Source organism: Drosophila mojavensis, unplaced genomic scaffold, assembly GCF_018153725.1.
Source record: "Drosophila mojavensis isolate 15081-1352.22 unplaced genomic scaffold, ASM1815372v1 contig_231, whole genome shotgun sequence".
NCBI lineage: Eukaryota > Metazoa > Arthropoda > Insecta > Diptera > Drosophilidae > Drosophila > Drosophila mojavensis.
Genome location: NW_025318772.1, coordinates 7,687,703 through 7,750,033, shown reverse-complemented (window position 1 = coordinate 7,750,033; position 62,331 = coordinate 7,687,703). Strand labels below are relative to the sequence as shown.

The 62,331-nt window shown below is 44.3% G+C and overlaps 5 protein-coding genes across 7 annotated transcripts; 1 reads left to right on the top strand and 4 right to left on the bottom strand.

Annotated features, from left to right (window-relative positions):
* The first annotated feature begins 6,594 nt into the window (after positions 1-6,594).
* Positions 6,595-8,361, top strand: LOC6575280. Its single transcript, XM_015167910.2, has 2 exons — positions 6,595-7,427; positions 7,485-8,361. The coding sequence occupies exons 1-2, from the start codon at positions 6,595-6,597 to the stop codon at positions 8,359-8,361; spliced, it is 1,710 nt and encodes a 569-aa protein (XP_015023396.2).
* A 19,128-nt stretch (positions 8,362-27,489) lies between these two features.
* LOC6575278 lies at positions 27,490-28,327 on the bottom strand (the record flags this gene model as incomplete). The annotated part of the gene is made up of 2 exons (XM_032728243.2): positions 27,490-28,094; positions 28,186-28,327. Coding segments are annotated over 2 exons (579 nt in total), but the record flags the coding sequence as incomplete, so codon positions are not given.
* Positions 28,328-36,127: 7,800 nt separating this feature from the next.
* On the bottom strand, positions 36,128-41,647 carry LOC6575277 (G protein-activated inward rectifier potassium channel 3). 2 transcript variants are annotated; one of them, XM_002001254.4, is made up of 6 exons: positions 41,238-41,647; positions 40,516-40,778; positions 37,568-37,842; positions 36,732-37,514; positions 36,480-36,666; positions 36,128-36,414 (listed from the first exon to the last, which is right to left on the bottom strand). In XM_002001254.4, exons 2-5 carry the CDS (start codon positions 40,776-40,778, stop codon positions 36,611-36,613), a joined length of 1,377 nt encoding a protein of 458 aa, XP_002001290.2. In that variant the 5' UTR covers positions 41,238-41,647; the 3' UTR covers positions 36,128-36,414; positions 36,480-36,610. The 2 variants fall into 2 exon arrangements, with proteins under 2 accessions (XP_002001290.2, XP_015023394.1); XM_015167908.3 differs by lacking the exons at positions 40,516-40,778; positions 41,238-41,647 and adding an exon at positions 40,068-40,306.
* A 501-nt stretch (positions 41,648-42,148) lies between these two features.
* Positions 42,149-44,444, bottom strand: LOC6575276 (serine/threonine-protein kinase GD17699). The gene has a single exon (XM_002001253.4). It carries the CDS (start codon positions 43,677-43,679, stop codon positions 42,321-42,323), a length of 1,359 nt encoding a protein of 452 aa, XP_002001289.1. The 5' UTR covers positions 43,680-44,444; the 3' UTR covers positions 42,149-42,320.
* Positions 44,445-44,983: 539 nt separating this feature from the next.
* LOC6575275 (esterase E4) lies at positions 44,984-56,332 on the bottom strand. 2 transcript variants are annotated; one of them, XM_015167907.3, is made up of 9 exons: positions 56,196-56,332; positions 53,695-53,944; positions 48,098-48,202; positions 47,388-47,524; positions 47,153-47,314; positions 46,347-47,077; positions 46,115-46,284; positions 45,773-46,053; positions 44,984-45,710 (listed from the first exon to the last, which is right to left on the bottom strand). In XM_015167907.3, exons 2-9 carry the CDS (start codon positions 53,848-53,850, stop codon positions 45,521-45,523), a joined length of 1,932 nt encoding a protein of 643 aa, XP_015023393.1. In that variant the 5' UTR covers positions 53,851-53,944; positions 56,196-56,332; the 3' UTR covers positions 44,984-45,520. The 2 variants fall into 2 exon arrangements, with proteins under 2 accessions (XP_015023393.1, XP_015023392.1); XM_015167906.3 differs by lacking the exons at positions 53,695-53,944; positions 56,196-56,332 and adding an exon at positions 50,045-50,559.
* Positions 56,333-62,331: the final 5,999 nt, after the last annotated feature.

Here is a 62,331-nt window from a genome sequence, read left to right as displayed (position 1 = left end):
CAGTGAGGTGCACACATTTAGCGCAACGCTTGACTTACCCTTACCCCATTTATTTGGGTGGGTGTCTGTGTAATGAGCAACTGTTTATTGCTGTCTGGGGCTGGCAAGTGAAGTGCTCATCATGACAGCTGTGAATTTGCCAAGGCGAAGATGATTTATAATTGTCATAGACTTCCTGGTTTTTGCCATTCAAAAGCACTGCAAACTGCATGCAGCATGCCATACACACTTGTGCTCGTAATCGCATTCATGCCATATACATTTCAGCTCCTTGGCAGCTCTGTGCAGCCCATCATGAGCTGCCCCAAAGCAAATAGAGATTGCTAGTCGCACTCAACTCAGGTATGGGGGAGCTGCCTTTGTTCGTGCTCATAAGCTCATAAGTAAGGAAATTGCTTTTATTTTCATTTTCAGGTCATTTGTCAATAGTCTGGAAGACTATTCAGATCTGAGTGTGAGTTTTTAATTGCCTTTAAGTTAATCAGGGATTGGCTGCATTTATGGTACTGTCAGCTGTGTCCCTTGCCTTTTACATATTCAGGATTCCCATATTCAAGATTGGGTAATCAGCTCAACTGCAGTTCATAACTAGCTACAGTGACTTCACTCATTTGCTTAGCTCCTTGGCATACTCTATAAATCACTGCTAGTCCATAAAATCGCCCGTAATAACAACAATAGCAAATAAGCCAGCTGAATTATGCAACTGCTTGGGCCAGGCCAGAGGCAGTTGTTGGCAATTAATTTAATTACAACTGCATCGATGCACACACACACACACACAGACACACACACTCATATACCCCACGCCCCGTAATATTTTAATTAGTTTTAAATGCGCGGCATTTCAACAGACGCCTCGATGCAGTGAAGCGTTGCTGGAACCAACAGAGAGAAAAAACAAAAGGAAAAAATTGAAGAGAAAAAATCTGAAATATGCGAAAATAGTTCAATCTAACGAGGGCCATTTGTAATTTTATTGACTGCCAGTCGACAGTCGATTAATGGCGAGTTCTGTGGCGCAATTTTGAAATTCGGCGCAGCAGAAGCGCCGCCGGCGCAGACATGTGCGATTGTCTGGCTGCAGTTTTGCATATAGCTGCATTTTCGACATTAGCTCACAATTTGATGGCCCAAAGCTGTCACGCGGATAGCAGCTAACAAAAAAAAAAAAAAAAAAAAAAAAAAAAAACACAAAAAAAAAAAAAACCACACAACGAAATAAATGTAAAGCAGCAAACACATTTGCAACATTTTGACTTTTCGTCAAATGTGGCTGCCGCACAGCCCAGACAATGTTTGCTAAACAGGCACACGTCGAGCCACCGAACAGACTCGAGTTGAGTCGCAGCAGCCTCAGCCTCTGACATATTCCTTGTTGACGGCGCACGACTTGGTGAAGGACTGGCTGACTGGCACGGATTGAGGGCATCATTATGATGTGACTGTGACTGTGACTCTGACTGCGACGCAGACGCTGACGCTGACGCTGACGGAGACGGAGACGGCGATGGAGAAGCGGGCGGTGGTGACGGCAACCTTTCGGGAGGGGCCACATAAACATTTTCATTTTCGTTTGGCATAGAAACGTCGCCGCTTGGCACATTTATCAAAAAATGCCTTACTGACATTTGCAAGCCACTTGAACTGGGTTAGCGGTGCAGCAGAGCTTTTTTCTTTTTCTTTTTTGCTGTTGTCCATGTCCAGCTTGAAGCTCATTAATTTTATTTGTTGCCGAGTAAAGATTGTTTGCCGCCTTTGGGCGTCGCAATGTGGCGATTTCTCAATACGCAATTTTATAGCCATCTATTGAATTGAGAAATGACTCAGAGATTTGCTGCCCCAAATGCCAATTAGAGATTGCCTCAATCAAAGGGCGGCCCTCTAATGATATCAGCTCCAATCGGAGCATTAAAAATGTATCTCTTTTTTCATGATTCGTTTGTAACTACATAGTAGTAGTAGCCACTAAATCAATTAACGCCTGCAGCCAACTAGGCGAGATAACGAGGCACAGCTAAAAAGCAAATTATTTTGACATTTGCAACCGCAATACGCCCGACAGCTCGACTGCTCGACAGCCTGTCTGCCCGACTGCCCGACTGCCCGACTGCCCGACTGCCCGTTGCCTGTGATGTAATCAGCCGTTTGGCATCGGCCCGGCCGCAAATATGTTTTATCGCATTTATTATCAGTTGCACAAAATCGTTTATAATTGAAAAACTGTTAACTAGATTAGCGGCCATTAAAGACGAACGCGTTGCGGCCAACTAAACGGCGGGCGTTGCTCTCGTTGCGGCAAGCCTATTTGGCCGGCCAGATAAGTCACTCGCTCAATCGGCTACTTTTGCAGCTACAGAATGTAAATCACTCAGCTTCAGTAACCAAAATGGAGCTATTGGCAGGCAGCGGGGCAATAAATCAATGGCAGGCTGCCCGAAGGGACATGTTCTCCATATTTGATTTGATTTTGTTTATTTAAGTGCATTCAAATAAGCCTCTTTATTTCTTGTTTTTATAGTTTCGGTTTTTTTATTTTATATCTAATTAAGTTGTTTTAGCGGAATTTGTGGCCATAAAATTATGCAAATGCCACCGCACACCGCACAGCACCCGCCCGGCTCCCGGGACTCGCTGGCTCCATGCATTTTTACATTGGTAATTTGCACTCCGTCGCCCTGAGGGGCCAACAGCGAAATCGTAAATCACAAAACTGGGCAAGTTGGGTTTTATTTAGCATTTGAATAGCGCCAGCTCACATTCTGATATATTTATTCGGCGAGGGTGGAGCGAGTTCTAGCTGTGTTTGCATTGCATTCAAAATAAGGATACATTTTTCAAAATATTCTATTTTATTTTTAATAATTTAGCTTCGGTTCCACCCAGTTGGCCTACAAATTTGTTCATTAACTTGGCTTTTGACGGATAACTAGGAGTGTATAGAATGTACATTTTAACTTCGATTTTATTCAAACTATAAAAAATGTTTTAAAAATATATATTTATTTTTGAATAGGCTATATTTTAATATAGCTGTAGCTGTCAAAAATATTAAAAACATTTCTTGGAAACAAATTTGAAAATTATTTTTTATCTTTTATTCAGATTTTTAATTAAAATTTTTAAAGCTTAAACCGAATCAATTGTAATGATATTAGAACAACATTTATTGATTGATACATATTTAAATTCACAAAAGCCTCTTCTCTTGAACTTAATAATAGATTTTTGCTGATATATCCATATCATATTCATGATCTCGATCAGAAGTCATGTTTAGATCTAGTGTTTAGCCTTTGGTATAATAAACTTTCCCATAAAAAAGTACAAGCTGTATTATGTTATTATGCAAATCTGTAGCTTATTATCTCAAATTCAGATATAATTACCAAATAGAGGCATGAAATAAAAGTGTTTATAGATTACTAACTCTCTCTCTCCCTCTGATTACGCCTTGAACTGCAGCTGCAGTTATATGTAAGCCGCTTACCATTTCGAAATGTTTCACTTCAAGATTTGAGACCAAGTCTCAAGAAGTTCTCATGCTCGTTAAGCAGCGCATCATGAATTTTTAATTGTCATCAACGCATGACACGAGGCAGCCCAAAATTGAACACGCATTTGTTTATTTGATTTTTATGATGGCTCCTGCTCGGTTTGTGGTTGCCAACTGGGCAACTGTCGATGGTCGACAGCGGCGTGCGGACTATGGACTGCCGAGCGCCGAGTGCCGTCTGCAGATGATGACGCTGGGTTTGTTTGCTTGTTTAGTGCCCACACACGCACATAAAGATGTCAACGCTTAACTTATCAAGCGAGTGAGGCAAGCAGCGGCAGACGACGCCAACGATGCTGACGTTAGTACAATAAAAACTACAATAATTTCTTGTTTGGGTTTTATTTGCGTGTCGTGGTTGCTGGACACACAAAATACAAATACAAGTAGCGCCCACCGTTGGCCGTTTATCAAACAACAATAAACTGTAATTTATGAAAAATGCTTGTAAAATGACGATAAAACAAGTGCTAGCCAGACAGACAGATGGACGAATGGATGGACAGAGGAACGGCCATAGAGACACTGCAAGCACGACGACAACAATGATGATAATGATGATGATGATGACATGGACATGGACATTGCTGCCCGTCTTGTGCAGGGGCAAAGCTTAAGACCGAGCCACAGTTACAAGTGTGCAGCCATGTGGGTGTCTCTCTCGCTCTCTGCTCTATGTGTGTGTGTGTGTGTGTGTGTGAAGACCAACAATTCATTGTATGCAAGTGTCTCGCTGTCGTGGCTTGGGGTCTGCGATCCCAGCTGCATCTTCACTTTGGCCAGCACATTTGACCATTGTCGTCGCACTTGCTTTGTGGTAGCCCAGCCAAGTGGGCAGCCTGGCGACAGGTCAGGCCAACAGCATTTGTCCAACTCGAAACTTTTGCTTTCATAGCCCGACTCTTTAACTCTTTATCTAATTGTGCTAGACAATGTTGAACAATGCCATATTAATTGAGTTCATGGAGTTTTGCAAGTCAGCCCTTAAAAACGCTGACACCACAACTTAGGCAACAGTCCAAGAGATGCTCGAATGGCCAGGCGAAGTTGCGTAATCAACCAGGCAGTTCTAGACAGACCAGTTCATTTCTGTTTATCAGTATATCAGATTTCGAGATACATGACAATTAGTCTACAAATATGTAGCAATAGCTCAATAGTTCGCTTAGCAGAACAGAGACAAGTCTAGGCTAGCCATGTCCTGCTGACATTAGTTGCAGATCTGCACGGTCTGTAGCCTCTGGCGTTGGCAGTGGGTGAAAATTCTCTGAACAAAGCTACCAACTTACACCTCGAGTTGTTTGTTGTTTTGGTTGTCTTATGTCTGCTGTTTGTTTGGCCCGCAAATAAAATAAATGCAAATCGACTGCAAAGAAGCCACCACAGAGGCACGACGAACAGCACGAAGACTCAATTCGGCGTCAGAAATAAGCAACGAGCAGGCAAACCGCAAGAAAACAACCAAATTATGTAAAAGCCTGCCAACAGGCACCCAAGTATCAGCTAACAAATTGTGGCTTATAGTGCCCCTTCGAGAAGCTGTGATGTTGTCTCCGGCTGCTTGTCTGCCAGGGCCAATTCGATTAACATAAACCGAAGAACTACTATTCGCCATAATAAGAGGCATTTACTTGCAGCAACATAATACAAATTTGTATTCACGATTTTTGACTATTCAGGCAGCAGAGTCAACACCTGATGCCAAGCTTGGTCAAATGAATAACTCAATAGGAAGCATCTAACTGTAAAGCTCAAAGTCTGCTATACCCATGGAGGGATTCTAAGTGTTAATCATTGTCGAAATGAATCAATTGAAATTATGAATGTAGACAGAGTCTCATATATTTCCAAGCCTCATACAATTGCCATACTGAGCTACACCGAGAAAATGAGAGACAGAGAGAGAAGGAGAAAAGAAAATTGAGTAGGAGCGCAAGAGGAGGAGGAAAAATCAACAATTTATGGCGCCACGATTTGTTGACAAATTTCTCACAACACGATCCATAAATTATGTGGCCGTGCCCGTGGGCTGCCTGTGGAAAAGCCAACCCAGCGATGGGATGCCCCGCCGATCTACCCAGCCGCACGACATGTGGGGCAATTTGGAACCGTAATCGTGCAGTAGGTGTCACTGGGGACGGCTGACACTATTTCGTTTAGCCTAACGCTTATAATTTGCTGCAAATTATTTGATATGTCGATGAAACGTAAAGTCGATTTTCAATTTCGACCCTGAAATTAATATGGTAAGCGAAACTTTCTCCTGCTGTTATGCGATTGCTGTCCAGAAGGATCAATGGAGATGGCCATCATGTTTTATTGTGCACATAAAGAACGCCGTATGAACTCTGGCATTCAGCGGACAAGAAATAAGAAATACGAAACGAAACAAAAATATGTAAACATGTTGCAGGCGGGCGTGCACGATTCCATGATACTCAGTCATAAAGGACTCCGGAATGGGTTTGCACTAGCTCATTTTGGAGACCAAGGAAAATACCATATCTATACTATATCTATACTATATCTATATCTACTAATTCTTATATTGTATAATGTAGTCGAGGATACTTTATAAAATAAAAGTTGCTAGCTTCAATAACAACGAATTGTTTGTGTTCAGATGGACCGACAGCAGAAGGAGCATCGCACAAAACCAATATACCCACTCATTTCATCAATGGGCAATAATACTCTTGTATAAAAATAACTTGGCTTACCTGCGGCTGCCCTTCGGGTTGACCTGGCCAATTGGGCAGGAGTTGTGCCTTTTTTCCACGCCAGGCTAAAGGCTTACATTCTGATGTGTGCCATATGCAACCACAACTGATTAACAGTAATGCACGTTTAAACAGTAAATTTGTTTGTTTATTCGCTGTCAATGCAAATACAGAAATAATTATTTTCGAGCAACATATTATTGCCATAATTGGCATATCCCCAAGCAATTACAAGGGTAAGCAATGTGAAATGCATTGCGTTACACTTTCTACTTCTCGTTGCGGTGCTGCAGTCCTCTGTGGTTGCTGGCGGGCGTCATGTGGGTCAACGGCAGTGCCAGCTTAGCTGCAGAAATCTACCAGCTGTATGCCTTGGTGCTACAGCTCGTCGATAGAAGAAGCATTTTTTATTACAATCCCGGCAGGCTGGACTGTGACTGGCAGCGGTGGCAGCCGCGGGGCAGCTTGAGCGGCCAACCGCAGTGGGTGTGGCACAATCGAGTGCCCTTTGCCCAGCTGAAAGAGCAACAGACCAGCGAGCTGTTTGTTTTGGCCTGCTTGCCAGCGAGCTTTGACGTGTCCGGCCTAGCTGGGTTATCTGCGAGTCTGAATCACCTGAGAGATATGCCTGTCCTCATTGAGCTATTGGACAGCAGCGCTATTCATCAATCGAACAAGGACTTGTTGGCTAGTCAAGTCCTGGCCTATTGCCTGAAGAATTCCATGCTCAATGTGGCGCTTTACTTTCAGCAAGACAGAAGCCATTTGACTCTGTACAGCTTCTCAGCATTCCCCAGATTCAGGCTGATCAAACGAAACCTACTGCACTCTAGATTAGCTGGAGGAGAAAATGAACTCTTTCCTGACCAGTTGGCCAATCTTGGAGGCTACACTGTGCGCATCATGCCTGGTTATTCCGAACCAACTTCAATCATTCAGCGCGATGCAAACGGAGAGCAACGTATTTCGGGCTACGGATGGCGCTTGATGGAGACATTTGCGCAGAAGATTGGGGCCAATATTTCAATCGTCTTGCCCACTTGGCGGCGGGGGAGAATCTTAACCGAGGCCTATATGTTGGAGTTCACAAGGAATGGAAGCATCGACTTTGGTCTGATCAATACACAAATGACCCACAAATTTAAGAGCAGGTAAGCAATGTACTTGGCAAAGCTAAGAGCCTATTGTCATTGGATGTCTCTTCATAGGTACTATCAATACTCGTATCCCCTCTTTTATGGCGGCTGGTGCATTATGTTGCCGATCAAGCGTCACATAGACCTGCGGGTCGTATTCATGAGAGTCCTGGAGGCAAAGGCATTGGCTCTGCTACTCATCAGTTTAGGCTCCTGCTATTTTTTGCTCCATGTGGATCGCATGATCGTTCCAGCTTGGCTTCGCTATTGCTTACGTAGACTGCGGATAACACCCTGGATACTAGCTCTCCTAGTGCTGTGCGCCTGCCAGGCCCAGTTGTTTTCATTGATCATCATGTGTCCCATGGAAGCACCCATTGACAGCTTTGACACCTTGCTAGCATCGAATCTGCGTATTTTTGCTCTGCGCGAGGAATTCGACGACTTGGACGATGAATTCCGCGCCAGATATGCGTTAGCATTCAGGTTGACTGGAAATCTCACGAGGTTTTTCCAGCTGCGAAATAGCTTCAACACGAGCTGGGCCTACCCAATCACAGCCGTCAAATGGGTCGTAATGAATGAGCTGCAGAGCTACTTTCAAAGGCCGGTCTTTCGCTACTCTGAGCTGTGCTTGTCGCAGAACTATCCCTACAGCATCCTGTTGGCCGACGAGTCCATATTCCGCAGAAGATTGATGATGTTCACCATGAGATCGCGCTCGTCCGGCCTCATCAATTATTGGATGCGACACAGCCTCATCGATATGGTCAAAGCTGATCGCATGAAAATCAAGGACTACAGCACGCCCAGCCAGGTGCAGCCGCTGCGACTGCAGGACCTTCGTTATGTGGCACTCTGCCTTGGCGTCGGCTTACTTCTGGCAGCCACTGTGTTCGTGGCTGAGCTGCTGCCGTTCTATGTCAATGTGTGGCTGGATAGCTTGTAGATAGCTGCACAAGTTTGTTTGTTGCTTTGTGGCATATAAAATGAATGCAAATTGGCTGTCAGGAAGCCACCGCAACGTCACGACGAACCACACGAAGATTCATTTCGGCCACAGAATTGAGTCGCAACCACAAGAAAACCACCGAATTATGCTAAATCCAGGCAACAAGCACAAGCGAATTTAATGCTCTGAGCTATTCAACACCTCGCTAGAGACTCACTCGGTCAGATATAATTGGAAACTATCTCAAATGTGAGATGTGAATATGTATTCTATCAGCACTTTGATTTGTACTTCAGGCTCACGCTTTTTCGAATGTCTTTATGCAAAATATGTTCAGACTCGTTTACATATGTATAAATAAATATATATATATATATATATGAATGCTCTGCAATTGCAGAATGGCAAAAGGTTCGCCTTTACCTTGAAGCCAAGCGCATGAGTCACTGTCAGATGGCGACCGCCCTGGTCGAACTGGCCGAAATGGGCAACGCGTCATCGCCGTGGTCGTCCAGGTGTTCAATTCCATGCTGACGTTGACCTTAATACCCGAGCTGCTGGAGAAGGCGGCCAGAATTTTTGACAAATTGTCGCTGAATGTGCACAGAAATCAAGTTTATGGTCAATTTGCTTGAGCAACTTTTAAAAAAATACCCATTGATACACGCACACATACACGCACACACACACACAGACAGCGGATTTTGCAGAATAAGCCATATAAAATTTTTTTGACTTCAACTCTATCGCATTGTCTGCTGTGGTAGAAAGTTGCACTAAGCTGGCATTAAAATACCAAAAATAGTCATCGGCCGCTGCAACTGCCAATTCCAAGGTGTTAAAATACTAACGTATGCATTAAAATTGCTGATGAAGCGTCTTGTAGTCTGGCTGGATTGTGGGACTACCAAATATTTGCGACTGCTGCCAAAAGTCAAAAGAAATCAATCAAAATGCCACAATCAACGACAACAACGGGCGCCAAAAGGCAACAAAAGGCAACTGCAACACCAACGACAACAACAACAGCTTTAACTGCAACAGCAACACACGCCACCGACAGAAGCGACAGTCTGACGTGTGCCTAAGACGCTTAGTGGCTGCCTGCTTGGCTGCTTGCCAGCCTGCCTGCCAGCCAGACGACGGCGGCTGCTGGGGCATGGACAGACAGCCCCTCGTCTCTAAGTGGACAACAAAACGCCTCCAACACATTTGGGCGCGAAAAATGTGTTGCCATTGCCGGCGATGCTAAAGCAATAGCTGCTGCTGCTGCTGCTGCTGCCGCTGTTGTTGTTGCTGTTGCATTAAGTTTAGCCAGGCCAAGTGTTTGCCAAGTGCTTTTGGCTGGCTGCTGAGCTGCCTCGTCTCGATGCTGCAGTTGCAGTTGCAGTTGCAGGGGCGTAACGGCTTTTATACACCGACTGCGACTGCGACTGCAACTCTGCTGTGATGCATATATAAAATAAAATAAATAAGCCAACTTTGATCTTCATTTGTTGTTGTCAAGCAGCTGACATGACTCTGCCATTGCCATCGGGCTTGACACATATTTGCATAGTTTAGTCGAGAACAAAATGGCTGAGCCGAAATGTTGACAAGTGTCTGTCAGGCGAACACTTCGTGGAGCTGGGCCGCAGCGTCGCGTCGTGCATAAATTTGCATGCGGTCGCATCTCACGCTTCAGACTAAAGCTCGGCATATACATATATGCATATCTCGAAATATAAATATATATATATTTATATATATTGTACATATGTATGTATATTCTGCGGCAGTGAAATTTTTTCGCCGACATTTCAAGCGCACCTTTATGGTCTATTATACTAACGGGATTGCCCCCAAAGCTGGCCTGCCGTTCGTCGATGTCGGCAATAAGAAGTAAATTGATTGAAATGTGCGATATCATGTTTGGCCGCTATTGAACGAACGGAAATGGCCCAGCCCATTCCACCACCCCCCACAGCCAGACGGATGGACGAACGGACAGTCAGACTCCACACAATTTTTGTGGTAGCGCATTCAATGTCGATTTCGTTTTGCACCCGAGGCGCTGATACGTAGCCATAGATAGAGCTGTGGGGTTGGGTCAGTTTGGCTGGGTCGTTGCCAATGCCACGCATACAGGGTGCGGCCAGGCCCAGGCCTACGACGCCCACCTCGTTGGCCCCCGCCGGCCAATCAGTTAGGCTCGGGGTCGGGCTGCCTCAATGTGGCCGGCAATATGCTTTAAATAAATCATTAGCGAATTTGCAGCAGCCCGCAACGTTTGCCATCCCGATCGATCAACGAACTCTGTGCTCGCTAATTTCAAAGTGAATTGCATTTTAATATACATATACATATATATGTATGTATATATTTTTTGGGGTAATTAATTTAGTTTCCACGGCTTTACATAACATTTGATCTTAAAGTTCCCTTTCGCTGTTCGTTGCCTAAGTCTTTTGATGTGCGTGTGTGCCAGTGGCAGCAACAACAACAACAAGTGCTTGGCGACATGTTGCTGGCGTGTAATTAGCATGCTAACCGACTGCCAGTTTGGCTAACTTTTTCGGGCAGCTTGCAGCGCAGATCTGGCGCACCTGCAGCTGCTGCCGTTTCCGCCAGCGCCGACATCTCAAATGATCTCATAAAATGCTACTTAACACGTCGTCGTCGTCGTTGTTGTTGATGTTGTTGTTGTTGTTGCTGCGGCACCAAAGTCGCATGTTAAACTCAAACGTAATGATAACTCTTTGGCTCGTGTGTGCGCGACCGACTGACTGATCGTGTGAACAACGTCTGTCTGCCGATTTTTATTGACTTTTCATTGATTGCTGCCGAGCAGCACACATTAAAAATTAAAAAAAAAAAAAAAAAACACACACACACACAAACACAAAAAGACAGCAAAAACGCACAGTTCTTTTCAACATCGCCGTCTTTTTGGCACATGCGTAATTAAAGCGCTGTAAAAAAACTCGTGAATTGTGTTAACCAGTTGAAATGTTTTCATGCGATTTTTTGTCAGTTTTCAATTTTTGTGCCGCTTTTATATGCCCAATACGAGCTGTTGTAATGCATTTCAATGCACATATTTGATTGTGCGGTTTTTTTTATTCAATCTCGTATTTATATATATATATACATTTTTTTGTTGCCCAAAATTTAATGGACTCTTTCGGTGGACATGCAAATATATGGTTTCCTGCCTGCTGGCAGTCAGAGCCATATCAACAGCAACAACAACAGCAACTGCAAAAGCGAGCAGAGCAACAACTTCGTCAGTAAATGCTTCAGCCCATAAATAGGCAATTTTCGCTTGGCCGTTTAACGCCAACACCAAAATTGGGCTGGTCTGCAGCGAGTCGAATCGATTATCGTGCACTTAACACCAGTCAGCTCTTTAACCTGTGCTCTGGATCGGGCTCGAGCGAGTTGGGGGCAGTGTTACCCTTAAAGGTTTTTCTGTAACGATTTTCAAAATATTTTCAATCAAAAACTAGGCGGTAACTGCTGCATGTAGCGAGCGTTGATTGCCCTGCCCGAACATGATTGAAAGATGAAAGAAAAAAAAAAAATGCACAAAAATAACAGAAACCTCGACCAGAGCCGCAATCAAGGCCAGTGCTGGCATCATTATCAGTTTCAGTTGCAGTCGTTTCGGCTTCGGCTTTGGCATCGGCTTCTGCATCAGCACCGGCATCGGCATCGACATCGGCACTGGCTTCGTGCTGATTATCAGCATGTGCACTGGCTGGCCGACAACGACAACGACAACGGCAACGACAACGTCGCCGCATGTGCTTTTGCCCTCGATCCATAGATCAAGATCATAAATAGCAATAAGCCAAGCCAGACAATGTCTGCTAACTGTTTCAGACAATCAATCAATCCATCTAGCCGCGATGCTGCGCCGACTGCAGCTGCTGCCGCTGCTGCTGCTCAGTTGACGCCGACAGCATTTTGCGAGCCGCGCGCTGTCCATTTGGAAAGTTCATTCAGTTGCGCTTCAGTTTTTCCTCTATTTTTATTTATTTTCATTTTGTTTTTCCTCGGTGTTGTTGTTGCTGCTGTTGATTTTTTTCTCTCTAAACCAAGTCTGCTGCAGCATTATAAAACGTGATCGATTGATTTGTGCGATTGCAAGGGCAGCAGCGGGGCAAAAGTAGTGTCGGCTGTGGCCGCAGCAATAGCTGAAGCTGGAGCGCCGGTTGCAAGTTCAACGAGCCGATTGACTGACTGACTGCTGACTAGATAATTGTAGCGTTCTGCCGCTTACGCTGAAGCTGATGCTGACGCTGACGCTACTTTTTGCGCTGAACAGCTGGAGCAGCAAACGGGCAACGAGCGGGCAGCAGACCGTGCTGCCGCATAGCTGAGGCATGCAGCGCATTCCACTTGGCTTGGCCAGCTGCTTCTTGCCATCTCCCCCTGGTTCACCTTCTCCGGTTTCCTGCTCGGCTTCCAGCGTCTGCTCTCTCGCTGAAAGCGGGCAATCTGTCAGGCTGACAGTTGGCCCAGTCACAGAATTCTGCCGGCCGCTGTCGGCATTGCATTTGATGATTGATGATTGTTGAAACGCGAACAAAATTATGATTAAATAAGTAATTGTAGTTAAACAAAACGGCAATAGCGATGGTGACGACGTTGTCGACGAGCACGATTGAGCCAAAATGGCCAGCAAAAAATGCTAAGCAGCTAACTGCATGCGGCGGCTCTGATAGCTGAAAAGCAGTTGGATCAGTTGCAGTTGCAATTGCCGATGACGATGAAGATGAAGATGAAGATGAAGATGAATATGAGCATGGAGAGGGAGATGAAGATGGAGACAAAACTGACGTTACTGTGAATGATCTTGACTCTTACAGCCGCCATTCAATTAGCTGCTAAGCATGGCCATTGGCCAGGTGGACCAAGAGATATTGGATTCTAGCCGAGGCCTAGGTCAACGCGGCTTGGGTGGTCCGCTGTGTTGCCAAAGGTCAAATGCAGTTAAAAAGTAGATCAATTATTGAAACTGAAACATACACACACACCCATAGAAACACACGATAACTAGAATAGGATACATGAAAGATATGAAATAATTTAGCGCTCATAATAAATTCAAGCGCTCGGCAATTAAATCGTAAATTTTTACAACTACAAATTTACAGTTATTAAAAACATAATTTGTTGTTGCTGCCTGCTATTATTAATTACTACAACAGTTCGGTGTCACGCTTAAAAACAACGGGCCACGTTGGCGGCGGTGCCTGCATTTGTCTGCTAAGTGAGTAGTCGAAGCAAACGAAAGACTTAGGCTACGAACTTGAGTTCAATCAACATTTTCAATTTAAAAGCACTCGCTGCTCGGCGGCTGCTCCGCAAGTCATTTGTGCACTGGCACGTTTTTGTTATGTGTGCCTTAACACCAGCGAGGGCCACTCATAGAGTTTCACAATTTCATAATGTGATGCCAGAATCAATAGAGCCATGCGAATTAAGCAAGAATAATGATCGCTTATTGGTACGTTAAATAGTTTTGTTTTTCAGATTTTTCCAGCTACTCATTGTTCGCGTCTGGCTGAGTGGCGAATCGTGGAGCACGTGTTGGCCCCGCTAGACTTCACTGCTAATCGCCCATATTTACCAATGTCGTTTGTTCGCTTGCTTAGCTTTTCGCGATGCTTATCGGCAAATGTGTTGAATGCTTGGCGGGTGCGCGGCCGTTGCAAAATGGTAGAGAGAAAAAAAAAAAAATAAATAAAATAAATAGAAATACAGCAAAATTAATTAGAACAAAATACAAAACGCTTAAATATTTACAACAATGGGCGTGCCCGTTTGGCGGATTCGGTGTATTTGTTTTGGCCAAAACAATTGGCAACAATTTGTGGCAACAACTGCCAGTCAGAGTGGCGCAGTCAAAGTCACAATGCTCAGACAGGCATGACGATGTGGCAGCCGTGGCGTTATCGCGATTTATGTTCCTATGAATTATTTGTTAAATTGGCTGCCCGCACATGTGCGCCGATTGACGAAAGGTTCGCTGCCCAATCAATGGGCAAACGCTAACAGCTGGCGCTGGGATGTTGAGCGGAGTTAGCTGGCCCGACCGGTTGCCGAAAAGCGAAAACTTCCAACTAATTAGGCGTGGTGGCTTTTAATCAAAACGATTAAAATGCTTTCCGACAATATTTTTCCACGCCTAATCAAAGACTTTATGCCATTTTTTGCATTGCGCTCATGACAGCTGCAATAGCTGCTGCCAGAGTCGAACCTGAAGCTCAAGCTGAGGCCGTAGCCGCTGCTGCTGCTGCTGCTTTAGCTGAAGCAGAACTGAAGTCGGGGCACGGGCGTGGCGTTGCCATATCAAATTGTGCTACAATTTATTAAAAACGAAATATGTGCGAGCCGGGCGAGCCGGGTGAACTGGGCGACGGTACACACGGACGATAACAAGTTGTCGAACCAGATGTCAAAGCGATTTGCAAATATTTGACAAGCGCAAAACACCGACACCGAAAACCATAAGCCGAACACCGCAAACAGAAAACAGAAAACACAAAACTGCGGCAGGGCCTCCGCTTGCCAGCATAAACGATCATTACCAGTTACTGCATCTGGCAGCAAAATACGAGCAGTTGTGACACACATAACGATACGCAGCAAGGATGAGTGCATAGTTGACTTGATTTGCCGATAACAGCATGTAGGAGTGCTCTAGTGAGAGTAGGCGGCTAGCAAATATCCTGGCTGCACATAGATGATGTGAAATATATAAGAGCATCTATTGTGTGTTTCCACATATTTAAATGGTATTTTATGAATCTCTAACTGATCATCAGATTAAATATTTATAAATGATTAAGAAACGTATAAAATTATAAAAAATAAATAAATAAAATAAAAATAAAATAAATAATAAATAAAATAAAATAAAATAGAATAAAAAATAAAATTCAAATGAATATAGGTGCACATATGCATTTGAAGATCAGAGCTTACAAATAATAATAACGAAATTTGATGTGGAATTTTAAACAAAATTTGAAACTTCTACTTATAGAGGCAGACCAAAAGTCTAAAATTTTTCTAATTGTTATACCAAATGTATTTTAAACAAAGTTTAGATTATAATGTACAAAAGTGTGAGTTCAGCAATAGCTGGAAATTAATATAAATTCAGACTTGAGGAAATATAAATTATAATGTCCTTCACTGTGCATTGCTTCCAGGAACTTAAGCAACAAATTATACATTCGAGGTCTCCAGCTGATGACTTACAAATCTGGTAAAACTATAGATGTTTATGAATAAAACAAAATTGCCTGTGCTATTACAGAAAAATATATAAACTTGTATTGCCTAGGGTATACAAGAACCAACAATTAAAATTACAGGTCTTCAGCTGTTGGGGCTTGCGATGTTACAGAGTTTATGAAAATGACCAGGTGGAGTACAGACAGATTGGCAAGTGTTGTTGGGATGGATAATGACTTAATATAGTTTATGCAATGTGCCACGTTTCCTCCAGCTTCTTATGTCAATTCACGCAATAACATTATAGCCTGGATTCAGTGGGTTCCACAAGTCCAAAGACAACGAATCTACACAATTTCTTTCTGGTATTGTTCACAGCGAGGCATTTCGCATGTGAGTATATGTATGTATGTGTACATGTATGTACATATGTATAATATTTCTTGATTGCTTACAATATTTTGGAAACCCATTTGTCTTGCCTGTGGCGTCTTATCGGTCACATACATTGTTAATGCATTTTGGCCCAACTATCAGTGGCGATCTCTTATGAGGCCTCGTCACAGCGGCGTCAACATAATAATAACATAAAAGTTTATTTTATTTTTATTTTCAATTTAATTTTATTGAAAATCATCAAAAAACGAAAAAAGAATAATATCATGGCAAAAATCAAGGCGCGTGGCGAGAGCTGAGGGAATCTTGTTTTTTTTTTTCTTTGGTTTTTGCGAAGTTGCCAAGGGAAAACCAAATTTAATACAATATGCGGCGACGTCGGCGCACGCATTAAAACCGCAGCAGAGCTGCCCCCTCTCCCCTCTGTGCAGCGCTGCTCGATAACCTTCGCGGCCGTTGCCACCGGCTGCTGGGGCAGGCCACTTTTCGGCCATTGTCAGCTTCGAAAAATCTGATAAGTCGCATTATAAGAACATAAAAACACCCAAACCAGAAAACGTAAACGAAACATATACGACGAGGGAGAGAAAATAATTCCAGCCAGTCCTGCCGGGTCTGCCCGGCGTTGCGCGGCGTTGCGCGGCACCACAGTCCAGAGCCGCAGCGGCAGCGGCAGCGGCAGCAACAACAAGGCCGTAACCAAAAATATGCGGCATGCATGTTGTTGCTGTTGTTGTTGCTTGTAACTGTGGCTGTTGTTGATGTTGCGGTCGCCAAAGCAAAGCAAAGCAAAATCAGAAAAGCGAGGCGAAAATATTTGGGGCCATGCCACGAAATGAAGTTGCAACAAGATACTGTACTTTACTTAAGGGCAAGTAGATGCACAACTGATACACGGACATGGAACTTCATTTCGCCTTTATGGGTATTTCTTCAGCTGCGCGCATCGTTCGCGTTTAATTTCTTGTGCAAACTTCGGGCCGCCGCTCGATGGGGCGTGTTAAGCCCCAGCCACTGCCCTCATTAAGTTTGACAAGGATGCCAGAAGGAGATGGCGGACATGGGGCCATTGTTTCTGCTGCCTCATTGCCGCTGTAAATCTGCATTACGTGCGCATCATTTTGAGGTGTTCAATTAAAGTTCGATGCAGTCAGAGTCAGAGCCAGAGCCGGCAGAGTCAGGGCCGCTGTCTGAGCACACGTTGATGCTGAACGGCTTTTTAATTACGCTCGAAGCGCGAATCCAAAACAAACTCCTTCCACATACATAATATATCAGGCAGCAGGCATTGAGCTAGCTCCGCTGGAAGTGGCCAAGCCATAAAGCAATATTCAATTAAAGCTGCTCACAAAACCCCAAACGAGGAGGAGGAGGATGGAGAGAAGAAGATTATCAATTGCGCTTTGTAGTAGATTTCAACAAATATTTTATTGAGTTTTTTTTTTTTCTAATTTTTCTACTCTTCTTTTTTTTGGAATTATTAACTTAATTTTTGAGCGCCAGCTGTTTATGTGGCTTATTCACTTGACTGTTTATTTATTTTTAGCCAAGCTTCATACGGAGAAACTGTAAAACGCCTTCGGCCTGACTGGCTTTGCTCCACCTCCACCTCCACCTCCATCTCCACCGTCAACTCCATCTTCAGCTCAAACTCTGATTGATGCTGTCCATAACAACAACAACAACAACAAGCCATTTGGCTTGATTTATTTTTGGCTTATTTATTTGTTATTCGCTTTGATGAAGCGGCCAAAGCAAAGAGCGCGCTGGCAGATGATGAGGCATGTTGAAGTGCATTTGAAGATCGTTTAAATTTCTTTGTGGGCCCCAAAAACATTTTGAATGTCTAATCAATTAAGTCGATTTGTTTGCCCCGTGTTCGGCATTTAGGCCTAATAAGCAGCTATGCGGAACTGCAAGCTTGCCCAAAAATATTTTCGCTAGTAGACTAATTACTTTGGCACTCAGTCAACGGAGAGCACTCACTTCATTCACTTGGCCACTCGGCAAGCTTTCATCTCGCTGGCATCCAATGCCTGCGAAATCCAGTCATGGCTGTTGATGTGGCTGTGGATGTGGATGTGGATATGGATGCGGCCGTCGCTGTGGGTCACCGACAAACAGCCACCCGGTCAACCTACTTTGGCAGCACGCCACTGAGCCACACTGAACCACAGTGAGCCGGGCCACAGCCACAAAAGGTGATGATGAGGTTGATTACTTGAAGTTGGACTGCGAGCTGGACCGGCTGCCATTGGCGACTTTCCTTCTAATTTGAGCTGTACAAATAATCAAAATTTTTGGCGCGCGCTTTGTAGCATTTAATTTGGTCTCCAGCACGTTTCGGCTTTAATTGAAACCGATTTTCGGACTCCATTTGTGGCCACGGATCGAGTGCGAGTGCACTTTGCTGGGTGTCAAATTGGGCGCACGTTTTTGGAGCAACTTTCACCCGATCCGTAGGCGTTGGCTAGGGCAGCTAGTCTAGGCTGGCTCATTTGATTGGCTCATTTCTGAGGGGTTAGCCAATAAATATAATTTGGGGTTGAGCAGCAATCATTTTAACTGATTTTACCAACAACAAATAACTAACTGGAAACATATACATATGTATGTATGCAATTGTTAATAAATCTAGCTCGGGTTCTGCCCAAACCCGTTGAGCCGGCGTTAAATCATCCAAAAGTTGCACACGCGCCAACATCAATACCGAGGCTGTCAGCACTTGACCCAATGCCCAGACAATGGCTTTAATTTCGAGCTGTCCAATTGTTTCTTCTTTTTCTCTACTTTTTTGTTTTTTTGTTTTTTGTTTGCGGGTGTGGCGCATCTTTTTCTCCTATTTCGGGTCTTGTTTTGGATTTGTGTTTTGTTTTGATCTTTGCGCGTCGGAAAACAATGAAACCTTATAAGCAAATTGTCTGTCAGCGCCAGCGCCGCAATGGAGCCTCGGTCCGCTGATGGCCTGGTCAAAATGTTTGATGCCCTTACAAATGGCGCTCTCTGATTTCATTTTCGTTTTCGTTTTCGTTGTGGCCGCAGCAGCAGCAGCGCTGGTCACCTTTTCTGGGCGGCTTGACCTGGCTTAAATGAAAAACCATATTTCTCTGATGCTGGCTGGCCCCAGTTTTTGACGTGCGATCGATTGCGCCTGTCCGGGTGCTGCAGCAGCGCAAATTTGTTGCGAGCTTGGGCGTCTCTGGCCGGGCTTGACCTGATTTCATTTTGAGGTTGGGCAGCAAAAGTCATGCACTTGCCAAGTCCAAAAACGAAATCCAAATCCAAATCCAAATCCAAGTCCGAATGCGCACTAGCTGGCGTTCGAGTCGGATGTCTATGGATATTGCCATTGGGAATTGCCTTCTAATTAAGTGCATTTCGTTTAATTAATTTAAACTAACTGTAAATTGGGCGCGGTGCCATCGTCCGACGTCCGACGTCCGCAATAGCCATTCGCCGGGCCCAAGAGCAGCAGGCGAAGCAACAAGCTCGTTAAGACGACCAAATCGAGGGCCAAAGACGACGACCAAGTTTATTAGTTCGTGCCTTCATTTCGTAATTACTTCAATTGATTTTGCGCTGCTGATGGCAGCGACTCTGGCAGCAGCAGCCGCAGCAGCAGCGCCAAGGGAGAAGCAGCCAACGGGATCTAACAAACGAATTGAACGGAACTAAATCGAACTCAACTGAACTCAACTCAACTGAGCTGAAACCTCATTGCGACTCTTTTGCGCGCTTCGTTGCCTTTGATTGTAAATCAGTTTACTTTGCCATTTAGAAGCATTTGTGTTGTTGCTGTTGTTGTTGTTGTGATTGGTGGTGGTGGTGCTGGTGGTGTTGCTGTAGCTGCAGCCAGTTGCCAGTTGCCAGTTGGCAATTGCTGCAAGTCTGGCTTGCCTTAGCCTACCTTAGCCTACCTTGCCTTGCCATGCTCAAAAGGTGAAATCACGATTTTCAAGTGCATCGCCATCGATATACAATGAGAACAAGCCAGGAACTGAACTGCCTGCCTGGCCATTGCAAATTGTAACTCTAACTGTACAACAGGTTCAAAGTATCTCTTAACAGGTACGCCTGACAATGCGCCGGCCCCAAAAAGGAGCACAGAGAGTATGGGACGAGCCGGTACTAGCATTTCGTAGTTGGCTTTAATTATCGCCAGGCATTTCAACGATTTCCACCCAACTAAGCAAATAAATTTCAAATACCTCAGGCCAGCCAAAAAAGTTAATTAGTTTTTTTTTTGTTCAGTCTCCTATATTTTTTTTTTCTTTGGTTCGAGAAATCACTCAATTAGATCGAGCGAAAGGCTGAAGCAATAACTTGCTGGCATTAAGAGCAACTTCGGAAAACATAAAATCCATTTTATCCATGCTCTGACGTGCATATTAACGGCCGTCGAGAGAGAAACAATGGCCAGCCACAACTGACCATAAACACGGACAGCGTGTGAGGTCAGTGAGTGGCAGGCGGCGACTCACGTGATAATCATGTGAAAATACTTTGATTTAATAAAGTAGCCAGCACTGGCAGCCCTGCCTGGCGGCCAACTATAACAATAATTTTGCAGCGTTAATCGCATCTAAACGCTGCACAGCTGCGAGCCGAATGGAACCTCATGCACGGGTCAGAAGGCAGCCGGCAAAGTTCGCCGGCATCAACACCTCGGCCGGAGTAGAAGTCGTACCATGGGCTAGCTGCAAGCTGGCTGACCCATGGCTGGCTAATTGACAGTATCGTGACTAAAATCAATTTGTTGTGTGCGGCCAATGCAACAAATTTCACGTTGTTGCAGTTGATGCGGCTGCCGATGATGCTGCGCCGGAGGATGCTGCGGCTGCTTCTGCTGCCTCTATGAATGATTTACGATGCGTCGTAGCTGCTGTGACCCCAAAGTTCGACGTTGTTGAAACATCAAAAAGCTAACATCATCGCAACCTCAGTCACAGTCGCGGTACTCCTCTATAGCTGCCTCTACCTTTGCCTCCGCCTCTACCGCTGCCTCCACCTCTGCTTCAGCTGCAGCTCCAGAGCCCACTTTGTCCGATTATGTGTTTGCCAGTGACGCCTGCTCATAATCAGCAGCACATAAACAACACTGCTGACCACCGCATTGATCAGCCGCCGTTGATCTACCGAAGATGGTCGAAGATCGCCAGCGATTTTCACCACGGCCTATACAGACGTTGCCCCAGACGAACATAATCAGCAGTGGGTGTCCGGCCAGTGAATGGGCACGGGCATGGCTCTTTAGCTATTTCAATGCAATGGCTATAACAACAACAACAGCAGCAGCAACAACTACAACACGGTTGTTTGGGCACGATCATCAACTGATGAACATGATCATTACGTTTGTTTATTGGCGAAAATTTAGAAATTTATTGCTCATTTGTTATTATGACTGAAAAGTCAACGCAGTTCTCACACTTTGGACTTTGACAGGTAAATAGCCCTAAGAGTGTCATGCCCTCCCCCAACCGCCCCCACCTACTTCTCTCTCGCTCTCTCTCTCTCTCTATCTACCTCTGCTGTCCGCCTTCTCTGCTCGTATGTTAAATGTGCATTAAGCCCGACATTATCGACAATCAGCGGGCGACTGTCTGCACAACATTATGGCAAATTAGTGAGCTCTGCGAGCGTAAGACTTTGGATGCGTTGATTCGTTGAAGAGTTGATTACGTCTCACATTTGTATCGGTGCAGGTTAGAATAAGTGCGAGACAATCGAAATATTGAATTTGAGTTCTATTTATAGACCAAAGTTGTTGACTGATTGATGGGCCTGACCTCAATCTGCAGCGAACACAATCTAACTAATGGATCTAATTAAACAACTAAAAATATCAATCAACGTCTCTTAGAGATTGCTGTTGATAAGTTCCTCAATTTGAATGTTGGGCCAGCCTCACAGAGATGTTATATAGAACTAATGGTTCAATTTGTTACTCTCTGCTCTATCGATATATGCAACTGGCGGGAAAGGCTCTGTGGCAGGCAGCTCGAACAAATTGCAGTTGGATTTATCGAATGTTTTGTATCAGGGTCTGGAAACGGGTTCAGTACCGCTGTCCTGCTGTCCGGCTGTCCGGCTGTCATATCGTGCCACAACCGCCGTGAATTGACGTGATAAAGTCGCGTAATTAAAATACGAACAGCGTTCATCCATTGGGCCCGGCCCGGCCCGGCCAGGCTATGGTCATGGCCATGGCTGCTGCTCCATTGCCGGCGGTGGCATTGCTCTGCTCTATTTTAAATAAATGTTTTGTGGCAAGCAAAAAGTTATTCGTATTAGCTCAAGGATAGAAACCGGCAGCAGCGGCAGCAGCAGCAGCGACAGAGGCTGCAACACGATGCGCGACTCTCACGGATGCAACCGATGTCGACCATCAGCAGCCGCATCTGAGAGCTGGTGTGGAGCCAACACATGGTTGGGCCCCGCTCCTTGCGCTCGAGCTGCCAGCCAGAGCTGCGGGAGCTAATAAATTTTTCGTCGACTGTTTGCCGTTTGCCGTCTGCCTGCCGCTATTGATCGTTAAGTAAATTGTCTGCAATTATGCCAAAAGGGAAAATAATAGAAATTATAACGAAAATGCTGTTGACTTTGTGCGCCGCATGGCTGAAATTGTGGGAAGCAGCGGCCTCCTCACTTCCACCCACCCAACACACTTGAGTGCGCCACACAGCACTCGATTCGAGTCGACTCCACTCGACTCGACTCAGTTCAGTTGCCATTTGTGCAGAAGTGACGTGACGCGTTTTCCTGTTCGCCTTTATTGCCGATCGTTTGTTTTGAGCTGCTGATGCTGGTGCTCATAATTTTCCTTTTAGGTGGCAAATTGCTGGCAGTTGCCGCCAGTCCATGTGGGTCAAAATGCACACGAATCTCAGCATCTCTGCATCTTAGCATCTTAGCATCCTGACATTCATATTTATAACTCGTGCAAATGCATTTAATTGTTTGTTGTTATTGTTGCTTGATAAGTGAAACCTACAATGCCTTCCACGATAACAAAAACAACAACAGCTGGACACATTGGCGGCCCACATAGGCTATTGCAGCAGCCGAATGTAGAGCTAGTTGGCCCGTTTGACTAACAAATCTACTGCTGACTGACTGACAACTGACTGGACTGGACTGGACTGGACTGGATAGGAGTGGGGTGGACTGATCACAGTCAGTCTGAGGTTTTTGAGTTTGACTTGGCTGAGACGACTATCGACATGTTACATCCGTGCCGACTCTCAGCGTTCAATTAACATGGCCAGCAACGAAATCAATTAAGAAATCGCCATGCGATGCTAATAATAACCATGCCACGCCCCAAACTCATCGACGGCCTCTCAGAACCCCGAGGCTGTCGCTCAACATGAGATTTGAGTAGCCAGACAGACAGACGGTGGCTGTCCACTCAGTGTGTGCATGCATTTGCATTTAAGCGAGGGCTGCTCAATCGACTGTTAAATGAGCAAGGGGCAGCATTTGTAAGAGTCAAGATTGGTTAGCCTGAATGGAAACATATAGTGTTTGTTGTTTTCGTTTTGTTACATGCGGTTAAGACAAGTTGAAACAACAACAACAACGGCTGAGAAGTGAGCCACTAAAGCTTCATATTTGAAACATTTTATATTTAGGGACTGAAGGGCAGAGGTGTGGATGACTTTCTCTAAAAAAACAACATTGAGATGTGAATACAAGGCTTAATGGCTTCTGCAACAGAAAGAAAAAGCATAAGAAGGAATCATTGAATACATGTTTATTCTCGATCGAAACCAGCAGGTCTGTCAGATATACTCTGACCTTCTGTGCATTCGTCTTTTATTAGGTATGTCTATAGAGCTAGAAAGCATACACCGTATATGCATATTATTTTTGTTTCATTTAACTATAAATATAATATATACGATCATTTATATATTTATCTATTTTATTAATTTTTTACTGGAGATTTCAGCCATGGGAATGAGCTTAGTATAATTGTGTGCAGGGTGTCTCTTCGTCGGTCAGCCTTCACTCACTCCATCACTCTCACTTGTTCGTCTCAAATTCACCGATATTGAACAATTTTACAAGTCACCCACTGCACAGTGCATTGCATGTTGTTGGGTCCATTTGACAGAGTGACCAACAGACTGGGGCAATGTTTATCCTGCGAGCATTTGATTGATGCATGTTACTCACACACAGACAAAATGCTTAATTGGCGCATATTCATGACAAGCCCGCAAAGCCAGCAAAGTGAATAAAAAGAGCACAAAAATGCAGATTACATAAACGCTGAAAACGTTGACAAATGTTTAGGCAGGACTTTGATCCTGTTTTCACACATTGTGCAACACGTCAGCTTGGACAACTGGACAGTGGTGGCATAGTGTGTGTATGTATGTATGTGTGTGTGTGTGTGTGTGTGTCGGAATATGTTTGGCTGTGTTGTGCCCCGCCCGCGCATTGTCACTCTTTCAATTGGAATTGGAAATCGCAATCGTCGTCAGCGACGTGTAAAAATATTTGTGTAACTGACTTCGATTTTTGGGTATCTTTTTTTTTCAGATTTTTATTTTATTTTTTTTTAAGTTTGTTTCTGTTTCTGATTGCTGCAGTTGATGCATTTCAAATGAGTTGATTTATGGCAACATTTCGGCTGGCTTTTGAATGACTGACTGACTGACTGACTGACTGACTTTGCTAACTGGCTAGCTGAACTGCCTGGCTGGCTGGCTGGCTGGCTGCTTGGCTGCCTGTCGCAGCGCATGAATGAAGGCTTGTTGATGTTGTGACAGCTTCAAAAACTGGCCAACTTCCATCGAAATACATGTTAAACTGCTTTAATTACTCAGCTAGCAATGTACAACTGTGCACATATACATCTACATATGCTATACATGTGTGTACTTATGTGCGGGCATATTTCGGCTTACATTTTGGGGCCACAGATTTATGAGAATTTTGGCCGCGCCCAAAATGCAGTTGCCGCTGTTGCTGTTGTAGCTGTTGTTGTTGTTGCTGCAGTTGTTACTGTTGGAGTTCGAGTGCAGAGGCTGCCCTTAGCCAAAAGGAAAGTTGTTGGACATGCGACTACTTATCTTAACTGACCTGCAGATAGTTTTGTTTGTACAGAAAAACGAAAAAAAAAAAAGCAACAGCAGTTGACTCCCACGCGACACGAATTCAATCCAAATGGCACACATACCGCACACCCAGCCCGGCACCCGGTGGGTGCTCCAGCTCAGCTGGCAGCGTCTCTGCGGAGCGACTTTGATAAATTCCGCAGAAACACACGAGCAATTTGAATAATGAAGCGGGGGCCTCGGCCGCAGCACTAGTCGATGCCCGTGCGGCTGTTGGGGGCATCAATCTGTCAACGCCGTCGCCGTTTGTTGCATGCGCGTGCGCGCACAGTTTGAGTTCGATGGGTTTTCTGCCACTGGCGGCTTTGGCAAAGGCGAACTCAGCAACAGCCACGGTAACAGCAACAGCAACAGCAACAACAACAACAAAGAGCAACAGTTAAATCGCGTGCCGCATGGCTGGCGCAGCTTTGTCGCCGGCGTGGGTCGTCTATCAATTAAACAAAGCGGCTGCTGCAATATCAAATGCAAGGCCGGCATGACGGCCACCCAAAACGCTGCTCCAGTTGGCTGTTGCCAGTTGCCCGTTGCCTTTTGCGGCATCAGCCACAGCATCAGCAACAACAGCAACTACAACTACAACGGCAGGCAGCATCGTCGCTTCCGCTCTAAGCTGCCAACCAGTTTTAGCTTCGCCCTCGCTCTGCGCCGTCTTGGGCCTCTTCCTCGTGCAGGATTTGCCGACATGGCGCATTATTTAACGACACAATTCGTGCAACTCCCACGCATGCAAACTGAAAGCGAAAAATGCGCACAGAGCTCGCCAGTTGTTGCTGTTGCCGCGACTGTTGCTGTTGCTGTTGCTTAACTGATGCCCCAGCGACCGAAATTGGCGCAAAAATGTCACCAGGTTGCACTCCCTGGATATGCATCGATCATCGCCAGCGAAATGTCAAATTTGCGGCGCGTTTATCGACCCACCGAAGCGGCTTTAATGTCAGTTTAGCAATTTGACAAATGACTTGCGATACCAGCAACAAGCCTGCCACTAAATGTTGAAAGCAGCGCTCCACCTCGAGCGATGAGAACTGAACATGCCTATATAGGCAGGCACCTATATACTTACCATATCCATTCCATATCAGGCTCAAGCAAAGGCTGAGCCAGCTTACCAGCAGAGCTACCTGTGCCAGCGCCTAGCATCGCCATCGACTGGGGTTATCGGCTGGGCCTAATCGGCGATAAAAATGTTTGCCTGCATGTTAGATCAGATGTTGACGATGCCATCGCCAGCGACATTCATAAATGCAGTTGCAAATGTAAAATGCAGCGAGCGAATGCTCAAAAGTAATTTGGGCATATCGCGTTTCAGCGGCAGCAGCAACTGCCACAAATTACACGCGGCTCGCCGACAACGGGCATTAATAATTGGCTAACTGAACGCAATATCAAAGCACGATGGCAAGCGTTATCAATAAAACTGTTCAACGGCCACGCCCTCGCACGCACTTGGTAGCAAAGGATGGTGGATGGATGACAGGGGGAATGGGGCATTGGGGACAGCTGCCGCCTGCGCAGGATGGATGACAAATTGCGCAAATCCATGAGATAGTTTCGCTGTGACTGCGGCTGCTACGGCTGCGGCTGCGGCTGCGGTGGGGCAGTCGCACGATTGCATTGCCAATTGCATAATGTGCAGCTTAGATTTGTATCTTTTGCATGCGGCAACGAGCGGGCCATGTTGTTGACTCAAAACGCTGTCAAAATGGCAAAACCAAAAATGATTCGTAGCGATAAAGACTGGCAACGTTGCCGTGCAGAGCCGCAAACAAACAAATGAACACCCCAGCTGGCCCAGAGACCCGAAGCTGGGCTAGGCCTGAGCTGCCCGTTGTCCAATGGTCAGCCATGAGCATTTAATAAACAATTTTGCACCATTTCGACTGCTGCGGCTGCTGCTGCTGCTGCTGCTGTTGTTGTTGCTGTTCTTAATTGCCATCATTAGCTGTTCATCTGCAGCCGAGGCTTATCAATTATCTGGAGCAGCCTGGCCAGATCGCTGCAATTAGCCAGGCTAAGCGTCTAATTAAGCTGCCCCAGCAGTTAGCAGCCGCGGCACATGCGACGTCTCTGATCGATGGCGTGTTATTGGCCAACAATTTGGCTGCAGACGTTGCAGATGCAAATGATCGAAAGACACGTTCCTATCTGAGCATACAATGACTGCAATATGTAGCTCTAATTGCCTCAACTGAAGATTATATTCTGCGGCAATTGATTTACACGATTTATGGCTTAGAGCAGCGGGTCAGACATGAGATTGGCTTTATCTTGTAAGAGATGTAATTATCAATTAAAAAGCAATCTCATCTTTGGTTCAGTCTGATTTGTCCAATGAGCTGGGGCATATTTCCAACTTTTTACTAATTAATTGATTATCTTACCATATTTTATTGCCGCGCTATATGCAGGTATTTAGAGTATGTAAATGGCAAACAAACAAACACGGAAAAATACAAGAAACAGGCACATAAAAATAAAATTGACAGAGTATGAAGAAAGAAACAAGCAACATTGCTGTGGCCCTACAACAATTACATTAGATTCCCAGCATGCCCCGCATACTCCAGGCATCCGCTGACTCTGCCGGCGCACTTTGGCGTTGATCCTCGCGCATGACCTCGTCGTACAGGTTGGCAAATAGACGAATCTCCTGCTCCGTGAGCGTCAGTACCAAAGTGTCGTTCAGCATATCGATGTCGATGTCGAGGAGGTGCATATAGTCGGGACTTCGCAGATCTGCATCGGCATCGGGAAGGGCTGGTTCTGGCGTGGCTGGCATGGCTGCTGGGACAACATGCGTATCTGGGTCTGTGGTGCTGTCATTGGATGCTTCAGCTGCTCCTCGAGCGCTCACCTGAAACACGCGACGGCACAGCGGGCACCGAGGATCGCCTCTCACCTGCAAATAGCGCTCTAAACAATCCGTGCAAAACGAATGGCTGCACGGCAAGCGACAAGGCCGCTGTTGCTCATCTAAACAAAATATGCATGGGTAGGGGTTAGTCTTCATGATAACGGACCAACAAGGAAATGCACAAACACTCATTCAACGACACTTGCTTACAAGTCTGAGTTCGCTTTAAAGGACACCGTCGATAGCTCAAATATAGCAAACGAAGCGCTCGAATTTTTGCCTCAGGGTTTCCGATAAAATAACAAAAGCGATAGAGCAGCCACTGCCTACTTGATGAAATTTGACTTTCAACTATCGAATAATAATTGTTTGAAAAGCCATGGCATCAAGTGCGATAATCTTGACTTTTACCACTACTTCAAGGCCCGCGACAATGTTTGCTGTGTGTGCTAAACGCTGTGGCTTATGATGATGAACTTTGATTGATCTTGACTACCATGGCACCCTCTTAGCGCAGCTAAGTAGCCCCTGGCAGGCAGGCCATTATCCCGCTGCTCACATAACGTGAAGTTGGCCTAAGAACCATAACCGTTCGTTGTCTGGGAAAAATTGAATAATTTTATTAAATCTTGGTCAAAGTTGATTGCAATTTTCAATCTTGGCTTTTCCGACTCCAACGACGAAGCAACTGCACCCGTTGCTGTTGCCATTGTTGCTGTTGCCGTTGTTGCTGTTATTGTTGCAGTTGCCCGATTCATTCAAATTGCATTCAAATCAATTACATTCGAACTAAACATAATTCATGTGGTATGGGTTAATACAACAAATTACAACTGACATTTAAAAAGAAACATGAAACGGACAATTTAACATGAGCCACAGCCGAGCCGAAAAATAAAACAAAATATATAGTATATATATGTATATAAAGTGTATATATGTGCTATATATGTATAATAAAGGCAAGACAAAGGCTGACAGCGGCCGCTGCCAGGCATCATGTGAGGCAATGGGCAAAGGCAGAAACCGAGAAAACCAAAAAGCCAAAAGAGTCAAAAAGAGACGTAAACAAAATTGAACAAAATAAAAAAAAGAATCAACAGAAACTGAAATTTTAAAGGCGCACATAAAATCGGAGCCACTCAGACAAACAAACGTAGAGCCAGCGATCAAGGCGAAGTGACCTTCAGTGGCCACAAAAAGTGCAGCTACACATACACACACATATATACTGGGGGAAAAAAACAAAAACAATAAAATTCTTTTCTCACGATTGTTGACTTTAACACTTACAGCGTCGAAAAATTACGAGCCATATTCACTGTCATTGCCTGCCTGCATAGCCCCGCCAGAAATTAAGCTTGACAGCGTGGCACTCGTATACAAAACTTTTCGTATTACCCCGATAATAACAAGAACAGCAACAACAACAACAACAGCAACTGGAAATAAGCTACTGTGCAGTGCCGTGGAGACAAATTTCCAGCTGACGATACGGAAAGCGGCCCGAAGAGCCGTCCGTGGCTAACTTGGCCGCAACCTGCAAGTCAATTTCAATGGAATCGAGAGAGTAGAGTAAGAGATAAATGTTCTGCGAGCCGTTGCCGTTGCCGTTGCGGTTGTTATTGCGATTTTTGCTTAATTTTATGTGCTTTGCATATTTTTTGGCTGCGATTGCATTAAAATTTCGTTTGCGTGTTGAACTCATTTATTTGTGCTGCCTTTATCGATTTAATGCATTTCGTAGTTGGCATGTCCGCCAGCTTTTAAATCTCTGACCAGCCAGCAAGGCAGCCAACAGCCAACAGCCAACAGCCAGAAGGCAGCCAGACAGCCTTTGTTTTTGCAATTAAGTGAAATTTATATTATTGCAAGTTCGTCGCTTAAGTCTTTTGTTTGCGCGTCGCACATCGTAGCACGTAAATTGCCAAAAAGAGAGAAGATATTTCCTACTTACCAGGGCCCGGGTCGGTGCTGCGTGGGTCGTAACTAAGCACTGCCCACTCCACACCACACCACACAGTCACCCCCATCGTGATGCTCTGTCCCGGGCCGAGTTGTCCTGCGACTACTCTCCGGCTCCAGCTATGGCTGCAGCGGTAGCTTATTTTAATCTGCCGCGTTGGTGGCGTGCATACATAATACATAATTACCGGTTTCACTTTTTACCTGCCTCTGATTATCGTGGCATTTCTTGACGTTTTATTTTGCATTTTTTCTTCTTTATTTTTGTTGTTGTTGTTGAATTTTTTCCAGCCATTGCGGTTGGCTTATTATGACCCTCCAGTTGTTGTAGGCATTGTAGCTGTTCTTTGTAGTGTGGTGGCTGCATCGTAAGGTTTCTTAATTTTTAATTTTTATGATGTGTTAATGGATATTTGCGTGACATGACCTCCTGTCGTGCTGTCGTTGTTATGGCCGCTGCCGAGAGCCGCCTACTTGATGAGTGCTGCAGCGCCTGTCAGTCTGTCCGGTTTAATTGCATCTGTATCTGCATAGAGGGAAGCCAATGGCCAGGCATTATGCAATGCTATGCATGTCCAGCTGAGGACCACTGTAATTGAAGCTATTTAAGGCTTGTTACACGGCAAGGACACGCCAGACTCTGGCAAAGCCATGCACAAGGTTGTTGCCCTCTCCGCGCCAATCCGTTTGTTAAGCGGCGCGAATTGAGAAATCAGCAACAATAGGGCTGTGCCAGCCGATACATTTCTGAATAATGTTTGGCGCCGCTAGATGGCGCCCTAACGTATTCGCCCCATCATGCGACTTAAGTGAGTTTCCCATCAGAATGTGACCCAGTTTCCAGTCGCCTATCAAGCATCTGTCAAGATACACAGCCAAGATGAGAGAGAACAAGCCGAGCAGCCAACGAGGGGAATGAAATCGAGATGCAGTTCGGGCCGAAGTCGTAGTCGGGCCAGTTGTCGATCAAATTACACGCACAGCGCTCGGCAGGAAGGTGATTACAGGCCCCGAGGCATACAATTTGCATCAATAAAAGCTGGCCCGACTTGGCCGCTCCGTCTGCTGCTGTAGGTCAGTTAGTGATTGCTGTCCCTGACGCTGCCCTTAAATGCCGTTCATCTTGTTCGCCCTGGCGTTGATTTGTTGACTGCTTCTGCATTTGGCTGCGCCTCAGCCACTCACTGGCTTCAATCAAGTGACGATGGGCGCAAACGAGCCACAGGCGCGTACAGGACGTAGCCTAACGCACGCCCCAGCACGCCCTTGCCCCTGCCCCTGGCCCTGTCCGCCCGCTTTCATCTGAGCCGCAGCCGCTATGTTATCCACCAGCTTGTCTCTTATCGGATAAGCTGCTGGTGCTGTCGTGGCCACTTGACTGGCCAATAATTACTTTCTCCAACTCGAGTGGATAAAAAAACTGTTATTGATTTCTGATTGCGGCCATAATTTTATTATGGATCATTAAGCCGATAAAGTCGATGTGCGTACACCAAATAACAACGCACATTTGCAAATCGCTAATGGCCGCGCGAAGAACTTTGGTTGCGATATCAAATGTTCCCATAAAACTTCCAGTTCATTTTCGTAAACATCAAACTTTCCAAAAGTTATGTGTAAATGTGAAAGGTTCACGGCCTACGAGGCAATGGAAGCGTAGTCTGAACTGTTTTGCATGTGAAAAGGCTGATGGGTGTATGAGTTTATCGATTCATAAATCTACGCTAATGATTCGCAATAGACACAAAGACAAATTGAGCCGTAAAGATAAGCGAAACAAAGAGCGTTAGATCAATGACGGCTACTAAAACCAAGAGCTAATATTTATGCTGCCCTTTATGAGCGGGCTATGTAAATGCTGTGTTGCGCTGTGAGACATTATACAGCATATATAAATTAGCAGATATCGCTAAGATAGCGCTAAGATCGCGCCAAGATCTGCCATAATTCGCCACATACAATGTCGGACAAAGTGAAACTGCGAATGCATTTATCTTAAGCTCGTCAAGGCTTATAGTTGGCCCCTTTTGGCCAAGGGCTCAAGTGTGTTCCTGTGTGTGTGTATGTTTATTATTTTGCAATTTCTTTTGTGGCAGTTGAAGTTTGCTAAATTACCTTCACTTCAGATCAAAAGCCGCCAAAAAGGCAAATCCGTAGTATCAAAAAAATGAAAAAAGTCGCATGTATAAAGGAAAAATGAAATAAAAATATAAAAAATATAATAATAATAATAACCTGCAGCTTCTCCACACCGCTCAAGTGTTATTTTTGACAGTTCCGACGTCCACTCCAACGTGAGATCTGTCAGAAAGGCGACCTGTGCCGCTCTTGATTGTCATTTTGATTTTGATTTTTATTTTGGCGGATTTCGGATGACAGGCAGAGTCTGCCCGCCGGCCCGCCACTCGGCCAGTCCGGCTATCCGCCAGCCCGCCAGTCATTGCAAAATGCAACGGACCCAAAAATGTATGCAGATTTTAAATTAAGGCCCCCTTATCAACGAGGAAAAATACATCATAACCGGTCGCCCGATAGCCAATTTGGCCTGGCTCTCAGACTCAGTTGATGGGGTTTCGTTTCAGTTCAGTTTTGCAGCGAGTGGCACTTCCTTAATTGGAGCGGGCAGCGCAACAAGTGCAGCGCTAATTTATTATGTTATTTAATAAATATAATTAAGGAACAATGCGAAAACAAAGCGAACAAAAACAAGCAGCAGCATCGTCCACTCTGCACTCATTTGCTGCCAGCATAAAAATTACTTAATAATTTCCATCAAAACTAATTAATTTCAATATTATGCAGCCAAGCATAAGACGCCCAAGGCAAACGGCGACGGCAACGGCAACGGCAACGACAACGGCAACGACAACGGCTCCAGTGTGTTAAGCGTAGTGTCCTGCACTTAACCCTTTTGCGCCGACTTTGTACTGTGAAATTTGTTATTGCAACATAAAATGCATATTATGGGCAGCTGAACAGGCAGCAGGGGCCAAAGGCCTCCTGCCACTTTTATATACATCATTATGCATGTAGTTATGCGCTATGTCGTAAAGATATGGCCAGGCTATCTGTCTCTTTCCCCATCTCGTCGTCTGTCTCTCGCGCACTCAATCACTTTGTAAGTTTTCGGGAGTAACTTAAATCAATTGCTGCACATAGCGGCAAAATCGTCAACGCTTGAAGCCGTAGCTGATGCTGAGACTCGAGTTTCTCTCTCTCTCTCTCTCTCTCCCTCTCCCTCTCACCTCTCTCTATGTATCTCTGTCTCTCGCGTGCGCTTTATATGTCCGTCTGCGCCGTCTGTGGGCCGTTCGCTACGCTTGAGTAATTTCATTTTTGGCGGCTTTGTCCTTACTGGCAAATGACTTAAAGTTTGAACGTGGCTTCCAGGCCATCTCTTATGGCATTTATGCTACTTATGCAGCGTTTGTGGCTGCTGCTGCTGCGGCTGCTGCTGTTGTTGCTGCTGCAAAAATGACCGTAATTAATCAATTTGAGCAAAGTGGCAGCAGCGGGAGCTGGAGTGGGGCGTGCGGTCAGCGGCAACGGCAACGGCAACGGCAATGTCCGTGTAATAACAATGAAAACAGCGTGTGTTGCATGGGACACTGCCGGACCCGAGCTCGCATATTCAAGCCCATGTGCTCATATAGTCATATACTCGTATTGCTATACTCATGTATATCTGCACACCATAAATTATGTTCGCACAGGGTTAAGCGCATTATTTAAGCATTCATCACGAGCCGCGGCCCAGCCGCAGACATCGTCTGGGGGCCCTTGCAGTCTCTCCTGCAGCTCCCATCTCTCTCGTCCCTCATCTCGCATCTCTCATCTCTGTTGCCGTGTAATAATTTTTGAAATTTATGTAAACAGTGTTGATTATGGATGAGTTATGTAGCATGTTCTACCCTTTGTTGCCGTTGCCATTTTCGCGCTGCGAGCGCAGTTAATTTTAAGCTTGTTTTACAGGAACTCGCCTGCACTTACCCGTAAGTCTCAGTCGCCGCCTCAGTCGCCGGCTCAGCTGCAGCCTCAGCCTGAGCTTGAGTCATCGTCCAATTGATGTCTTTATTAGGCTGCTGCCTGCCGCATGCACGGCTGCTAAATATCAAGCGGACCACATATTTTCTCGCTTTTGAGCTTGGAACAATAAAATGCCAGCTAGTGAACGAAACGAACTCTGGCTATGAGTGTGCTGACAGCTAGCAGCTTTAAGGCGTGTTTGGGGCCACTTAGCCGAGCCATGGGAAGCCAAAAGTCGCTCACGGACTGCTGCATCTAAAGCTCATGATATACATAAATACTTCAAATAGTCGAATTTGTATGTGCCACATTAAAAATGACACGAACAATTATTTACCATGCCCACACACACACACACTCACACGTGTGCATGGAGTTTTTCGGGGAAATATGAATTGCTACGATCAAAGCCAGAGGTAGAGGCCAAAACCATTTGGGTGGCGCTTTTGTCTTTGAAACGTGCCAGTGCTCGTGCCACATGCAGCGCGCGCTGCCTGTAACGTTTTGAGCCGCCAATAATATTTTAATTTCAGCCAGAGTCAGAGTCAGGCACGCTGGGCCACGTAGTCAGCCGGCAGATACGAGCACGTTTAGCTGGGACAATCACTCGATAGACCGCCACATGTCCCCTGCCCCCGCCACAACCATTGCCACTGCGACGCATGTCACCTGAGCCACAGCTTCTGCCACGTCTGGCCGGCTAATGGGCAGCGCTGTGCGCTTTTAAATATGCTCGCTAGCTGATAAGCACGACAAACATTTAACAAGTAATTAAACATACTCCCAAAGCTCAGACTCAGTCAGAGTCAGAGTCAGTCTCAGAGTCAGTTTCAGTTTCAGTTGCAGTCTGTTTGAGTCAAGCCTGGACTGGCGTGGCCCGCTGCCAAATGTGGGTTAAGGACACACAGCTCAGCTCAGCTCAGCTCAGCATGGCACGGCACAGCACTCAACGGTTGCCGCCCCTCGCCGATGGCAGGCCAGTGTTCATTTTGTTTTCATTTTCGAATATCCACTGTAATTGTTGTAATAGAGTTGCTGAAATCTGGCATTGCATGGCCGGGGCAGCACAGCGCACAGCCTGCACACAGATGTCTGACCCACACCCACATTTCATTAGCCCCAGTCGCTGGTCGCTGGGCGCTGTGATAAATGTGATAATAAATATTCAAGCTGTTTGTGAGTGTTATAATTTAGTGTTGATTAGTTTGCGCAAATAAGAGTTATTGATTCAATTTCAATTAAAAGGATATGAATGTTTTGCGTTAGCGCCATTCCAGGTCACATCAATTCGCGCGCCCACAAATGAAACAGACTTCGGACACAAACACGTTGTGGTTACCCACATTAAAATTGGAAATCGGGGCATGTTAAAAAGGCAGGCAGAAGAAGGCGGACCCAGGAAGTATATATAATTTTGACACTGACTACAAGCTGAGTCAATTTAGAATCCTTCAAAGCTTGCCTCAGCTTTGAGTATATCAATCAAAATGAAATTTACCCTGATTATGTGACAATGAAAAAAGCCGAATCAAGTCCTTAGCCATGTCTATCCGTCCGTCCATCATGTCCATCTTTCTGTTTGTTTGTCCGACATTATTTCTATATTAGAGTTATCGCTGCTCGTTATCGAGGACCTCTGAACTATTTGATTCATTTATTTTATTTTATTTATATTTTATTAGCAATCTTTTTCAATTTAAGTAATTAGCAAATTTTTAGGTATTAATCATAGCCAGCTAGATGGGTTTAGTTTCAACGAGCTCAATCCATTTGCATTTTATAACTCTCGACTTAACAAGTTCGGGGCGTGTAATATTTTTAAGCACTGTCGGTTGTTACTAGTTTTTATTTTCTTGCAATATATAAATTTAATTTTGAATTAAGACTATTATCTGCTTATATACTTACTTACTTACCCTGCACAATTAAAAGATATATAGTTTAGTTCAGAGTATCTCCTAGTCGAGCACCGACCAACTAGAGCTTTCATACTTGTTTCTTTGGCTAAGTGCTGAGTAAATTTTTGGCACCTTTGCTTTGATAATTCGCAGTGCGATTATTAATGATACCTGATGAGTGGGCTGGGCCGAGTCGCATAGCGCAATCGCAATTGCCGACTGCCGACTGCCGACTGCCGATTCCCAAGTGAAACCCGTCGAAGTGGTTTAATGGCAATTATGTGTCATTTATATGAATCGCTGAACGTGTAATTTGTGTACACTAAAAGCTCAGGCATTTATTAACTTATTTTTGTAAGCAGTAAGTAATCAAAGAAAAGTACTCGTAAGTTTCACGTGTCGATAGAACAGCCTCTCTGCAAGGGCAGCGACAGCTGCCAGCGCAGGCGACGCGGCCGCTGCGGATGGCCGCACCAGGAACTGTAGCCGGAGCTGTTGGAGAGCGTGGAGGTCGTTGAGGGATTGGGTGAGCTGCGCATCTGAGCAGAGGCTAAGGAGTGAGATGGAGAGAGATTATTTTACAAAATCTCCAGATACTGCCATGGGTCAACTTACTTGGGGACGGGGGAACACGAAGCAGGCTGGTTGACAAACGAGGAGCAACAACTACAACTACTATAAACTATGCATATATATATATGTAGATAGCAACAAATAGGAAAACAAAGTTTGAACGGCACAAATGCTTATGAGGCCTGATCGGAATGATTGTTGGACAACTGACGCATGGTGAAGGTCGTCTCTGCAGTGACAATGGACAGAAAGCATTAGAGAGTTGTGAGAATAATCATCGTTATGAAATCAAACCTGGTGTACGGAAGCCTTCCTGTATCTTGTAGATCTCGTTCAGCTCGCGGGCGCTGCAGAGGGGTGTGTCCACCTGGGTGGTCTCGTTGAAGCGCGCATAGTCGATTTCATAAGCCTGCAAGTCCTTGTTGTACAGGACGACGGGATCGAAGCGGTGGCCCCACAGGATCTCCGTATTGATGTAGCTCGATCGCGCCTGCGTCGACTGCCCCGTCGACTCGACGGTGCCCTCCAGTATGACGACGATTTCGAACTTGTCCTGCAGCATATCGGTGGCATTCATGTTGTAGAGCGGCGAGTTCTCGTCGATGCGATGCTCGATGACCATGGGCCAGATGAAGAACAAGTCGGAGCCCGAGTCGTCCGTGCCTATCTGCAGCTCTGTGAAGTGCTGCGTCATCACCTCGCCCTCCTTGGTGGTGCGTGTCCTTATGAGCTGGGCCCGCACGCCGGCGCCAATAATGTGCGACTTCCGCATGTCACCCACGCGGAACATCAGCGAGAGGCAGCCGTCGCGCTGGCAGATCACCGCGTGCTTGGAGAACAGCAGCGTCTGGGCACGCTGCTTGGCGCGTGTCATCTTGGCGAAGACAATGCCGGCCATGAACGCCGATGACATCACGCCATATATGGACTGGAAGCACATCATGAATATGGCCTCGGGGCACTCGGGTGACGTGGTGCGCACGCCGTAGCCGATCGTGTGCTGCGTCTCGATCGAGAACAGAAAGCAGGAGGTGAAGCCGTCAATGGCCGAGACACAAGGCGCCCAGCCGGACTCCTCTAAAGTATACTCATCAGCTCATCTGCTTGGCTCAGCTGTGACATAGACTTACCCTGGTTGTGCGGCAGGTGCAGTTCCTCAAGATCACCGTGCGTATACATAATGAGCCACCAGATCAGTGCAAAGAACAGCCAAGACAGTATGAAACTCATTGCGAAGGCCAGCAGTGTCCAGCGCCATTGCCAGTCCACCATCGTGGTGTACATGTCCTGGAGGAAGCGCACCCGCCTGCGCTGCAGATGCTTCTGCACCACATTGCAGTCGCCGTTCTTGAAGACGGCGCGACGGCGCACGCGTCGCATGCTGCCAGGCCGAAAGTTGCGAGACCTACAAAGCGATTGATGACTTTAGATGGACGTGCAGGAAAATTTAAATAACCGCCCGAAAATATGTTACAGTCTTTGCACTAGCAGAAATTGCCAAAAAAAAATAAAAATAAAAATAAATACATAAAAGAAGAAATTAAGCTTACCTTTCACACCCTAAACAGAATTAATCTGAATCTAAAAGCTGTCCAAGAACAAATAAATAAACATGCAAGCAGAGACACTTCCCTACATGTTCACTAAGACGCTTGCAGTGGCAAGGCTTTGCTAAAATTAATAATAGCAAATAGGAGAAACTCGCTCTAAAGTCCTATCTAAATAAATGTGTTTGGCTTTAAGCTAATTAAATAAGATATGAATTGATGTACATATTCTGCACATGACTGTAAATAGGACTACTGCAATTATTAAGTAATTACTAGATTTATATGTTAAATAATACTTAAGTAAAAATATATGCTAAAGACTTCCTTAAAAAAATAAATAAATAATAATAATGCTAGCTTGAGTCACTTAATTCACTTAATTCACTTTGCTCATTTTAAATTTTAAATTTTTGATATATGTGTAATGTAAGTTCTTCGCATAATTCAGGGTATTTCCTATTCAAGAAGACCCGACTACAGCGCTCTTGTCTGTTTAATTATTAATTCTGGAAATTTCTTAAGCAATAAGTCAACAAATGGTATCCCGAGAATGTGTATTTATAAATTCTCTCGAAGATTCAAAAATATGTTGTACCCCTTAACTTCTAAATTACATGTTATAAAATGTATAGTCTGGCAAAGAGTTAATTTCTTTGTTAAAGTAATAAAGTCTCAGTAGTTTTTTCTTTTTTCAACTTTTTTCATTATTTCAACTTTGTTATCTGCGCCACAAATGGACAGCTATATTTGGGATTAGATCTATTTCGAGGCCATTTGCATTTCAATGGCACTTAGTCGGTCTGCAATTGAATTGCCTGGCGAGACCTGCACCAGTTGCCCCAGCAGCTCAGTAGCTCAGCAGCTCAGCAGCTCGGCAGCTCGGCAGCTCGGCTAATTGTCTAAATTGAGTGCGCACACTTGAGCAGCAAAGTATTTGCCAGCTTTTGGATATGGAAATGAAGTGCATCTAATTAACGGCGCACTTAATTTGCCAATGTCAGACGTAACGAACTAAACTGGTTCCAGCCGAGGCGAGATGTCTTCTGGTAGCTAAAGTATATGCACATTAATGTTTAATTAATTCCAATTGTCGCTGCATGAATCGCAGCTGAGATAAAATTGCATAAAAAATGTCAATGCAAGATTTGGGCTTAGCTCCCACATGACCCAGGCGCACTGGCAATTAACTTAGCTCTGAACCCCATTGGCACTTGGAGCTTGAGCTATTAATTGACACTGAGCTGGTTCCATAAATAACCGCTAATCGAATTTCTGCCACAACTCTCGAACACAAAAATGTGCGAGATGAGCGAAGGCAATCAAATGATTCACTTTGCTTTGAAGAGATGCCGCACTTACTTAATTGTTAATTACTTTTACTGTGTATGTGTGTGTGTGTGTGTGTGTGGACGCCAACGCAGCCAAAAGTATCTGAATCCACACTCCAGCCAGATCCGTCCTCCGTCGGGAGGGGCAGGCGTCTGCGGAAATGATTTCATAATCGCTCACGTGTGGGAAAATTGTGAGCACAATTGATTGATAAATCGTGATGTGATAGTGATGGGCCAATAACTTAAATCGGATCGTTTAACGGCTGAGAAACGATTCCATTGAATTTCTTTTGAAAATCTGTTCAAGTCATGGGGCGTTTCACGTTTGACAGGTGTATAATGCCGCATTATACACAGTGGGACAAAATTTGAATGGGCTGGCTAATGAGCCGATTTCTATGGCACAGATAGGAAAACATTCGAGCGACTTCTCGTTTAGATAATGCGCGCAGCTTGTGTAAAAATGCAACTAGCCGACTGCGACTGCGTGGGCGTCCGTATAAATTACAACCGCAAACGACAAACAGCAAACGGCGTACGGAGCACTTAAAATCAAATAACCATCGCACTGCTAATCAGTAAAATAAATCGTAATTTTAGACTTTTGTATCTGTCACACACACACACACACACACACACACACACGAGAGAGCTGCTGATTGAGCGCAAGCAAGTTCAAGTTGAATGTCACTCGTTATGCAAGCAACATATTTATATATTTTTGTATGTATGCGTATGTATGGAAATACCCCTTGGCCAGCGAGTGGCTGGATCCTTTGAGCGCCTCGTAGTAGACGCCAGCCTGCGAGGGCGTGTGGGAGATGCCCCTGATATACTGGCGCTTCCACTCCTTCATATGCGCAAACGTTTCTTCCTCCCTGTCGCCGTCCACGGCCTCCGCATCGCCAGCGTCCTGTAGGACCTGCACATCGGTCAGCGGTACCTGCATACTGACCCGTTCGCGCACAAAACTTGACTGAATCGGAGGCTGGCACCACTGATCTCAGGCCAACCAGGGCATCAGCAATGTTTGGCTTACAGTGTTTGCCATAGAAATTAGAGCAGTACTAACTAATAAATGTCTATTGACGGCAGCACTTAGGCAGTTCACAAGAGCTGAGTGTAAACATAGGCCTAATGGCTGGTGCCGCGCCCTCTCCGTACCACCTTCCCCCGCTCAACTCTCAGCCGACTTACCTGCAGCTGGGCTGTCGCTGAAAGGCTTTGCCATTGGTGGAGGAGAGGCCATAAAAGCTGGCCGGACGATTGGGCACGATCGTTATGGGATACGACTGCGGATTGCTGATCACACTGTCCAGCGAATCGGGGTCCTCCTCGATGGTCGTTGGCCGATTGAGTGGCTTGGCGGACTTCTCATTGGACCTGGCCGTCGCCGTGGTCGTTGCTGTTGCAGCCGGCGTCGTATTCGCTGCCGAGTGAGTTGTAAAATTAAAACGCATCTGTGAAAGGCAGTTGATGGCAGTTTAAAGTACTTGTAAATCACAATATTTTGCCAGCTATTCTGTTGTGCTAAGTGCGCAAACAGAAAACTGGTGAGCAGGCCGCAGCGAAGTGCGACAAATATTTCACACATAACTAGATTTGCGAACGTAACCAGAGATGAGCAGGTTAACGAGAGCAACCAGTTTGTTATCAATTGCATATGTATATATATACTGATATCTCGTCGAATAAATTATCGAAATATATATACAGTCATAAGTTCTTCACTTTTATATCACTTGGTTTACTTTAGGATGATGTAAACTGCAAAGCTTAATCAGATAAACGGTAAAATTGTTTATAATTTCAAAGCACAGAATATTTAAATTGGATATAAATATATTTGTATTCTGAATAGCACTTTATAGCACTTGTGTTAAAAATACATCAAATATCTGTTGGGCAAACACACACACCTTTAAGCGATTTTTGGCTCTTAGGAGATTCAAGCTTTTTTAGCACCTCTTTAATCAATTGACACCTTTAAGACTAGCATATCGAATTTTCTTGCTGCTTGTTTTCTTTTCTTCTTCTTTTTCGTTATGCAAACAAGCTTTAGCACATCTTTAGCAATTCAGTCTATTTTTTATGTACGGCCAGCGCACGCCGCTAAAATTGAGCTTTGTTTTTGCACGCGCGCCGAACCAGAAATGAACAGATAGACAGGGCAGGCCGGGCAGCTGCAGACAGAGCAAAACACAGACAAGCCACAGAAACTATACACGGATAGCGATGACAACGCCACAGAAGCTACTCCGTAAGTCCAACCAACGGATTAAATGACGGCTCGAGCAACGTGGACAGCGACTGCTATTGCGACTGCGACGGCAAGAAAAATATATCAAACTAAACAAAAGTTGTGAACAAAAGGCGGCGCGCTGTAAATGAGCTCAGTTACGCACACACACACATACACTCATTCGCAGTGACAGTTCCCACTCAGACTGCAGATTGATGCTCTCACACATACAAATGCCGAAACAGATACGCAGACAGCCAGCTGAAATTGTCGCGTTGATACGTGGATACGAGAAAAGTTCAATTGAAATGATTTTTAAATTGAAAACGAGGCGGAAGATAAGCGCGATAAGTGCTACTTATCTGTATTTGATGTTGCAATCCAGAGAAGAAGTGGAAAAAGTCGTCACTTTTAGCGGGCGTGACCTTGCTACCCAATGCTACGTCGCAAGGTCAGCGTATACGTAATATTTGCGATGCACTTTCTCCCCGTGGGCATGAAAGTAGTCACCTTTGATATATTTGTGTATCTGGATGTCTGATAACAGCAGGCAGAGCAATTGGGGACAATTTATCAAAAGCCAAGGCGTATACTTAATATTTGAATATTTACGCGTCGCTGATTGCGCAAGGCTCAATGAGCGCCTCACCAAAGTCACGCATCATAAAATTTATTACATTTGCTTCCCAATTATTTTGAGGCGTGCGGTTAATAATTTAAAGTGAGTAAAAGAATAAAATGTTTGTGACAGCTTCAGAGCTTAGAGCGACCCGCTCCGCCTATTCATCAGGAATGGATGATGGCACACCTCGATGGCCGACAGTCGATGCTGCGGAAATTTTACCAGAAGCGACTTGACAAGCTGTTGAGCTGGCAGGCTGACCTTCATCTTCAGCTCGGGCGGTATGTGGTAGTTATTCCTTCGAATGAACTCCTGCACAACGAGGGGATCGCACTCGCAGTGCGCGAAAGGCAGCCGACTGAAGAGCATATAGTAGAGCGTGACGCCCAGCGACCACAGGTCCACAGAGAAGTCGTAGCCCGTGCAGTTGATCAGCTCGGGCGCCATGTAGTGAGGCGTGCCGCAGCACTGGTAGATCTCCCGGCCCGTGTAGTAGGTGGCCAGTCCAAAGTCGCTTATCTTGACCGCCACCACAGCGGGTTCCATGGCGGCCGAGTAGTCGAGCTGCACCAGCAGATTGTCGAGCTTCAAGTCACGATGGATGATCTGGCACGCGTGGATGTATGCCAGGCCCTTGCTCACGTCATTCATGGCCTTCTGGACCAGCGATTCGGGAAAGACTTGCTTTTTCTGCAGCAGCTCATAGAGGTCACAGTCCAGGCGCTCAATGACAATGTAAATGTACTTGAACTGCTCCACCGTGTATATCAGGTCAATGATGTTCGGGTGATCCTGCAGCTTGCGCAAGATTTCAATCTCAAAGTAGGTGTCATTGGTGCGCGAGCACATGTGCTCCTTGTCTACCATTTTGATGATGTAGTCCTTGTCCTTGCGGGCTCGGCCCGTGCCCTCAAATATCACCGTCGACTTGTTTATCCAGATGGGCTTAGTCACGTTCAGGTATAGGAGTATGGCTTGTGGCAGCTCGCAGCTCTTGTAGTCAATGACGCCATCGTCGTCTGACAGAGGCGAGTCCTCTTCGTCGTCTTCTTCAATTTTCTCACGCATTCGGATGAGGGAGCCCAGAATCCGCATGTAGTGCTGATTGACATTGTAGCCCACGTCCATGAAAGGCTCGTACTGGCAGCAGCAGGCCACAATGTCGCCCTCGCAGAAGTCGTCTACGGACAGCAGCTCGGTGCCATTGATGCGAAAAATGCGAGTTATGGCCGACTTGAGGTAGACGTGAGGGCGGAACGCCACCGTGACTGCCTCCAGCAGCGCCTGGAACTCCTGGTAGCGCTTCTTGGACACGGGCAAGCACACGCCGCCAAAATGTTGATTCATGTTGCGCAGGAAGCAGACACGCAGCGCCTTGGCCGGCAGGCGGCGAGCCAGCGGGCAGGCGCTGATGTCGGAGAGTGGGCGCGGAAGCACCGGGAAGGGCGGCATGCAGGTCAGCTCATTTATGCTCTCTATGGATGTGGAGCGTGCCATTGTGAGTGCGATAGCAAATAAATGAATATTTTTGGTGTTGTTAGTCAAGGCAGGTATGTGACGAATCTGTTCATGTATTGTGAGTAATTCTAGTGTTACTGATCTCAAATTTCAGTCTACTGAAACTGTATCCAGTGCCTGTCTGTATCTATGCGGCAGCTCACGTTCAATATTCTTCCGTACTTCGGCTGGGGCTTAGGGCTTGCGGCAGGCTAATGCTAACGGCAGCCACGTAAATTATGTCACTCAAAATTGTGAGCCGCCGACACTGATGAAGAGCACCCGAGCAGCTGTGATAATTGAATAATCAGCTTAGTTACGCCGCATGACAGTGAGCGAGCAACCGCAAGTTATGCACAGGCACAGCCAGAATCAGAGGCAGAGATAGAGGCAGAGGCCGTGCGCCCCAGCTTCTATGTACCCCACACCTCCACAATCCGTCGATGCTGGGTCATGCGTTGCAGCTGCGTCGTTTCATATCTGTGTATGTGTGTGTACTCGCCAAGTGCAAATTTGTAAGCAATCATTGGGCACTTTGTTGTCGTGACACGTTGAATAGGTAAGTGTTAATTGGTTTTTAATGCATTGAAAAGCGCCGATTTGCGTCAATCATGAAGCGGACTATTTAATTTTTCTTTTCGGTCTTCTTATGCAAGTTAAGTATTTTTAAAAACAGAATCAAATGCATAGTTCTTCTATTTGGATCATATATTCAATACAAAAAGTTAATATTTCTAATTTTTTTTTTTAGCACAAACCAATATTAAAACTAATTTTACTTTGAGCACATGACATACTAGTTTACATACATATTTTTTTCAATGAAAACTGCCAACGAATAAATGAGTTAATTTAATAGATATTTATTTTGATTCTCCTAAAACTATGTTTTGGCATATTGCTGTTGCGAGTGCGCCCTCTAGCGGAGTTGCATGCAGTACTTTGTGCAGCAGAAAAGTATGCTATAGATTTAGCTGAAGTGATTCAAATAAAACAGCAGCTGATGCTTTAGCATCAGTTCTCTGAAGAATTCTAGCTCTAATTAAATACATTTATCATCTATATATCTCACCTATCACCGCCAATTATTTTCAAGCAGAATTTTGAGCTTTCTGAAAAAAAAAGAAGAGAACAGTTTTCCCATATCTGTCTGCTTTTATTACGATTTCTTTCTCACTAGCATAAAATGCAAACTGTTTGCTTATTCAAGGTGTACTTTGAGCTCAAATTGCTTTCAATTAGTGAAATATCGCTTTTAAGTCGATAGCCACCACCAAATATAAATACAAAATTCAAATTTTAAATATTTTAAAAGATATTTAGATTTATTTTACAAAAATTTCAAGACGTGACTCGGATTGATTCCGCGTACAGACAAACAGAATTATGGACTGTGATGTGCTTAGGTTATGATTGATTGAATATCGAATAACTTTTAGCTTTGACTATTTACACCTGATATGAAGTAAGGAAATGTTGTACGGCTTTGGGTATGCTATAAGTAAGTTGCTTAAGCTACGTATTGGCGTGTGTGTGTGTGTGTTTGGGCACTGATGTGGGCAAGTGACATTTTATGTTTGATTAATCGTGTATAAATGCTGCGACACTTATGTACAAGCTATTCACTAATAAAAAATATTTAACTACGAACTACTGACTACGATCTACGATAATTTTACAATGGAATCTGCATTAAATATTCTGTTCTGCTCACTCTTTCACAAAATGGCAAAATTTTTACAAAATGTGAGTGTGTGTGTGTGTGGGTGTATGTTGGTGTGGCTGGGTGAGCAATGTGCATGGTTGATGCGTAAATATATATGTGGCCCTGGCCAAGAGCTCTACATAGCCGCACCATTGTAATGCTGGTACATTTCATCCCAAAATCTCTGTCGTTCCGGCTCGGGATTCGTCTTCATGTTCAGCTCGTGCGAGATGTCCAAATAGTTGAGACTGTTCATAACATTTGTGGCATCGATGGGTGCCCACTTGGCAGTCAGCAGGGGATCCTCATAGTTGGGCGTGGGCGTGCTGAAATCAAAAGTCATTGAGGTCAGCGTCTTCGATTGCATCAAGAGCTCAGGATGGCTTACCCGTATTTGGCAAAGTTTGCCCACATGCGCACCATGCGGTTCTTGACCTGCACTTCCATGGACTTTGGATCTAGACTCAGATTCAGGAAGCCAAACTTGAACAGGTAGCCCATCTCGTCGCCGTGACACACACCTGGCCGCGGGATGCCCAGCATGCGCTTGTACAGACCCAGGGCGCCGTCGAAGGAGAAGCGATACAAGTAGACCGGCGCATTGCCGTACTTGGCGTGGTTCCTGGCGGTGCGGCGAATGCCTTGCAGGAACATCAGATCAGTCAGCAGCTAAGGGGAAAGCCACAATTAATGTATACGCAATATATGTAATATATAAGAGATCATTTACTGCTATCATTTCATCCACAGACTCGAGGCCAACGTGCTTGTTGCCCAGATAGAAGGAGCGTATTTCGCGCGTGACTCTGTCATGGGCAAGGCTCACATTCAGATCGTGCGGCACGAGCCGGCCAAAGTCGTTCTCGATAATATTCAATAGCTGCGGATTCTTGCGCAGTCCTAGTGAAAGAGATATATAGATATGATTTAAGAGGATTTACTTCGTCCGCTCCTCGACTCACTTCTGATGAACAGCATCGCCTCGTGCGTGTTGTAGCCCGTCATGTAGGGCACCTCGCTGTTGAAGTTGTGGGCGTCGTACATATCGCTGGGATGCTCGGTGAGGAAGGGCTGCTCCAGGTAAGTCTCCTCCAGCGAGTCCTTGTTCCAGTAGCCCTCCACGACGGGCACGAAGGGCAGGCCAATGTTGTTGCGCTGATCGTCCGCTGTGAGCGTTGTGGGCGCCGCCTCGACCAGCTTCATGGCGGGCACTCGGCGCAAGAAGTCCAAGATCTCTTCTGTATTGTTGGCACCCACATAGCCCAGGTTGGCTGCCAGTCGAGCCGCTCTCTGACCCGAGCTGGCGGCCATGGACCAAGGGTTCAGTGCGGAACCGCTCTGCGAGATGGCCCGATGGAACAGACCCTTGGCCAGTGGCGACAGCAGCAGCAGCTGCACCGAGGAGGCGCCCGCCGACTCCCCAAAGATGGTCACCTGCTGCGGATCACCGCCAAAGGCGGCTATGTTGTCGCGCACCCACTGCAGGGCCAGCACCTGATCCTTGAGGCCCTGATTGCCCGGCGCATCGGGTCCAGCCGTTAGAAAGCCCAAAGGCCCCAGCCTATAGTTCAGCGTAACTAGCACAATGTCCTCAGCAACCAGATAGTCGGGCCCGTAGAGAAAGGAGTTGCCGGAGCCAAAGGAAAAGCCGCCGCCATGCAGCCACACCATCACGGGCAGCTTAGGCTGTGCGCTGAACAGGGAAGAAGAAGAAGAATTAAGAACACAATCTTTATTTGCTGTGAATCTCATATGCTTAGCTGCTTACTCATCCTCCTTGGGCATGCGCGTGGTGAACACATTCAGAAACAGACAGTCCTCGTCGCCCTTGAAGGTGTCCAGTATCATGTTCTTGTGGGGACAGCTTTGGCCCTCCCGCGAGGCATCTCGCACGCCGCTCCACGGCTTCTCGGGCAGCGCGGCGCGGAATCTGCATGGAAGTCACATTAGATGTAAAGCCTTAATTGACTTGTTGAGGCAATTCTTCAGGTAATGGGACTCACCTTCTGGCACCTATGGGTGGCGCACCATAACGCATGCCCTTGAAGCTGTAGTAGCCCCCCCTCTCACCCGAGCGGTACTTCTGAAAGCGTCCACGCACCTTGCCCAACGTGGTGCTGGCCACGATTTCACGTTCCTTCTACAAATGCATGGGTAAACGAGTTTAGATACAAATCTTGATAAATACATTCAAGCGTGGGAACTTCTGCTCCTCTCCTCGTGCCTCATGAATGCGCTGTTTGATAAAATCAATTTTGAATGGCAAATCAAATGTTTTCAGAAACCTGCAGCTCGCTCAGCCTGCCAAGTATCTGCCAGCTGCTTAGCGAGTGTGCCGTTCTTGCACAAGAGTTCTGCAAGAATTTTGCATTAAACTTGGACAGCTCTGGCGTCTACATCTAGGCCATGGTGCAAACATTGCGCAATCGCCTAATGGCCAAAAAGCCAGTTATTAACAAATTTGTATTACAGCAGCAGCGACAGCAGCAGCAGCAGCAGCAGCCGCAACTGCAGCGACTAGCTCTTTCTTTGTTCTTGAAGTTATTTCAGCAATTATCAACGGGCAACTGCATCAGCTTAGACTTGACCTCAGCCAAGCTGCAGCAGCTGCTGTTGCTACTGCTGCTGATTCTTGATGCTTATGTTGGGGCTGGAGTTGATGCAATATTTGCTATGTTCGCCCCAAGGTCGTCGAGTTTCCATCTGTGCTTACCCGCAGAGATCGCACCACCTCCTGCACCACACGCATGGCGCGCGATGGCAGCAGCTGCACCAGCGAATTCGGATGCGAGGTCAGCGTTTTCCAGGCCGTCGTCTCCTGCAAAGACAAAGGTCATAATTACAGCTCGGATTAATGGCAATTTACAAGCGAGACAACCAACTGCGCCTTGTGCAAACACAACTCTCAAGTTCACTGTGATTGTTGCATTAATGTTGACAATTTTACTGTACCCAACAGAGTGTGAGTGTGTGTGTGCTCCAGTGTGTGTGTGTGTGTCTGTCTGCCTTGCTGTGTGTTGCCTATCTGTCACTTTTAATGATGTTAACGGGCAACCTTGCGGCCAAGCAAATTTCGTTTAATTGAAATGCCATTTGCATAACACCAAACAAACGGAGCTCTTAGAGGCGGCAGCAGTCAGAGAAACAGTTAAGTGCGAACAACAATGGCAGCAGTCACGTGCAGCCAACGCTTAGCCATAGATATAGATATATACACATATACATATAAAGATACAGTAATACATTTATGTATGTGTGTGTGTGTGTGTGTGGCTAACTGTCTGTCAGCTGTCACATTTGCCGGCGTGTGTCCCCAGCTGAAATGTATCTGTATCTCAAAGTGAATCATGACACAGTTAGGCCAAACGCACAGCTCCAGTTAGTTTCAAGTTCACCTTTTATGAGCTAGCCATATTATGCTAATTTCTTCTATTATTTTTTGTTTTCTTATTTATTTTTTGTCCCCCTTTTATCTCCAATTTGATTTCATTGGGTCTGCCTAGAGACTTGACCCGCTAGGTGCGTGGGTCTCCCACAGTCTCTGCAGCTTTATCTGCGCCACACAGTTATGCAAATGTGGGCGTAGCCAAAGTCTTATTCAAATTGATTTCCAGTGGCTTTGGCTTAAATCGACTGCGCGGCCATAAAGCCCATCATATTTATAACTGTATAGCCGATATTGTGATAGAGGCGAATTAAATCAACTGAAGCTGTGCATTTGCATGGATTAGTTTAAAGTCACATTTAAAGCAAATTTGAATTTAAATTAGTTTTTTTTTTTTCTCACAGATTATCATTTGATTAGGCACACGAATTTCCTAACTATATCACATAGTTAACATGCCCTGAAGGCCTGGCTCATCTCATTTAATTGGATTTTTAAACCCATTAACAAATGATAGGGGTATATTGGTTTTGTGCAATGTTCGTGTTCGTGCTCGTCCGTCCGTCTGTTTATTTATCCGTCCATCGTCTACTTGTGAAATATTTACTATCATCTATTCTTCCGTCCGCTCATATAGCCATATATCTAGCGGTCCTTCCGTCTGTCTGTGCGTCTATCTGTCCATTCACCTGTACGTCTGTCTATAATGCTGTGCCTTCTACTGTCTCTTAACCGGTCCATCTCTATCATCCATCAGGCAAATCTGAATCTTCTACAGTTTTAGAGGAAGAACTCCAATCGATTTACAGATCCAACAACAGAGCTTAGAATGATTTATGAATGATTATTATATAACTAGTAATATCCGACTGCAACATTCTTGCCTGATTTTTTGTTGTCTATTGTGCAGATGCAACTGACAAATTAATTCGACGTAAGCGTGCACAAATGATGCCATTTACAAAACATAAATATTATGCAAGCACAAAGGCAGCAACATTAACAGCAACAGCAACAGCAACAGCAACAACACAGCGAAAGCAACAACAATGGCAACAATGAGCTCATGGGCGCTTTCACGCTACGCTCGAAATATAAATATAAATACAAAATAACTGCAGTCCAGCAGATCGCCAGCTAACTGCAGTGTAGAAAGTTGCATCTACAGCAACAACAACAACTACTACCGCAACAAAGCAAATTGCATAAATATTTTATAACTTAACAAAAGCAAAACCAGAAAAAACAAGAAATAAAAAATTATTGAAAACAAACCTCAGTTGTGGTTGTAGAACGCTCCATTTCCATTCTGTTTGGCTCGTGCGACGACCCGGAAGCTGAGCTCTCAGTTGTTGTTGTTGTTGTTGTTGTTGTCGTGCCAATCAAGAATTGCGCACTCGTTGCCAACTCTGGCCCATCGTTGGACAGCACAGCCTCCAGATCGTCACCGAAGAGGCTCTCGAAATTCTGAGCCGAGTCTGAACTTTTTTCAATTTTCAGCTTGTTGCCCGGCTCGAACGAGCGCTGCATGCAAATGCCAAAGATAATTAGACCAGTGGCCAGAAAGACAGCCACGCTGGCCAGTACGTAGGGCAAATAGCGACGACAGGCCATGCCGAATGTTCGAATGGGCGAATGGGCGTGGCGTGGCGTTTGTGCAACAATGCAATCGTTGTCAACGGCAACTTGCAACCCGCAACCAGCAACCACCTGCAACTCTGCTACAAATGCGAAACACTCAACTTTGATTTATTGAACTCGTTTTGTCCGCCTTTGTTTTAACGTTGCTCCCTATTGGGCTCACACAACCACAGACACACACACGGACACCGACTAACTAACTAACTAACTAACCAACTAACCAACTTTGCGACTGTTGCAGTTGGCGGTCGATAGAGTTTTGAGTCGGAGTTAGAGCTGTAAGTCTTGTTATTCAATTCTGTGTGTTGCTGCCAAGTATATAACTAGATATAGATATTTCATATATATATTTTGGTACTATTATTTTTTTAGTGCTTGTAATAATTTTTAGTATATTTTTTTCTCTTTTTATTGCCTTTTGTTTATGTTATGTGCAGCACGCAATGGCTGAGTGCAGACGTTGGCATTGTTTTTAACTGTAGTTGCCGTTGCCGTTGTTGTTGTTGTTGTTGCTGTTGGAGGTGCTTTGGTTGTTAACTTCGAGCTGATAAGCGGCTATCATTCAATGTTAACTGAGAGCGAGCGGAAATGTTGCAGTCTATTCAATTATTCATTTAATTGCAATTATAATTGCAGCCAGTACACATAATTTGATAATTTGATTAGCTTATTTCGACTTTGATTACTATATATACAGAGGGATGAGTATATACATTTATAAATCTATTTACATATGTACAGAGCCTAGCCAAGCTCGGCTGATAATCGCATTAGGGTTAGACACACACAAATAGTTGGCACTGCAGCTCACCTGGCTTAACTCTTCACATATCCAATATAGCATTGGCTGCAGAGTGGAAATTCTATATTGTGGCAGAGTAAAATAAAATACCTACAAAATGCAGGCGAATAAAGCAAATTAATTTATATATACTCAAATACTCTTTGAATAAAAAAAAAAAAAAAAAAAAAAAAAAAAAAAAACAAGGAAGGTTAAAGCTGTTTTCACTATGAAGTTTCTTCACTCTCAAAAAATAATAATAAAATTATATTTTATTTTCAGCTCAACTATGTATTTTCATACTCATTTGCACACTGAATAGAGTATATAGGTTTTGTGTTATGTGCAGCCAACAGTCCACCTGTTCGTCAATCTGTATAGATGTAAGCAATTCGTTTCATTGCCATTGCAACTTGAGCCGTTAAATTTAAAAACTCTTCTCATTAGCAACATTGCTTTATTGTTTTATAATGCGTGAAGCATTTTCCGACGCGCCTACTGATGGCTTAGCAAATTGGAATATCTGTACAGCCTCAAGATAAATGGCATGAACTGTTAAATGAAGAGACTTGTAATTTACTTATTTAATTTATAATACCTATATACTCATGCATGCCGTTGGATAAAATGTGTAAATAAATCCTATTTAATATATTATATAATAATATACTATACATGAACAAAGGAGGAGATAAAGACACTGCGCAGTTAAGAGAGGAAGAGTAACTGATAAGATAGCAACGAACTGGCTGGTAAGCGGAAGAATTACTGAACTTTGGAAACTTGGAAAATATCAGGCACCTCCAGAGGCAATTCTCTAGGTTATTCTGTAGGCAACTTTGACGCTGCAAGCGTCAACACCATCGATGCAATAACTAAAACTAAATTCTCACGCGAAAGCTTAAACAAATAAGAGCAACCAAACTCTTAGTTAAATCTTACTAATCAGTCTCTAAACATAACGAATTTATCTACTTCGCACAGTAATTCGTTTGGCCGCTAAACGTGACAAAAATCAAAATTTTGATGAGAGCGAAAATTGCCGATATAGATTAATCAATCCGAAAAAAATTCATCAGAGGGCCGGAATTCAATTTTGACAAAAATGAAATGTAATAGTTAAAAATTAGGTGTCTCTATTATCACGGAATTGTTTATAAATCTTTAGTGAATTGAAATTTGAGACCTATGCCTTTTAGGGGTATGGAGAAAACACTTAAAAATGTATCACGTTTCTCTCTTTGTTTCTTAATTAAAATTCAAATTAAATTAAAAAATTATAACATTGTCTTATTTCCGTTGTCATGTATAAACACACTTCGGTTTTATCTAAAAACATCACTGATTATATTTAACTGTGAATTGGAGCATAGCTGTCCGGTTGGAAAAAGAAAATAGGCCATCGGCTGAGTGATAATAATATCGAGGCACCATTTCTCTGTATTTATTGGGCTTATATAATATTGATGCTTCAGTTTTAACTTTTTGTTGGCACAATCTATTTGGTCAATGTATTTATATGAATAGATGCAACCCATATTTAGCCATATATATGCACATATATCTGCCTCAGTTGTAGTCAAAATCTCTAACGTTTGCACTGCTAACTTCTTCTTCTTCCGAGATATCTAAAGTTATTGGCAAATTTTTCAGCTCAGATTGCGTTCACAATGATTTGCTTCTTTTGTGCTGCTATCGCTTTAGCATAAGTTTTAGTTTTTTAGTAATAATGTAAATTTCAGACTTGAGCCGGTTCGACTTGAATCAGGTTTTTTTCACATGCCCAAAAACTTCATTTACTTATCAGCTTCATGAGTTTGCCAAATATATATAAATATATAGAAAAGTATATTGAGCATAAGTAAACAAATAAATATGAATATATATTTGATATATGTTTGGCATTGGCAGTGTATTGCGCGACGGCGACGGCAGCATTCAAGATCGGATTCCATATATGCAGTCACACGCGCTGGGCACAGATTCTAAAAATCCATGGCCAAAACCAATTGAACAGCAACGTAAATATTTGCGCCTCTATGCGGCTCATAAAGCACGGGTCATATGCCGCAACGGCTGTGCGCTGTGAATATGGCCAATAACGCATGCCCAGGCCCATAAAAAGCATTAACAGCCACCTGTAAATGCAGTCGCAAAGTGTTTTAAAGGCGATAACTCAGAGTCGTCGGGCCGACGGAGTGCCTAAGACAATGGCTCGACGTTCATGCGCGGCTACCTGTGGAGGTACACAGCTCTGTAGCTCTGACTGGGCATTGGTAGCCCCGGCGACGACTGCTCAGGTGTTGAATTACTTTTGAAACGGCAACAAATTTGCGACACGATGTCAAAGTCACACTAGATAAGAGCTAAAGCCAAACTACGTAGTAAGCAAGTTTTTCGTCTCTGGCACGCTTCGCGTTGGCTTCTTTGTTAAAGCGCGCACACACACACACATACGCGCACTCACAAATATATATAAATATTTAGATGGCTATCGACTCACCTTTAAGGTATTGGAAATCTTTCCAGCTCGGGCGATGGCAGTGCCAAACGTTGAGGGCGCTATGGCTATCGAAGCCGTCTCATTGCAGAGCAGCAGCAGCGAGATGAGCAGCAGCGCCAGGGCTAGCCATGGATGCGACTGTCTTTTGCGTATCATGTTGAACTTGGCTCCAACTCTGGCTCTAGCTCTAGGCTCTAGGCTCTAGGCTCTAACTCTGGCTCTGACTCTGGCTTTGACTTGTGAACTGCGACTGAGCAAATAGAAACGAATAATAATGCATTAGTCGATTGTCTACAGCAATCATGTGTGTTTGCAAACGCGCGACGCACCGCACCGCAACCGAACCGAACCGTACCGCGCCGAGCTCTGCTCTGCTCAGACTACTTCTTGGTCAGGGCCAAGCGCGAATGTCAACAAGAAGCAGCAGCAGCAGCGGCAGCGGCAGCGGCAGCAGCAGCTGTGAACTAAGCTGAGCTAAGCATGAGCCACTTGACTCGCTTTTGTTGAGACTGGCGCGGCATTGTCTTACATTTAATTGGCTTGAATTATATTCGAATCTGTTGACTTTAGCCGGCGCTGCCTCGCATTAGCCTAATACAGACATTATTCAATTTATTTTGCTGCCGCTTTGAGGTCAATGCGCGCTCAAGCTTCACGCAAATATTTGCCTGCTCCCGGGCCGCGTGATGAATTAGCTATGCATGCGATGTCGTCGCTGTCGACTCGCCTGATCTCTGCAACGTGTGAATCCATTAGCAGCCGCTTCAATGACGGCGCCGCCTAATAGGAGCAGCGCAGAGCAAACCGGAAGCCATGCGGAAGGTTGTCAACTTATTAGTTACATTTAATGATCTAATTGATTCACAATATTCGGACTAAGGGATCAGAATCTAGAGTGCTAATTTCTTGGAGCGACACTTCCTCTTCCTCAAGAATCGCTCAATCAGTGACTCTTCAGTTTGTCTGGTGTGCGCCTTAGCTGGCCAACTACTAAATGACTTGGGCAACAAACTCGTTTACGACTAACAGTGATGAGACGACGGTTTATAAAAACAAATGTACAGCCACTTGGCATATAACACAACGGCACTAGCAACGGCAACAGCAAGCAAAAAATGCTTCATAATACGCGTGCATTGAATATTAGCGAAAAAAGAAGAAGCGTTAGAGGCTGACACGCCCACTGGCTTATGACTGGCAAAAAAGAGGCAGCAAATCGCCTCAGACAGTGCATAACAAAGCAAATCTGTGAGAGGATAGGTGAGAGAGGGGGACAGGCAATCCATCGGACGACGCTTAAACCACTAACCCACTTCCTACTTGAGCCAAGTGCGACGGCACTGCCGTTGCCGTTGCCGTAGCCGTGGGCCGCAGCAGACAATGCTAAGGAAATACTTGCACTTTCGTGGAAAGTTGTTTGACCAGCTGCAGAAAGAGCGAGAGAGAGAGAGAGAGGGGGAAAGATCAAATGAGTTGAATGAGAAAAATATATTTAAGTGAGAGGGAGGAAGGGAAAGATCGAGAGCCTTGCCAATCATAAATATGTACAAGCCTGCCTATGAATATGTATTCGTCGTCGTCGTCTTCGCATTCGTATGGAAATTAGCTTGAGGTAATATTGCATTCATAGTGGAGACACAACAGCAGAATGCGTTGATTTTGCAATGGGCATGTGTAAAAGGAGAGAGAGAGCAGCAGCAGCAGCAGCAGCAGCAACAGCTGGCCAGCTGCCAAATACCAAATGAGTGGAGCTGCAGAAAGCAGCTGCCTAGAGAGTGCAGCAGGAGAGCGCAGCCAATTGCAGGCCCCCAAAAAGAAAAAACGAGACTCTGAAGCTGAGCTGATAAAACGAGCAAACAGACTGCGTATGCTACGACGACGTGAGCTGCCAACGAATACCGCTATGCGAGCCATTACGTAAGCTGCGATCAAAACAAAAAAGGTAAATATTGAAGAAGAAGCAGAAGTAGGAGGAGGGTAAAAAAAAACGATAAATAAATGAGACCAACAAGAGCTGAAAACGGCCAGTGAAATGAGCTGTGAAGTGGAGGGGAGAGTGAGTTGGAGATAGAAAGAGAGTGAGTGATGAAGAGAGAGAGAGGGAGAGTGATAGAGAGTGAGACACTTATGGCAGATGAGCCATTGATAACGTGATCGAAATGAGTTTCTGCCATTTCGTTTTAGGCCAGCGTGCAAATTGAAACCTAATGCCAAATTTCACTTGACCCCTTATATAAGCAGGTTGTAAACGGAACTAATAAGCCACGTTACAGATATACATACATATATGAAATGCATATATATGTCTATGTATAGCAATAACTGTTTGCATTGGCATACGAGCGTAAAGTTAAACAATATTAAGTTTGACATAGTTAAGGCTAAGCAAACGCGACTCAATGGCTGAGTTGAGCTAAAGCTAATAGCAACAATAAGTAATTATCGATTAACGGTTAACGATTGCACACACACACATACACATGCACAAGTTCTCTACATACAGGATGCTAAACACAAATATCGCACAAGTTCAAGTTTGTCGTCTAAGTCTTCTGTTTGGCGCGTTTCTCTTGCTCGTTTGCGATCTGTGCGCTTGCCGCGTGTTTCTCGTTTGACTGCCGTCGTTGAACTGAGTCTGGGCCGGGCCAGCGGTGCGCTTAAGCGTCAAATCGCTCTTTTCCATGCGCGCTCAAATCTGCTGCCAGCTGCGGCTGTCGGCTGTAGGCTGTGGGCGGGGCAGCAGGCGACGATGGAAGTCTGACAGCTCCTAGCAAAGAGCTTACTTTTTTTGGACTTCTCTGGCTGCTTCTTGGCGCAAAGCTGCGTAAATTATGCACGAAATTTGGCTAGTCGGATTTCTATTTGGCAAGAAACGGGGCAGCTGAATAACGACTGCGTATTCTTGACCAAGATGAGGCCGCGATCTGTCTATCCGCATCGTTAATCTATGGACACGTACAATTAGTTTGTTTTTGGTTTTTGTTGTTTTGGCCAACATGGAAAAGCAGTTGACACTGAAAACCATTTGAGATCAAGGATAAAGCGTTCGTAATAAAGCGATACCCGCCTCACCTCGCCTCGCCTCGCCTGGCAGATGGCAAGGCAAATGATGAGCAAATGACGGCGACAAACTGTAAACTGCTTAATTATTCAATTTAATTGACTTTTCACTAATTGCCCCAAAATGCATTGTGCAATCAGCTTGGCCCTAGATGACAGTTCACATGTGCAAAATCATGCCCCACCTGACCTAATCTCGCTCTATCTACAGCATCTGCACTTGACTATGTACTCAGTCTGAGCATGAGCTTTACGATTGCCGGAATCCGTATTCGTATCCAAATTGTGCACTCAGCTGCTGCTCGGTTGAGTGGAAAGTGTGTCACCATATTGTTCTATACAAATATTTGGACGGGCGTAAATTATTAAAAACATATGTGCATAAAAAACAAAATATAATATAACGCTGCTGCCCCGCTTGGGTAAGCTGGAATTTCGAAAGCGAGCCGGCAGTAAAATTTACTCTGTATAAATAAACAAGAACAGACGCATGTCGCACATAAAAATCAACGTAGAGATCTGCAACGAGGCTAGTACAAGCTACCTGAGAGTTCATGCAACTTTGCGATGCTAGAGCTGAAGTTGTTCTTGACTTGTCCCGTTGTAACTGCCAATTCAGGGTCAACTGACAATCATTTTGCGATGCTGACGTCACTCGACAAAAGTTGATGTTTTTACGGTGGACTTGTTCGCAGCTGTACAGATTAAGCGAAAAGGTATCATTTCAAGTTCTATAAAGAGCAGTTTTACAAGTTTAAAGAAGATTATTTTAAATAAAATCGTTTTATTTTTTTTATTTTTTTTCATTTTTGAATTTGTTATATTAAATTTACAATTGCAACGACTTTATAAATTTGAATTTGGCGCGCATTTGTACATTAAAATTACATTATTTAGCTTTTGTCAGTAGCTCATAGAACAGTAGTAGCAACAAGCTTCTGTAAGCTATCAAAATTGTATTAAGCATGTAAAACAACCATCGTCGCTTTAGAAAGAACACTAGCTACGAACTATAGAGGGCTTACTGAACAGCTATTGTGAATAGTTGGCGTGGAGTTGAATAACTCACTAGAGAGCGCTACAAGTTTTAGCGAAGACAACTGTCGCACATAAAAATCAACTGCAACGAGGCTAGTACAAGCTACCTGAGAGTTCATGCAACTTTGCGATTCTAGAGCTAAAGTTGTTCTTGACTTGTCCCGTTGTAATTGCCAATTCAGGGTAAACTGACAATCATTTTGCGATGCTGACGTCACTCGACAAAAGTTGATGTTTTTACGGTGGACTTGTTCGCAGCTGTACAGATTAAGCGAAAAGGTATCATTTCAAGTTCTATAAAGAGCAATTGCAACGACTTTATAAATTAGAATTTGGCGCGCATTTGTACTTTAAAATTATATTGTTTAGCATTTGTTAGTAGCTCATAGAACAGTAGTAGCAACAAGCTTCTGTAAGCTATCAAAATTGTATTAAGCATGTAAAACAACCATCGTCGCTTTAGAAAGAACACTAGCTACGAACTATAGAGGGCTTACTGAAGAGCTATTGTGAATAGTTGGCGTGGAGTTGAATAACTCACTAGAGAGCGCTATAAGTTTTAGCGAAGACAACTGTCGCACATAAAAATCAACGTAGAGATCTCCAACGAGGCTAGTACAAGCTACCTGAGAGTTCATGCAACTTTGCGATGCTAGAGCTGAAGTTGTTCTTAACGTGTCACGTTGTAACTGCCAATTCAGGGTCAACTGACAATCATTTTGCGATGTTGACGTCACTCGACAAAAGTTGATGTTTTTACGGTGGACTTGTTCGCAGCTGTACAGATTAAGCGAAAAGGTATCATTTCAAGTTCTATAAAGAGCAGTTTTACAAGTTTAAAGAAGATTATTTTAAATTAAATCTTTTTATATTTTTTTTCATTTTGGAATTTGTTATATTAAATTTACAATTGCAACGACTTTATACATTTGAATTTGGCGCGCATTAGTACTTTAAAATTATATTATTTAGCTTTTGTCAGAAGCTCATAGAACAGTAGCAGCATCTAGCTTCTGTAAGCTATCAAAATTGTATTAAGCATGTAAAACAACCATTGTCGCTTTAGAAAGAACACTAGCTACGAACTATAGAGGGCGTACTGAACAGCTATTGTGAATAGTTGGCGTAGAATTGAATAACTCACTAGAGTGCGCTACAAGTTTTAGCGAAGACAACTACATATCAAAAGTGTTGTATCACCGAAAGATCGAATGTATGTGAAATCTACTATCGAAGTTTGTAGCTTGGTTAATTTCCCTATTTTTCACTTAGCAATAAAATTCTCTATTAGCCGTCTGTGAGAATTTTGTATGACTAAGGCGCCCTCTGTGCTGCTGAATTTACACTAAGCGGATATCCTTTTGAGCTGTTAAGTTTACAGAGGGTACCTTTCATATTATTTTGCAGGAAATAAAAACATCCTTAGGACATTTTTTTGCAGGAAATAAACATACCTTAGAAAATGCTTAGTTAAAATTTTTTCCGTTGGGAAATAATATTAGGGAAATGTAATTTTGTTATATTTCCGAATTCCGCAAAGCGCGTAAACTGTTATAACCATCAATTTGTTATATTTATTGTAAGCAATATTAGCTTCCACAGTAATGAATTATATATCTCAAACGGACAAAGTACGGATAATCTGCTTTTCCATTTTAAAAAACTTTTTCTGAGCATTTTTCGATCATTATCTACCACTTTGACATTTTTCCAAGCCGTTTATCGATTGATTTTGGTGACTATAAAGACTTTCATGATTTCTTCATTGGACCTACACACGCAAAGCGTTGGCTTTATATATGTTATTTGGCAATAACTCAAAGTGCAACTCGCCTTATTTGCATCGTGTGTGTGTCAAGCATGCATGAATCACATGAATAGCGCCGAAAATGTGCACCGGCGGCAGTAGCAGTAGGTGATGCGGCCACGCCCCACCCTGGCAGCGCAAATTAACTTAACACTCATAAATCAGCGTTAACGGCTACCGCAAAAGTGTTGCATAAAAAATAGTTATGACACACTGAGTATTTTTTTGTGAGACAGATACTCAAACTGAAAATGAAACGGGTACTGGAACTGGGAACTGGGATCGGGACTGGGACAGGGATAGGAAGTTGGGGTTGGTCCGGCTGCACTGAGACTGTGCCGCCGAGATCCATGCCAAATAAACGATTCTCATAAAATACGTGAGTTTGCATTGCCAACTTGATGACCGCTGCACACATACAAACACACACGCACACCCAAACACACACATTTTTTATGTGCATCACTCGAACCCGCAACGCGCTGCATGCAACATGCGGCCTCCTCTCGCACGCCTGTCAATAAAGCAGTTGGCCATTTGGCCATTTGGCTGGCTGACAAAATGGCGGCTGTCATTCTTGGTAATCAAATCGTAAACCGCTATTCGAGCATATTTCTTTTTTGTTTTTGTTTGCTGTGAAGCGCCGAGTGCATAGATGGAACACAGTCATCAACGTTCCAGGCCCATAATTGAGTGATATACACATATATAATAATTGCCACTAAATGAAAGCATTTAACCAAACATTCGGAATGTTAATTGCACTTCGGATGAGACAATTACGAGTTGAAAGTTGAAATAATTGAGAATATATGCATATATATCAATTGAGTTATTTCATTCAATTATTCAAGCACATATCTAATCAAGTCTGATGACCCTGGCGAATTTTTCTGCTGAATACTCGATTACTTTAAAAACACAATTCGAATAGAGAAGCATTATATATATTATTGCTAACATCTAACATAGCTAGACATTTTGGTTTTCAACACGGCGTTTGGTCTTTGTGAATCTATGGAAATATTTTACAAATATGACTGATATTCTTGCTGAAATGATAGATAGAGTGATGTAAGCTCAATTGTCATATTGATTGTGCCCATGGGTTCAAGCTTGTACATAGTATTAAAGTCTATCTAATTTGACTTTCTCTCTATCTCAACCTCTCACACTTAGTCTATAAATTTCCAAATATAATGTTGTTTTTTCAGTATATAATAGTGAAAAGTGTTTCAAAAAGATATAACATAACCTGTTGATTTTTAATGCACTGTTAAATTTTTAATTATCTGCAGTTTTTCCATTTACAGTATTCTACGACCGGAACTGAGAGATTATTCGTCAATTATTGTCTTAAAAAATAGATAAATACATATATAAACAGCGCCATGCCCACTTGCCAGTTGCATAACTGCTGCACGTGCATAAACGTCTAATACGCTTAACGTGTAAGCGGCGTTAGCTCAGGACGCTTTTAATTATCCTAATGCAGCAACTGAGCTGTGGGTGTGCGTGTATGAGTATGTTTGTGTGCGTGCGTGTGTGTGCGTACTATTGACTGTTGTATGGTGGTTAGCAAGAGACGCGTGTGAATGTGAAAGAGGTTGGCTGTCGCATTGCATTAAAGTCACAACATTCAAATGGTTGGCAACCTGTGCAGGCAGGCAGGCAGCAGTCAGGTGTCGGCAGCGTGATAATGTCAACAGCGGAAACAATAAAAGCTGCCGCTGCCTTTTTGCTTTTGCTGCGGGATATTTGACACTCCAGGATGTGCGCGAGAGCTGGCATTTGAAGGAGACAGCACTCGAGACAGCGGCAGAACAACGGCAACAGCAACAAAGCGAGCGACAGGGGCAGAGAAAGAGACTGAAACAGAAACAGAAACAGAGAGAGGAAGCCAGCATCAAAACGTAAAATGTGTCATTGCGTTTTATACTGTGTTTTTATATGCATGCAGCATCCATAAATATCCTGCGTGTGTGCGAGCTACAACATCGAAACGGCGAAAATAATGATGCCGAAACGTCCTTTAATGACAATCCGAATTCAATAAATAAATAACACATTCTGCATGTATTACAACAGGGCTTGCAAATGCTTTTAATTGACTTGATATGAAACGGGGTATTTAACGATCGGCTTATTGAACCGTTTATTTACCAATTAGTTCATGTTCTATTTGCTTTTCCAGCCGCCAATTTATAAGCAATGATTTTTAACGTCTTTCAACCTCATCACACATGTGATTTCATTGTAATGCCTCGAGCTCAGGGTTCAAAGAATTTTAAATAAACATGTTGCAATCGGCTGTTATTGACTGCATGATATTTATTCACAGCCTGAAAAGAGTTGGCTAAGATGTTAAGAAGAAATCTGCAGTCATTTGAATCGTGAGTAGTCAATACAAGTATATATGTCAATTTAATACACTACTGAGCGTATCTGGGAAATCGTAACTCTTTCAAGGCAAGAGTATCCACAAGTATAGATGTGACCATTGCACACAACCAATATACTCTTTCAGTCCGTAAATGAGTATAACAAGGCAAAGCATTCTGGGCGCTGAACTTTGGCCAAAGAGTTGTTAGAAATATAAAACGTGTCAAGTATACAGAGAGAGAGAGCGCGAGGGAGAGCAAGAGAGACAAAATGAGCGAGAGAGAGCCAGAGCGAGAGAGAAGGACTCCTAGCGAGGGCATCGAAAGTTTAGCAAAAACTCTGTGGCCTTA

Coding starts and splice junctions, on each gene's coding strand:
- LOC6575280 (XM_015167910.2), top strand. CDS start 6,595: ATGTGGGTCAACGGCAGTGCCAGCTTAGCTGCAGAAATCTACCAGCTG. Junction 7,428..7,484: donor ACCCACAAATTTAAGAGCAG/GTAAGCAATGTA, acceptor GTCTCTTCATAG/GTACTATCAATACTCGTATC.
- LOC6575277 (XM_002001254.4), bottom strand. CDS start 40,778: ATGCGTTTTAATTTTACAACTCACTCGGCAGCGAATACGACGCCGGCT. Junction 37,515..37,567: donor GCACCTGCCGCACAACCAGG/GTAAGTCTATGT, acceptor AGTATACTTTAG/AGGAGTCCGGCTGGGCGCCT. Junction 36,667..36,731: donor GGAAGGCTTCCGTACACCAG/GTTTGATTTCAT, acceptor TTGTCACTGCAG/AGACGACCTTCACCATGCGT.
- LOC6575276 (XM_002001253.4), bottom strand. CDS start 43,679: ATGGCACGCTCCACATCCATAGAGAGCATAAATGAGCTGACCTGCATG.
- LOC6575275 (XM_015167906.3), bottom strand. CDS start 50,383: ATGGCCTGTCGTCGCTATTTGCCCTACGTACTGGCCAGCGTGGCTGTC. Junction 48,203..50,044: donor GTTCTACAACCACAACTGAG/GTTTGTTTTCAA, acceptor TTGTCTTTGCAG/GAGACGACGGCCTGGAAAAC. Junction 45,711..45,772: donor GCAAACTTTGCCAAATACGG/GTAAGCCATCCT, acceptor TTTTGATTTCAG/CACGCCCACGCCCAACTATG.